This window comes from Nuphar pumila, chromosome 9 (genome assembly GCF_984573655.1).
Source record: "Nuphar pumila chromosome 9, dmNupPumi1.hap1.1, whole genome shotgun sequence".
NCBI classification, from domain to species: domain Eukaryota; kingdom Viridiplantae; phylum Streptophyta; class Magnoliopsida; order Nymphaeales; family Nymphaeaceae; genus Nuphar; species Nuphar pumila.
The window spans coordinates 98990946-99063034 of NC_143257.1; the positions used below are offsets into that span (position 1 = coordinate 98990946).

Sequence of the window (72089 nt, forward strand, 5' to 3'; positions counted from 1 at the left end):
CCCAAGCCAAGGTGATATGAGAATAAATAGGCCTATCTAAGACAATTTATGTCGAAAAAGAAACCCAATTATTAGAAATTGGTCATATTTTGAGTCAGTGAACTCATGTGTGAGGCGTTCACTGCCTATGTCCGCCAATGATGTGTGACTCTTTATGACGATATGTGTTTGTTTGCTCTGCAATGTATATACAAGTAAATTTTTGCTTTCTTACATACAATTGCTAAAACTAAATTACGTTAATTATGTATGAATAGATGGATGACTCCTACGACAAGGATAATTGTGCCGAGCAAGGAGTCCCAAAATCATGGGTTTCGTTTGGAAACCCCAATAATCTAGTCATCGCCATCTATGAGACAAGGTAGGAACCGATCTTGCATCATAATGAGAACGTTGAAGGAATCACTTATGAGAAATTCCTCAAGTTAGACCTGCCAGTCTTCACCAGTAAAGCCGACCCAGAACTCATAGAGAGCTTAATTGAGAAAACTGAGCATGTGTTTCAAGTTTTAGGAGTGTTAGAGGAACAAAAAACTAATTTCAGTACATATTGATTAAAGGACAACACAAGGAAGTGGTGGGACATCACTAAGTTAATTCAGTTTTTAGAATATGAGGTCATCCCTTGGGGTGATTTTCAAAGGGCCTTCCTGGAAAACTACTTCCCCATACACTCAAGAAACCGAAAAAAGATGGAGTTTTTAGAATTGGAATAAGGTGGTATGAGTTTCATCGACTATACTACCAAGTTTTAAAACCTTAAGCGATACTACTCTAAATTGTTCGAGACTGACCAGAAGAGGGCCAACAAATATATCCATGGATTGCAGAAAGGGTTGCGATCTCACGTAATATGGACTGAAAGTGATCCGAGGGTATCACAGGAAGATGACCAACAGTGAGTGATGAAAACAACAAGAGAACATTCTCAGGTGGGCGGGAGTCATGACCACCTTTTCGTAAGAGGGAGTTTTAAAGAAAGAACTCTGCTTCATCGGTCGTGAGGTTACCACAAAAACAATGAGCAGTCCAGCCTGGCCAGCATCCCAACATTAGCTACCAGAAATGTTGCTCACATCACCTCGGAAGACCATGTCCCCGCAATATGGGTGGTTGTCTATACTCCAACACGATGGGCCACTATGCGAGAGACTGCAACAGAAGGGCCTCAGATAAACGATGGAAGAATACCATACTAGCCAAACCCTCCCAACAACCGCAACAACATCCTCCGTTCTTGCGGGTGCCACCACCAAAGATAAAGTAGAGACTTGTGACAGTTCGTGTTTATGTTGTAACTACTAAACAATTTATGAATGATGACCCGATTGAAGGCACCATACTTGCTAATGGACATGCCACTTTTATCTTTTTTTATTATAGGGCCACACATACTTTTATCTTCGATGATTTCACAGAACAACTCCACACCATAGTGGAACCAGTAGATAAAATGATCGAAGTGTATATCCCACTGGGTTCTCGTACAAAATGTATAAAGTGTGTAACAAACCTAGACATAGAGATAGTATGACAAAATTTGCCTAATAGCGCTATCATACTCGATATGATGCAGTACGATGTCATCCTGGGTATGAATTGGTTAGCCCAAAATCATGCTAAAATTTTGTGCAATGAGGGCAAAGTCATATTGTCTCGACCAGGGTTACCCAAGGTAGAATACCGGTTATCCAGACCTATCCCACAAAATGAGTCATATCAGCGTTAAAAGTACAAAAGTACCTCAGAAAGGGTTGTATAGCCTTCCTGGTAAGTCTCTCGACAGAAGAGCTGACTACTATGCCTCTTAAGAGCCTTGAGGTAGTACAAGAATTTTCCGATGTATTTTCTGAAGAGTTGTCAGGGCTCCCTCCGCTACGTGAGGTCGAGTTTGAGATCAAATCTTTATAAAAACAATGTCAATTTCTAAAGCACTTAAACGAATGGCATCCGTAGAGTTCTGTGAGCTAAAGAGTTAACTAAAAGAGTTAATTGAACTAGGATTCATCCGACCGAGTGTATCATCATGGGGAGTACACATACTGTTCATGAAGAAAAAAGATTGATCATTATGATTGTGCATCGATTATAAGATGCTCAACCAGGCAACCATAAAAAAATAAGTATCCATTGCCTCAGATTAATGATTTATTTGATCAACTATAAAAAGCGAGAGTGTTCTTTAAGATCAACCTCAAATTTGGGTATCATCAACTCAGAGTCAAGGAGGAAGATATACCAAAGATGACTTTCAAAATAAGATATGACCATTATGAGTTTGTAGTAATGCCTTTCAAACTCACTAATGCACCTGCTGCTTTCATGGACCTAATGAACTGAGTATTCAGACCCTATTTGGAAACCTTTGTCATCGTCTTTATCGATGATATCCTCATCTACTTCGAAAGCAAAGAACAACACCGGGAGCACTTTAGCATTGTCTTGAAGACAATTTAAGAGAATTAACTTTACACCAAATTCTCGAAATGTAAATTTTGGCTGGACAAAGTGATATTCCTTGGGCATGTGATCTCCAAAAATGAAATAGCCGTAGATCCTGCTAAAATAGAAGTTGTGTTGGATTGGAAACAACCAGATAATATCACATATGCCCGCAGTTTCTTGGGCCTTGCTGGATACTACTGAAAATTTATACAGAACTTCTTTCAGATTGCCTTACCTATGATAACGCTTCCGAAGAAGAGAGTCAAGTTAAGATGGAATGACCAGTGCAAAGAATGTTTCAAAATTATAAAGCAGAACTTACTACAACCCTTATCCTTGCCTTAGTTTCTTATTAGGGAGGCTTCGTGGCTTACACCAATGCCTCGAGAATGAGTCTGGGTTGTGTGTTGATGTAACATAAAAAGGTGATCGCATACGCATCACGTTAATTAAGAATTTATGAGAAAAATTATCCAACCCACGACCAGAAGCTTGCTGCTATAGAGCTAGACTCAAGATATGATGACACTACTTATATGAAGAGAAGTTCAAGGTCATGTCAGATCATAAAAGCTTGAAGTACCTCTTCTCTTAGAAAGAGTTGAATATGCAATAATGACGATGGCTAGAATTCTTTAAGGACTACGAATTCATGCTTTTCTATCATCCTAAAAAGGCGAATGTCATGGCTGATGCCCTTAGCCACAAGGCTGTTGGGTACTCTTGTTGGCCTTGTAGGACAATGAAGGTTGATGGAAGATTTTGTTAACTGAAAGTCGTTTCTCGCAGATCTAGACAAGATTCAATTATTGAATCTAACAATGTAGTTTGAAATCCTCACTCAAATTATAGCCAAACAAATCAAAGATCAGCAATACATAGAGCTAAAAGCAAGGGCTATGGAGGACACTTTCTTTCATTTAAGAAAAGATAAGGGGTATATGGATGAAAAAAAGGTTATGGGTCTCAAATAACTCTAAGCTAAGAGAAGAAATACTCAAAGAAGCGCACAATAGCAAATATACCATTCACCCTAGAGATAATAAAATGTTCAGGGATCTATAGAGGAAATACTGGTGGAGGAGTATGAAGAAAAACGCGGCTACATACATCTTAAAGTATTTGACCTGCCAACAAGTCAAGATAGAACATTAATAACCTGGTGGTATGATGCAATAGATCAAAATTCCATAATAAAAATGAAAAGATATTACAATTGATTTCATCGTAGAATTACCTCAATCCAAGAGAGAACATGACTTAATTTGGGTGATCGTGGACAGACTGACTAAGTATGCTCACTTCTTGCCAATCAATACCAAGTACCCAGCAAAAAAATTGGCAGAGCTCTACGTTCAGGAGATAGTTAGACTTCCTGGAGTGTCGGTATCAATTATCTTTGACCATAACCCAAAGTTTACCTCTCACTTCTGGGAGTAGCTGTAGAGAGCTTTGGCCACAAAATTGAAGTTTAGCACGGCATTTGATCCCCAAACTGATACACAATTTGAGTGCACCATAAAGACTCTAGAAGATATACTGCGAGCTTGTAGGTTAAAATGAAAAGGGGATTGAAATTCACACTTAGCATTGGTAGAGTTTGCTTACAACAATGGCTATCACGCTAGCTTCGGGATGGCACTGTATGAAGCCCTGTATGAAAGACCCTGTCGATCATCAATCCATTGGGGTGAAGTTGGTGAGCGAACCTTAGACTCATCCATCGTGCTTCAGCACTACACTAAGCAAGTGTGCATGATTCGAGAGAAACTACTCACCGTTCAGAGCCAATAGAAAATCTACGTAGATCAGTGACATAGAGAATTCACTTTTTTGGTTAGAGATAAGGTTTTTGTTAAGGTCTCTCCAACCAAAAGTGTTTTTCATTTTGAAAAAAAGGGAAAGCTAAGTCCTAGATTCGTTGGTCTCTTCGAGATCTTGAGTAGAATTGGAGAGACAACATACCAAACAACATTGTCACCCAAATATGCTCAAATACACAACATATTTCATGTGTCAATGCTTAGAAAATACATTCATGACCCTTCCCACGTCATTCAACACAAGGGCATTGACATCAGTGAGGACATGACTGTAGAAGAAATACCAATAGAGATCATGGACTATTGGGAACAAATGCTTAGATCAAAGGTCATCCCACTTATTAAAGTGAGATGGCAACACCATGGGATGGATGACTACATCTGGGAACCCAAATTCAATATACGGGAGAAATATCTTGAGCTATTCACGTAGTATTCACAATAAAATTTTGAGGATAAAATTCTTTTAAGGGGGTAATGATGTATAAGATCTATAATTTTTCAGTAAAATTCTGAGTAAAAATAAGAGGTATTGTTATATAAATTTATCGTATTAACCTGTAATGTGAAATGATTTTTTTTTGCAGAGCCAATTATACTTAAGATGTATATATCCTCAGAGATATATACTCAAACAGTCAAAGAGCCATATCTCACTCAATGGGCAAAATTAGATAATTTCACAGAGCCAATCCACTTTGTCTCGTCAAGACAAAGAGAATGACATACTCATTTTTTTTTGCAAAAAATATCAGTGAAACCCTAAAAATGCGTGGGCCTCACAAAAATATCTAGCGGGCTTCACATAAATATCTCACAAAAATATCTTATGAGCCCTACATAAATATCCCATGAAAATATCTAGTGGGCTCCATAGAGATATGAATGTCATTATGTTACTTTAGCCTTACATTTGGATCTAGATCATATGGTTTGGATGGATCAGATCCAGTCCATACCGATATTCAATATCCAAACTCTAATAAAAAAGATTATGTCGTCGAACTCTTTCAGAACTTTACGCTCATTGAGGCATACGATGATGGTACCATCTTGAGTGATATACATTATTCTGTGAACCAAAGAGTTCAGGCGATCTCCTGGTCACTCAGAGGTTAGGAGTCCAAGTTATTCTTAGGATCTAGGGATTTAACCCCACCGCTACAGTAGAAAGATGCATCTGAAGTGGCCTAGTGGGGTTTATCCTGACATGAAAACTGTCACCCTACTATACACAGAGTTACTCAGGCCTCTAGGTATACAAAAATACATAGTATAATAAACACCCAGATGGTTTCGTTTGATGCCAAAGTTAAGTTCTCCCATGTACTAGGAGGTGAACTCACAATTATCGAAGTAATGCATTAGCTATAGGTACACCGATGAATGAATGGAAGTGCGTTAGTGCTACTCATGCATCACCATGTGTAAGGTATTGATCTCGGTACACTGTTGGACCGATCAGGCAAATGACTCAAATTGCATATGTATGGCTAAGCTAGGCTCAAGGAGTTCCTACTTCGATTCATGAGATACCGATACGCTAAGTCATGAAGACTTGAGCTACGATAAATTCAACTACAACCCTAAAGTGGCTTTTTATGTCCTCAACATATTATACTTGTTAGAATTGAAATATTTTTATACCAGACCAAGAATGGTTTTGACCCCGTTTTATGGGAAATACAAATACTGAACCTGCGGTATGATATGCGAAGCAGGTCGGCATCAGATTCAGGGTTTTTCCTGACTGTGTTGGATATTTTATTTACAAACTCAGTTTTATCTAGTACTGCTTTACCAAACAATACTATTTATAATAAATAATTTATTTTGGTTTGCTTAAATAAAATATTTTGGTAGACAATAAATGATCGGCCACATACCTGTGTCTTGCCCGACATCTTCTAAAACTGACGACTAACTATTATATATTTTCACTGCTAAAGCCTTTTTTAAATTTCATTGTAAAGAAAAAAAAGGGAAATCCATGAAATTTTGACAAAGTTTTATTTTGGAAATTCGAGGCATAGCATGAAGATCTATCATGTCTTTCATATTTCCCATCTCAAGTCATTCCATGGTGAACCACTAACAGTAGTAGATGATCCCCATGATGAGGACAAAGAGCCCCAACCCAGTGAAATTTTGAAGACCAAGAGACTTTGCAAGTATGACCGTATGATGTAGAAAGATCTTGTAGAGTGGGATGGTGGGGGCAAGGACATTGCCACGTGGGAGTGAGTTTGATTTGAAGAATAAGTTCTCAAATTTTGGACCTTAGGGATAAGGTACATCGGAGCATGGTGGATTTGTTATGGTCTAAAAAATGGTAGGGGATCCAGATCTAGTGTCCAGGATTCGACACTACCTCTAGAGCCCCATGAGGGTTGACTATCACAGTGTGGGTCCCAGATTAATGATGTAGCAACTGACGTATAGCCTTCCTAATTGAGGAAAGGTTAATTATTTATAGTCTCAGCCAGGAAGATGATGAGCTAGACACATGACATCACCAGGAGGCAAGCCAATTAGTAGAGGGGCTCACATGAGGAGGGCATAAATCCTGGAGAGTTCTAGGGGACGTCCTCCACTTCTTAAAGTTAATTTAGTTAATTGCTTTTAATTAAGAGTCCTTAATTAGTATAAAGTCCTTAGTGAGTACGAGTCCTTAGTGAATAAAAGTCCTAGCTTAGTTGAGTTATTAGCTTTTTCTAAGCTCTCTTTATTTAAGGAGGCTTGGGGGAGCTTTATTGAACATTGATTAATGCATTGAAGTTCTCAAAACTCTCTCTAGCCGTCCCTCTCTCTCAAACATCATTCTCATTTCTCTCTAGTCTCTCTCTTATATCATGACCCCTCTGGTACACTTGGTCATCAGTGAACCAGGCCTACAAGGGTTGGATTGTTCATCCCTTCTCTCAAGCTCAAGTTCCCCCAAAGTTCTAGACCGTGCATTTTGCTATTTTGGCAAGCCGAGTGGCATCTTTGCATTGTAGCTCATGTGTTTGAGTTCTAAAACATGGGGAACTTCATTCCAACCTGCTATATACCACCAAGGTACCTCTATAGTTCTTTTTTAGCCTTAGATTAGTTTTTGTTGGTTTCTTAAATCTCGAAACCCAAAACTGCATCATGCTTGGTATCTGAAAAACCCAAATTCTCTAAACCGATAACACCTAACCGTCAGCAGCCTCTCTCGGTGTTTAAAACATATCTCAGACCTTTACATACATTCCTAGGTGACCTTGAACCTCTGGACAAGGTTCTTTTAGTTCTGGAACAAAATCGTACAAAAAACACTTACCATGGCCAAACTACACCTATCAGATTTTGCCATTTAGCCGTATTTCCTCTATTTTGCCCAATCCACAACCATGAGAAAGATCAAACCTCTTTCCCATCATGTCAAGTAGAGTTCTGCACCTCTGATACATGTACCATAGGTCCCACGATCAAAGAATCTCAATTGAGATCCTCTTGAGTTTGTTGGGCTCAAATTGAAATACCTATCTATCAAAAATTCAAACCTACCTTCTGAGCCTTCTTCCAAACCACCCGCTTCAGAATTTCTAAAGGTTCTAGCACTCTGATAATAAATGTCAAAACCCGACCTTAGGGAGGAATGATTCTATAAACTTGGACTTAGTACAGCTTGGGTGTAGATCCCAAGGGGTTTGGAGAAAAGCATTCCCTCCTAGGCCAACCTTTTGCGCTTGGAAAAAGGTAAGTGCATGAAGAGGGAGAAAAACGTTCCTTTAAATTTGAAAATCTTGAAAAAGAATAAAGAAAGGCGAATAATCTCAATCAAACTTTATTCAGAATTAATCAAGAATAAAAAACACATATTTAAAGAGTAACCAAGAATCTTAAAGCAAATAAGAGTAAAAAAAAAAGGAGTCTCAAGAGACCAAGAAAACAACAATCCCAAATGGGAAGGGCTGCCCCCAAGCTGGGACTCTTGGTGGATATGGATTCTGCAAATCAGATCCTCCCTAAAAGGATTGGGGCAGTTAGTAGCAAATTCAAATAAGGTTTTCTTTTTTTTTTCTTTGGGCGCTCATGATAGGAGCAAAGTTAAGAGGATTGATGAGGTGGGAGATGAAATCGATGGATGTTGTTGAAATACACCAATTTCTACTCCAGATTTCTATTGCCTGATCCCTCTTAACTCTAGGCCCCTCTCCACCACCCCTTCCAAAATCGTGAAACCAAGCGATAAAGATAGAAGGGGGAGTCGATAAATACCCATCACTGCTCCAATCACAAGCTCCCAAACAGAGCCTTAAGAGAGCTGCCTTATTTAGTGAGGCGACTAAGTGGTACTTGAGGTGTATTAGGAGCTTAGAGTTTCATTAATATCTTTTTTTAGGGAGTTATATTCTTTTGTTTTTATAGTGGGTTTCTTACTCGTCCTTTATGCGTGGATGCAAAACAAAGGTTGTACCATGTAAACCAGGTATTTCTTTCTTCTATTTTTTTTTATATTTTTACTCAAAGAAACTGCTCCAGGCGTAGAGACCTAGTCATGCTGGCTCAGCCAGACGTACTTATGGTCTTTGTCCATGTCAGCGTAAAACTCTGAGAGCTTATCCCTCGACCCTAGGGAGTCACCAAGCTTCGGCTTACGCATGAGGGTGACGCTCATGAGATTTGAACCTAGACTGCTTGTCAAATGGTCTAGGCCCCATCCCACTATGCCAAACCTCTTGAGTCTTCTCTATTCTATATTTTATTTCTCCTATTTTCTTCAATATTATTGTTTTACTTCATTCCTTTAATTTTTTTGCGACAACCATTCTGTGGGAAGGAAATTTTCCTAGAAGAGCACCAATGACCTCTTTCAACGACCAAACTTTTGAATATATGAATTGATTGCAAGTTTTTCAAACAGAAATTGTAAACAATTAACAAAACTCGTACAAACTAGTTGGTTGGTGCTGTTATGTTTTCTTTAAAGTAGACATGTGCATGTGAACTCCATGACTTCTTCATGTTACATTTCTGATTAGCGGTCAATTTTAGCGTGGTACATACTTGGTAGGGAGGTCACACACCTTAGAGTCAGAGATCTTGTGCTTTTTCAAAGCAAAAGTTTCTCTCTCTCTCTCTCTCTATCTATCTATATCTATATATATATATATATATATATATATATATATATATATATATATATATATATGGTGTGTCATCATTTTTCTATGCATTGTGACGCAACTGCCACCGGGGAGCAAGACTTAGGTCTCCTAGTGGGGTCTGATATAGGGGTGCAAACTGCACATTCGAGCTAAATCTTGTCAGATTTGAATCCGGAATGTAAACAGTAGATTTGAGGAGGTAAGGTTGAATGCGATTCTGAAATACTTGTGGTAATACTGGGAGGCCTAAGTCTCAACTTCTAAAAGAATTGTCGGAAACACTTGTCCTTAAGTACTTGAAATACATAAATTAGCCATGTGATAAATAATTGTTGAAAATCAAATTTATCATAAATTTGCCAGAAATTTATCAGAAACTGCAAACTCCATAAAGTGGCCATATGATATGCATATTACCCAAATCTTGGATCTAAAATTGATGGAAACATTGGTCCTTAACTCCCTAATCTGGTCCTTACCAGGTGGAATATGAACTTGGAAGTGTGGTGTTTTCACTACAAAAAAAACTTTAATTAGCGACAGATTTTTTCCGTCCCCCATTAGCGACGAAATAGCGAGAGAAAAATACTCGTCGCTAACATTCGAATTATTTATGAAATTAGCGACGAAAATTATTCTGTCGCACATCCGTCACTAACTAGCAATGTACAAATTCTGTCTCAGACTTCGTCACAAATTAGCGACGGCTCAGCAACAAAAAAATTTTGTCGCTACTCCGTCGCACATTTGCGACGGCGTAGGCGACATAATTTGGCCGTCGTTAATCCCGTGCTAATTTTTCGTAAATCCATAATTTGAGCCCCTTTTCCCTTTCTTTTTTCTGCTGTCGGCCGTCGAGCTCCCGTCGGTCGCCCGCCCATCGACCGCCGACCTCTTGTTCGACAACCGAAGGTGACCCCCACCCCTCTTCTTCACCTTCTTCTTGGGCCTGCCCCCCTCACTCTCTTTCAGGTTGCCGGAGGGTCGACAACCCCTGTCGTGCCCTCCCCTCTCTCTCTTTCGGGTTGCCAGAGGGTCGACAACCCCTATCGTGCCCTCCCCTCTCTCTCTCTCTGTTGTTGCTGGGAGGCCGACAAGAGGTCGGTGCCCCCCTGCCACGTCTCTCGCCCCCCTCTCTCTCTTTCGGGTTGCCAGAGGGCCGACAACCCCTGTTGTGACCTCCCCTATCTCTCTGTGGTTGCCAGGAGGCTGTTCAACTCCCTCTTTTTTTTTTTGCAAGGGAGGGGCTGAGCCCCCTCCTTATTATTTTTTTCGCCAGGGAGGGGTTGTGCCCCCTCCCTGTCTTACAGAATGAGAGGGAGTGGCCGAGCTCTCTCCCTTTTTTTTTTCCAGGGAGGGGACGAGCCCCCTACCTGTCTTGCAGGATGCGAGAGAGGGACTCCGTCCCCTCCCTGTTTTTTTTTTCGCCAGTGAGGGGTCGAACCTCCTCACTGTATTATTTTGTATATATGTTATTTGCAATTACGTTGCTGAGCTAATTGCGCAATGCTTAGTACTAAGCATTACATGCTGTAAAAAATGCAATGCAAAAAGAAATAAGAAAAAAATGAAAAGGCAAAAGCAATTCAAATCGGGTAAATACCCGTGGTGAGTAAGTGATGCAAGCACATCACATGTTATTTAAATTTTTGGATGCAATTCACGCACACTTAGTTGTTGATATCTAGGACTGTTTTGATAGAGTTTGGAGATCATGCTGAGCATGATTTTAATGAATGAAAATAGAAGTGTTCTTATTTTTGGAGTACAGATTCCATGCTAGGCACAACAGTAGTTAGCAAGATATTGGAGTGAGGTACATGTTTGACATTTTTTTGATATGAATGATTTGGATGTATTGCAATGTTTGATGTGATTGTATCCATGATAATCATCGTAAAGGAGCTGAAGAGGCAGATCGAGACAATAAAGAAGATGACGCACAGAATCTTGGCGATGATTAAATTTATGTATTGAATTTATTGTACCTTCTTGTTGTTTCAAAAATGTAAATGTTCACTTATAAATAATTAGAACTTGGCAAAAATTATACTGGATCGATAAATAGTTTTAGTTTTTTTTATATGTATTTTTTTTGTGTATTTTATTTTTTTATACACAGGAAATATAAATTGTACAGGAAATATAAATTGTATCACAAGATTTTTTTCTCAATATTTATGTTTTAAACAAATTTTTTTAAATTTTTTTTCTTGTTTGCGACAGATTAGCGACGAATATTTTTCGTCGCTATTTACTACCGGCATCCAATTCAGCGACGGATTAGGGATGAATATTAATCTGTCACAAACGTGAATCGGTTAACGTATTTGCGATAGATTAAAATTCGTCGCTACGTCCGTCGCTACAATAGCGACGGAGTTTAATCCGTTGTAAAACCAAAATCTTCCTATATTGACGACGACCTTGCGATGAATCATGGCATGCGCTAATTCATTGCAAATTAGTGATAGAATTTGTGACAAATAGTTTCCGTCGCTAATTAGCGACTATAATTTTGCGATGAAAGCTAATCCGTCGCTACGTCGACGCTAATCCGTCGCTACGTCGACGCTAATCCGTCGCTAAACTGTTTAGCAACGGATTGGTGTCGGCTTAGCGAAGAATTTAGGTCGTCGCTAATCCTTAGATTTCTTGTAGTGTTTTGGGAGGTGAGATGTGATGAATCAACCATATGCGTCTGACTTGTGAACAATTCCTGAGATCCAAAATGGCATTTGAATGGTTAGTATTTGAGTCACTTCACAAGCTTCCTACCTACCTTTGAGAAGGACTGTTTGTTGGTTTTGGGGTAACCTAATCACAATGTGGGTTTGGAGTAATAACCTCCTTATGATGGGGTTTTGCTGATGAGTTTTTCCTTAATGTTTTACCAGTTATGTGATGAAGCTGGAAATTTTTTTGGACTTACACTTGAAGAAACTGCACCCGGCATGAAGACCTGGTCACGCTGTTTCAGCCTGCCATACCTACCGTCATCCCGCCGGCGGCATAAAACTCCGAGTCTAGGACCCCTGTAGCTGGGACCGATGCTGGGCATGGGCTTGGGCAAAGAGGAGACGCCCATGTGAATCGAACCTTGACCACCTGGCCAGGGCCCCGCCCCACTACACCAATCCCCCTTGGGGCGTGATCATGTTAGAAATTGCTCTTCTTTCATACTAAGAGTTTGATACGTGGATAAAATATAGCATCGGGCTTGGGGAGAAGGTGCTGATCCTTTTCATCTCATGTTTGAGTTCCACCAGGTGTGCTAGGCTCACACAAAAACTGAGTATAAAACATCATGTATTTTTTTCATGACACTCATAGTTTGGATGAGCCAGTCACTAGGCTATCAAATTTGGAAAATGTTTAAAATATGGGCCCCAGACAAATAAAGTGGGAAACGCTTTTCTTTGGAATTGCTTTTCCAACTTTGTTTAAAATGAAAAATTAGGTCTATTTTTTTTGTGGGTCTAGGTCCCGAACATAAATGTCAGCCTATCTCCATCTAGATGCACCCATTTCATATTTTGTATATATTTAACATTATTTCATTTTATGTGTTTCTTCACAATTTACGTACCTGAAATTGTACAAATGTGGAATGTTAGTTACTGCATTTCATACACGACTTGTTTTCATATGGAACATGAAGCTCCATATCCTTTATAACAAGTATGTGTGTGGGCGTACCTGACCCTCATCAACCCTCCACCAACAACTAGTCATGTCTCCCTTAGATTGTACTTGAAATTAATGTCAAGTAAAATTTCTCTTGAATTTGTTATGACAAAGTTCAATAACAAAGTTGAATGTACAAAAAATATGATAAGTTTTACCATGTGACACTTTATATTTGCTTTGATCCTAATGCCAATTTGTTGTTGTTTTTTTTGTTTTTTTTCTGTCTGAATATATATACAAGATCAGCTGGATATCTTTTCTTTTCAGAAAAGAAATATTAGTCTAAGTAGAATGACATCGGTGGCACTCATCCAGAAGATCAAACCAACTTTGAACATTAACTTACCAAGCTGGCAACCAGATTTTATAAAGAACATTAGAAAAGCAAAAGTTGAGATCCGTCAATTGAGCCAGACCTGGTCGCAAACCAAATTTATATTCAGGTAAGAATCCCTAGAGGTTAACTCCAGATCCAAGTGCTCCAAGGCCCAGATGTAGGACAGATCCAATTGGATCCAGGAACATTTGATTTGTGATTGGTTCTGGGTCTTATATAAACTAGATCCATGTCAACGGGTCAGACCTTCACTGGACCAAGGTTAGTCCAGAACCGGAGCTGATGAGGTACAGTTACTGGGTCCGATCAGATTTACCAAAACAGCATAACATACCCGAGTACTATAACATAAATCAGACCGGGTCTAAACCCAGCAAAATAGTAGTGTTTTATGTCTTTTACATTAAAAATCACTCCCCCCCCCCCGCTCCATGTGCTATGGGTCTGGCATGAAAAGCTAATTGGACCTCCTCTTTATTACCAAACCTAGATCCTACCAGATCCAGTATGATCAGTATCGGTTCATACCCAACCCGTTGACACCCCTTGTTTTGATGCTAACCCCTTAAAAGCGTCAAGCCTGTATGGGAGCTTAATTTGGGTAAGCTCCAGTCGAATTAAGCAATGTGAGAACAGAAAGACCTCGATCCAAATAGGAATCGTATCCCACCAATCCAGCCCAATACGCTGCTCAGATCCACTTGGTAGCTCCAGATCCAAATCTAGATTCCACAAGATTGCCAATTGGGGTGACAACCCAACTGTACAATGGGCCACCACTCCAAGGTGGCAAAGAGGGTGCCCAAATAAAAGACGACAGGAATTGAAAGCGTCCCAACTTCTTTGTGGCACTCATTATATCACTGCACCCCACACTCTCTTTTTCCTTCTCTTTATGTATCTAAAGCTTACAAAAGCAAAAGAGCTAACAAACTGGTCTTCATTTCTTCTTCTTCTTCATTTTATGGTTCATCTGATCCAATCATGGCCATGCTTCCTCTAAATCGACATGAATTCCGAGCGCCACCTCCTTCTCCGATCGCCGCTTTTAAAGCCAGGTTGGCAAATGAAGAAACACTAGACGAGTTTCTGCAACGATCGGTTCATGTACCGGACCTGATCTTGCCATATCATCTCTTTCCAAGGGAAGAGTTCGGTGGTGACCCGCCGGAGATAGACTTTGCGTTGCTGGCTTTGTCGGAAGATCAGTCGATATCCGAGCTGCTGAGATCAGCAGAGGCCAACGGGTGCTTTCAATTGGTGAACCATGGGATCCCTGAGGAGGTACTGAGTGCAATTCGATATGCCATTGGCGAGTTTTTCCGGCTACCAGCAGAGCTTAAAGCAGTCCTTTCGAGGAGTTCGGCATGGAGATCCGGTTACGAGGAGTTCTCCGGCAAGGAATTGCCGATCAGTGAGGAGTTTTTCTGGTGTGGAGACGAGAAGATGCTCATATCATCAGCCATGCACAGCGTGTGGCCAGAAGGATACCACAACTTCAGGTACTTTTCTCAAATAACAGTGAGTTCGGTTACCCTGTCGCGTCTGGCTAGATCAGTTTCGATGGGTCTCGACCTGGACCAGCCCAATTGGATCCTGATGGACTGTCCGATCCCAAAATGCAAAAGGGCTGGGATTGGATCCAAAAGGTTAATGGGCACGGATCCAAATGTATGTGGGCATATAAATTGATCTGGACCAAGTCAAGTCCAATCGGTTGTCAACGGGAAGTAGAGATGGATTGTCACCATTAATTTTTATTTTTTGGTTTTTTTAATAAGAATTATTACCGTTGGTAGTACTTGAACATCAATTAGGCACCTTACGTCATACTTATTACCCAGTGGCATCTGTCTTGTTTCTTCAACTTAAGCTTCGCATATAAATATTTAGTGTGCAAGTTATTTTCGCTTGCACATTCACATTTGGGAAAAAGGACCCTCAAAAATTTAGGAATGTAAACGTTTTGGATTTAACCGCTACCAAGTCCTACCTAACTGGATATGACTTAATTGGATTCGGATTTGGAGTAGGTTGGGATCAGACAAAGCCTACTCCAGATCCAACTAGGTCAAATGAGAACCTCAATACCGAATCCAGGATTGACTTAATCTGATCCAAAATTTGCTACCAAATCCAACTAATTGGATTCAAAATTGGGTGGGATGTTGGATGATACAAATCCAATTGAACCCAGATCCATATTGGCAAAGATTGGTTTGAACATTAAAGAATCTCGATCGACATTGGCATAGACTGGATCAAGACATGAAGGACCCGGATCCATTGTGGCATTGAATGAAGTGAATCAAGAAGGACCAACCGTGACTTGGAGGGATTTGGATACAAGGATGGATTGGAGGGGACAACCGAACCTAGTGGGGCTCACATGGATGTTGACCTCTCTCTGAGAGGTGCCTAGATGGATGTGTGGGGGGAGTAAAAGAGGGCCAAAATTTGGTATCCCTATTTTTGATTAAGTCAAATAGGTATTACATAAGTACGGGGAGGCCTTACCTACACTACAAGAAAAACATGGATTAGCGATGGACGTTATCCGTCACTAAATAGTTTAACGACGGATTATCGATGGATAATGTCCGTCGCATAATCCTAGTCGCTAAATTGCTAGACTTTATCAGTCGCAAATCCGTCACTAATTAGCGACGGATTAAAGGTCATCACAAAACATTGCCTGATTGAAATTGGCGACGAGTTAGCGACGAATATGATCCGTTGCTAATCCGTTGCAAAATTTAAAAAAAAAATAAAAAAACCATCCCTGAGGCGTGCACCTCATACGCCTTGAGGTGCACGCCTCGAGGCAATGCGCGCCTCAAGCCGAGGCGCACATAATCTATTTTACAACTTAAAAAGTTTGACTGAAACAATCAACTTGAAGATGAGTCAAGCTTAAGAGAATCTTGAACCAAAGGTCAATGGATCTATACAAGTTCCAGGTAGTTACTAAGTTATAAAACATATACTCAACCATTTGTATGAATGTCTAAATTCTAGAAATAGCAACAAATAGTAACAATCAAATGTAACCTGAGCTTTCTGATGACAGTAGTAAGGCTTAGCAAGCTGCGGTTAATCTGGGAGCCTTATACCATCAGCATGTGTTTGTGAAGCTCGTTCACTGCCTTCTAGGTCCATAAAATTCTGTACACACAGGCTAGTTACAGAGTTCCATAAAAGTTTTCAACAACAACAACAACAACAACAACAACTATGCCTTCATCCCAAAACAATTGGGGTCAGCGATATGAACCAAAAAAGAAATTCATTTTGGGTCTTCCACATGAATCCTTTTCCTCCAATCATTTCTATCCAACGCCATGTCCTCGGTGAGGTTCAAAGCATTCATATCCTTTCCTATCATCTCCATCCAAGTCTTCTTAGGCCTACCCCGACCTCTTTTAACTAATATATTTTCCCATTTCTCCAACCTTCTAACTGGAGCATCATTAGGCCTTCGCCGAATATGTCCAAACCACCGTAAACGATTCTCTCGCATCTTATTTTCAATGGGTGCAACACCTACCTTCTTACGTATCTCTTCGTTCCGAATCTTATCTTTTATTGTATTTCCACACATCCATCTAAGCATCCGCATCTCAGCTACACTCATTTTTTGAACATGATGTCTCTTGGCAACCCAACATTCCGTACCATATAGTAAAAGCGGGTCTAATAGTCGTCCTATAAAACTTTTCCTTCAACCGCAATGGCATTCTACGATCGCACAACACTCCAGTAGCACTTTTTCATTTCATCCACCCAACCTTTATCCTATGATTTACATCTCCATCAATTTCTCCATACTTTTGAATGATGGATCCCAAATATTTGAAATAATCATTCACCGGTATATCTTGCTCACCAAGCTTCACTACACTCCCATCATTACTTCGTTGCTTACTAAACCGACATTCCATATATTCAGTCTTACTCTTACTCAACTTAAAACCTCTAGCTTCCAATGTCTGTCTCCATAATTCTAACTTAGCATTAACCCCAGCTCTAGACTCATCAATCAAAACAATATCATCAGCAAACAACATACACCATAAAAGTTTTCATTTACATAAAATTTACAACTTAAGGGGAGGAGCTTACAAGATTTCACACAGCCTGAGTTTGCATGGAGGCTACTCTCAATGCAGAATAATCATCCTGATGGAAGAATACAAAGGTTAAATACATTATTTTTCCAATCTGAAGAAAAGATAACGTTTGCTGATTTTATATTTTGCTCCACAAGCAAACTTAGCATGACTCTGAAAAGAAAGTAGCCCATGATCTTCTTCATGACCTCTGAAATCCCGGTCTCCCTCACTTTGTACAAAGAATACAACTGACGAGTCACAATTTCGTACTGAAACAGGGAGCAACCTCTAAAGCAATGACACCAAAATATTCTGGAGACCCAACGGTCACCGAAGATCAGATTTTCCAGTTGCACAGAAAAAGACTAAAAAGCTGAAAATAAATAAGACCATCGACAAACAGATTTCCACAACAGGCCAATTAAAAGAACAATATCCCAATAAAATGGAACAAAACTCCCTCCACGAGGTTACGGGGAGAGAGTGAAGGGGGATGGGGTTGAAACCATGAATCAACTTACTGGTAGAGAAATGGAAATCGTAAAAGTGAGATCTAAAATGAATCAGAAGGAAATATCACCACAACCTAATCCAGTTTCTTACAAAATCCACAAATATACAAAGATCAAAAGGACGGCAAAGAGGGGAAAACAGAAGCACACCCTGACCGATATTAATTGGGTATTATGATCTTTTTCATCCAAGACAAGTGCGTAATCGGCCAAGACAACGACGTTGGTCTGGATCTCCTCTGACATGCACTTGGTTCCGATGGGAGGAAGGTTCAGCCAAATGCCTTGCACGCATCCAAGGCCCAGACCCCAAACAAAAACCAAAAGGATGCCCAAATTCATCATTGTCATCTCTCTCTCTCTCCGCGGAGCTGCTTTGTATTGTTTCAGCCCCTCACGGAACCCTTAGATCCCTTTCTCCCTCTTCCCCTTTGCTTCTTTCAACGGCCCTCACTCGTCAACGTTATAAGCGTACAGGTGATGCCGACGCCCGACGAGGGGCATCGATGGGGCGGCAAAGTCGCCGTGGCCAGAGGCAGACGAGGAGGAGGAGCCACCCATTGTGTTGTCGAAGGGACGCCTCCTCTTGGCACCAGAGGCGGTGGTGCCGCCACCCACCGCTCCAGCGGAGCCCTTGCACACACACAGAGAGAGAGAGAGAGAGAAGCCCATTGATGCATTTGGTGTGGAGGCTGCGAGGAGAAAGGAGGGAGAGGAGGGAAGAGGGAGAGATCGTGCCCTAAATGGCCCTTTTTATATCGAAACTTAGTGATGGAATTATTCCGTCGCAAAAGTCATCGCTATTTAGAGACGGCTTTGAGACGGCACAATTCCATCACAAACATCGTCTCTAATTTGCCGCGTAGTAGCTACAAATTTAATTTTGTCACACATCCGTCACGAATTAGCGACGGATGAGCCACAAAATATTTTTCATCGCTAATTTCACAAATAATTCAAATGTTAGCGATGGATATTTTTCTCTCGCTACTCCGTTGCAAGTTTCTATCGCTAATTGGAGTTTTTCTTGTAGTGCTATTCCTAGGAGAAGGCTTGAGAGGTGCTACCTAGGTTTGGCTAATTTTAGAGTATGGTCAAGTTTTCTTCTTTTAGATTTTATTTATCAAGAGCTTGTAAATTGTGTAGAGGTGTTACTACTCTTCTACACTCTATATAAACCCTTATTTTGGTACTTTGAGTTGAAGAAATTAAAATTGAACTTTGCATCGTTCTCTCTCTTAAATGTCTCCCTCTTTCTCTTAAATTTGTCTCCCTCTTCTCTCTCTCTCTCTCTCTCTCTCTCTCTAATTCATGCCCCCTCCAAGGTCTCTTTCTCTCTCCATGGACCCTAGGCTCTCTCATGTTGCACCATCTCCGCAACATTAATTATTGCATCAAGTTCAGACCTTCTTTGGTCTAGTTCTTGGTATTTGGCCCAATCCAAGTGGGAGGTGGACCCGAGCTCAGTTGTGGCTGAACCTCTGCTACACCATCTTGCATCCAAATGATCATATATATGCTCCATTAGACTTGTAGATTACCTTCTTAAAAACTCCCTCTAAGTGCTAGTTAGTCAAACCTACCTTAGCATCAGCTCCAAACCACATTTGCAACCTATTAACTCAAACTAATTTCATGAACCCAGCCCATTATTCATGTTAACTACAAAAACAATCAAAACTTGCAGACCTTGTATCTCAATGACCAAACCTCATCTACCTCTCAAATTTTAATCAAAACTTTTCGTAGGTGTCCTTAAGCTACCTTCCAAAAATCAACCTCAGATCATAGCCTAATTTGTGATATTAATTTTTTAGCCCAAACCCTAGTCCAGTTCTGTCACCTATTCTGACCCCCTGATCTCTAGCTTATTTCTCCCAAACCTGAATGAAATTGACGTGCAATTTTTACAATCTTCCTCCATGTCTCAAGAAGCTCCATCTAAAAAATTAGCCATTTTTGTTCAACCATTTAGGAGAAATTATCTTTTTTCCTAAAGTCTATCAGAACTAGACATAACCTGTTTTGAACCTAACCCTATTTTTTTACCTACGCGACTTAACATTGACCTAGGTTTAAACTCAGACTCACTGTGGGTCCATTAGGAACGTAACAACTAGTCTTAGAGCAAACCTTGGTATGTGCTCATGCCTCCTAAGGAGGGTACCAAAAATCCATCGGAGATAAACCCTGAGTTCATCCAAAAATTTGTTGAGGACGCGCATGCAACTTTAGGTAGTGTCAAATCATGTATGGTTGTTTTTTAAACCAACCACCAAACTATCATTGCGCTGCTGTAATAACTTCAAGCGAGCGTGCAAGGCTATCAATTCCAGTTAGTTGATGGAGGTGGCAGAGCACACGAGAAAAATTGTGACAAATAGAAGGAGGTCAAAGTTCAAGCATCCATCCTTGGGTGACACCCGAAGAACCAGCAAGATGGATCAAGGATACACAATGGTTCTGATGCTTCTCTTTCATGCTCAATGAAGATTTTTTCCCTACTTTCTTAGGAAAAGATCCTCATGAGTAGCTTTACAAATCTAAGCAATATTGTGTAACCCAATCTGTATTAATAGAAAGTACATTAGGATGCATGGTAGCTCACCTCAAAGGTGAGGCTATTAAATAGTATAGTTGGTGCGAACAACACCACAAGACTCCAATTTGGTACGAGTTTGAGTGATAAGTCCTCAAATAGTTCAAACATTTTTCCTACATAAACCACAACATAGAGATGAAGAACCTCAAGTAAAAGGGGTTGATCCAAGAGTATCGAGCAGAATTTGAAAATCTTTGCACCATGTGTAGTGATTGGTCTGAATCCGCATCAATTGTATAATTCATTGGAGGTCTTTGAGATGACACTCAGGTCAAACTAATGAGCCTATATGCGCAAATCTTTAAAGAGTGCTTTTTCATGGCATGTGTGATAGAAGAGCGATTGAGAAAGTTAGCCTATATCTAAAGGAGACCCCCAGATGGGTATGGATGCTTCAAACCGGTTAGAGATAGTGAACCTAAATCCAAATCGAGTACCAATACAAAAAATGAGTTCATCTTTAAGATCCAAATGCTTGATCGTAGGAGCAAGGGCTTTTGTTATAATTGTGACAAGAAGTGAATCTTAGGGTACAAATGTAAGACCCTTAAAATGTTTATTTTCATGAAAGACAAGGAGGAAAGTAAATAAGAGTCGGGTGATTCGGCTGATGAGACCGAGCAAGGTCATGGCATCTCTTAACATGCCTTGGCTAGAGTATTCTTCCAGAACTCTATGCTTGTTCATGGTCATTGGCATAAGGAGAGTGTTGAGGTGCTGATCGACACATGATCAACCCATAACTTCATGCAGAAAGATCTTGTGCAAACCATGGGTTGCCTAACCAAAGATCAATTGTGGTTCGATGTCATGGTGGAAGACATAAGCTACCTCAAATGCTTGTACATATGCTTGAAAGTTGAGTTGCATCTCCAAGGATGCAAGTTCCTGGTGGACCTATATGTGGTGCCCATGAAGGGTGCCTACATGGACCTTGGCATGTTGGCTTAGGACCATGGGCAAGGTCCAATGGAATTTTAGCCAAATGAAAATGAACTTCAAACTCGTCAGAGAAAGAGTTTGTTTTATGGGTCACACACCCAAGAGAGGTGTGGGTGGGGAATAAGAAAAAACCCTCAAAGTTTATAAAGCCTTCCTTTTCATGCTTCAAGTGTAAGACACTGATGAGAGTATCCCCAATAACCCCTCTACTAATAGAGAAGCAAGACTCAATGTTCTTTCAGCTGTGACTTACAAAATGTAAGGAAGAGTGTGTAAAATACAACACGAGAGCGAACAAATTTAAAAGATAAAGAAGGCTCTTGAAGAAGATCCAAATAGCCGCCTGCATCATCATCTTAAAGGAGACTTGGTCTTCTACAAGGGGTGATTCTTGCTTTTAAGTAATGTGGAGATCATTACAGATCTCCTACGCCACTACCACTCCACTCATATAGGCATATATGAAGGGGTTTATAAAACCCAACAATAAATCAATGGTGAGTTCTATTGGTCCAAGATAAAGGAGCAAGTGATGTAGTTTGTTCAGGAGTACCTTGTGTGCTAAGCCAACAAGTATGAAGTAACCAAACCGGCGAGATACTTGCAGCCCTTGCCCATCCTCGATAAAGCATGGTTAGACATATCAATGGACTTTATCGAAGTATTACCCCTTCGAATAAAAAAAAGTCATCTACGTAGTCGTAAATAGACTAACCAAATTAACCTAATTCATAGCCCTACCTTGAAAGTATTCCACCCATACCGTAATCAAAACCCTCCACCAAAATATCAACAAGGTCTATGGGATGCCAAAATCCATAATGTGTGACTGAGACTCGCTTTTCACCAATCACTTCTGAAAATAATACAACTTTTTAGGAAGCAAAATAAAGTTTAACACAACTATCATCCATAAACTAATGGCCAAACCGAGGTAGTAAATCAAACCATTGCAACCTACCTTCGATGCCTTACCCAAGAGAAACTCAAAACCTAGACCAACTACTTTCTCTGGGCTGAATGGTCCTACAACACCTCTTACCATTCCTCCATTAAGATGACCCCTTATGAAGCCTTATATGGATAAAACCCACCTTCTAAGACCATCAAGGTTGATAAGCAAGTAAGGCAAAGGGATGTAATCTTGCAAGAACCAAAAGAGAATTTGGATAAGACACAAAATCGGATAAAGCAAATTTATGACATGCATAGGAAGAACAGAGAGTTTCAACCAGGAGATTGGGTATGGCTCAAGCAAAGATCTAAATTGCAAGCTCAATAGAGAGAGAAACCACAAGCTTTTCCCACGCTACCATGGGCTATATCAAGTGGTTGAGTGTATTGGACTGACGATCTACAAACTCCAGCTACCTTCCACCGCCTAGGTCCACCCCGTATTCCATATCTCTAAGTTGAAAGCATATCGTGGAGACCGCCCTGAAGAAAGCACGGCCACATCAGAGGTCATTTGCTTCAAGACACCAATATGGGTTCTCAAAATTTAAAATTTGTTGATCAAAGATCGAAAGGTTAATAAGCACTTAGTTGAGTGGAGTGACAAAGAAAAACTGAGTTGGGAGTTCGACTACACCTTTTGTATTCAATATTCAGGCTTCTTGCCTAGCAAACTATGCAATGTCGAAGGGGGAGCAGATGATACAGATCCAATTGAACCCAAACCCACCTTGGCAAATATTGGTTTGAAACTTAAAGAATCTGGACATGCATTGGCATATTCTGGAACAAGCCCTGAAGAACCTGGATATATTGTGGTATTGAATTGAGTGAATCAATAAGGACCCAACCCTCACTTAGAGGGATCCAAATCTAAGGAAGGATTGGAGGGGACAATTGGCCCTAGTGGGGCCCACATGGAGGTTGACCTCCCCTCTAGAGTTGCCTAGATGGATCTATGAGGGAGTAAATTGGTGTCTCTATTTTTAGTGAAGTCAAATAGGTATTACCTAAGTATGGGAAGGCCTTACCTATTCTTAAGAGAAGGCTTGGGAGGTGCTACCTAGGTGTGGCTAATTTTGGATTATGGTCAAGTTTTCTTCTTCTTCTTTTAGATTTTATTTATGAAGAACTTGTAAATTATGTAGAGGTGTTTTTATCCCTCTACACTCTATATAAACCCTTTTTTTTTGTGCTTTGAATTAAAGAAATTAGAATTGACCTTTGCCTCACTCTCTCTCTCTCAAATTTGTCTCCCTCTTCTCTACTCTCTCTCTCTCTAGTTCACGCCTCCTTTACTGGCTCTCTCTCTCTCTCATTGGCCCCTAGGCCCTCTCTCATGTTATACCATCTTTGTGACATTGTTGCATCAAGTTCAAAGCTACCTTTCTCTGGTTCTTGGTACTTGGCCCAAGCTAAGTAGAAGATGGAATCAAGCTCAGTTACGACTGAACCTCTGCTACACCATCCTGCATCCAAACAACCTTTTTCTCTTATAAAAGACCTTCCCAAGAACCCCTGTAATTAAGTCATAGTAAGTTAAACCTACTTTAGCCTCATCCCCAAACTACATTTGCAACCTGTTGACTCAAACTGGTTCCATGGACCCAACCCATTCTGCATGTTGTTAATTGCAGCAATAATCTCGACTTGCAGACCTTGTATCTTCCTGACCAGACCTCATATACCTCTCACATTTTAACCAAAAGGCCCCCTAGGTGTCTTCAAGCTGTTCGCTAGAAATAAGCTTTAGATCATACCCCAGTGATGAGATATAAATTTTTTATTGAAACCTGCTAGGCCAAAAACTTGGTCCAGTCCTGTCACCTAATTTGAGCCCCCTGATGTCGTGCCTAATTCTCACAAACTTGAACGAGTTTGATTTTGATTTTTTTATAGTCTTCCCCCACGTGTCTAAAAGCCCCACCTAAAAATCAGTCATTTATGTTCAGCCATTTAGGAGAAAATCATCTTTTTCCTAAAGTCTGTCAAAACCAAACAGAACTTGTTTTGAACTACACCCTATTTTTTAACCCAGCTGATCTAGGTTCAAACCCAAACTCATCGTGGGACTACTAGGAGCGTAAGAGATTACATCCAACCCATTGACATCCCTATTAAAAATTATGTTCCATAGCTTTTCTTGGATGCCCTCGATGCTCGTAACATCATAGAATAGTGCAAGGTTATTTTTTCAAAACCGAAAACACTGTATTTTCAAAACACTTGGGAAACACTAACAAATTCATGGAAAACGTGTTTTCCATTCTGTACAAATGCCTTCCCACCCATACTATGGGAAACGAGTTTCCCATATTTAGTAAACCGGTTTGCTTTTCTGGGAAATGCATTTTCCTTTCATGGGATACAGGTTTCTTATGTCTAGTTTTATACATTTATTATGTTATTAAGGCCTTTCTTCTTCGCAAACATTTCTCATTCTTTACCAATCATTTTTTGATTCATTTCCTAGTAGTTTTTTTGTTTTCTTTTTCACGTGCTCTCGAAAAATCTTCTTTCTCCTTCCAACTTTTCCATTTACCTTCATCATAACCTTAGAACAGTCACAAATATCAATCATATTTTGAATATCTTACAATCTTATCATGAAATGAAAGTTTTAATAAAATTGTTAGAAATTCAAAATCTCACATCTTTGTTGAGTATATCCGTAACCGGCTCCCCTTTATTGGTTATGACCATGTTTTGAAACCCACAAAGTGCATCCCTTGCTGCAAGGTCGAAGTTTCTCTAATGTGCAATGGGGACTTCTATGAGTGATTTTATCTTGGCTTAACAAAAAAAAAAAAGAAAGCATTTTATAATATACTATCTTTTGGATCCTTATATTATGTGGTTTTCATTGTTCTTCTTATATTCTCTAAGTACAACTTGCCAAGTTTTTTTGAAAAAGCATTTAAATTATCATGATATCTTCCCCTGATAAAATTCCAAGAGCACCATAGTGGTTATGGTAAAATGATTCCGCTAGAAATTTCCTACATACATACGTACTGCACTCTGGTGTCACCAATTCTTTTCGATATCTATAGTTTTTTCTAGTGAGACAACTGCCCTAAAATTACATATACTTTTTTTTCTATAACAGAACTAAAGGAATTAAACGCCCCTCCTTTTACAACAGTGATCAACTTCCTAAGTATCAGTGGGTTTTGAACTTGCAATGTCCCATTACATGGTGATATGCATAAACTGCTCTTCTTGAATTTTGTCCTGGCTTTAAATTTTAGTCACAAGAACATTATGTGAGTAGTGATATGGTGCTATGTGATCTCACTAATACAAAAAAGAAATTAGGGTTTTTTGCAAAATAGTTAATGAAAAGGCAGGGACTAAATTTGCAAGGGTTAATGAAAAGGCAGGGACTAATTTCCATATTTGCATAAGGCATGGACTAATTTGCAAATCACTGAAAAGGCAGGGATCATTTTGCAAAAAACCCAAAAAAATATTTCCAAATTTAAGAATAAAGAGGGAGATTGCTGGAAAGGGTAGATCAGGTCATATTTACCAATTCATTAGTTATGTTGATTCCCCCATCCCCACCGCACATCTCACTTGATAGAGATGTATGTGGGCAGCACCGGCAGATTACCGTCAAAGCTGTCTCTGAACTGATACACATTCAAGAAAGAGAAGGAAAAAGGAGAGAAGGCCTGCCAAAATTATATGGGTGTCAGCATAAAGTTTTATTTTCCAAGCAATTTTTTCCTACAAAGCTTTTAAACACATCAATTCATTAGGTTAGGAGTTAGAACACATTTGCTTGGATCCAAATGGGAGAGATTCTCTAATAATGATGAGAGAACAATTCTCACTTGCACTATTTCTCACGTGCAAGCAAATATGAGAAAGTGGGGCAGTAACATTTGAAATCACATCAGCTGGGGCCATTTTTACCCGTCATGTGATTCCAAATCACATTGTCCACTGTGAATTTGAATCATGTGATTTTGAATCTCAAGAGATGAAATCACATGAGATAGAAGCAAACACACCATAGAGATATAGCAAAGGAAAGGCTATATATGTAAAAGGGCATAACCACAAAACTTGTTATCGGTATTTTCTTGGCAAAGAAAAACCTTGCAGTAAATAAAAAAAAAACTTGGGAAAAACTCAGAAAAATATCGGTAATTCAAAGTTTAAGAATATATAAAAATATAAGGAAAATAATTACAAATATAAAAATATAAATATCACATTAATAATACAATAAAAACATGATGTTATCAAAATAGGTGATATAAAATATCAACTTCCTTTGGGATTATATTGGTTTTAAAAAATCTCATGATCTGTGACCATTTAATAGGTAGCTTCAGGGCTTCTTTTCCAAAACCTATTAAAAAATCATGCTACCACTCTTTTATTTATTTTTTATATATTTTTTTATTCCAGTACATATTCTAATCCATTATTTTCATTTCCTCCAAACATACTTCGGAATGGGATTACAGAAAGCAAATGAAAAGGCTCTCCAGAAAAACACAAGGCATAGCCAACAAGGTTCTACAACTATTGCACGAAAACGCAAGCAATAAAACGGGAAGCAACACGCGACCAGCAGCAGCAACACGCGAAGCAATTGATCCTGCAGCGTTCTGCTTCTACAAGCACCACGTTGAGTCTCGACACGGCCAGCACGCACACTCTCTGCACTCGGACGTCCTGCGTTTACTGATTCGGAGATCCGATTTCACTCATTCTCTGTGTATACATTTCCCCAGTGAATCATCAGAGTTTCGTGTTTACTCAAAGAGAGGCTGGGCATCCTTCGTCCCCAACAAAGAAGCCATCGTTTTCACTCTAGGTGATCAAATTCAGGTTAGTTCATTTCCAAACATGTTAATGACCGTTTCCACAGGGAAACGCTCGAACACGATGACACGGACACTAACATGTGTTGGACAATATTTTAATGCATTTAATAAATTTTCACCAAAAATACATTTTTATGTATTAAAATATCAAAAATAGTTTTCTATTGATTAGAAATTTAAAAATCGTTGTCCTCATCTCCAATGGTTTTTGAGTTTTGGTGTCGTAGTTTCGGCGTGTGTCCGGTCGTGCAAGCGCACACACACACATAGAGGGTGGTGGAAGTTTAAAATGGGAAAATTACGGTAGAAAGATTCACGTGAAAAATTGAAAATTTTAGTTTTCTCAAGTTTTTATTGGCACTATCGTCACTAAATAAATTAAAAATTAGAAACACAGTGTAAAAAGAAACAAAAATTTAAATATATAATAGTAAAGTTATATTTTCTTTTCAAAGAAATAGCCAATAAAAACATAATTGTCCCCATAAAATCACCCTATTTTGGATGTTTAAAATGGCAACCAAATTAACTATCCTGTTTTCTTCATTGTTTTAAAAAATATCACCAATATTTTTCACTATACATACACATGAGAGAGAGAGAGAGCTGAAATTTTATGTTTGGTATTTGCAGGAGTTGAGTGGGGGACTATACAAGCACGTTATGGGAAGAAGCATGTCACCAAGCAGAGAGATGGAAGGTGTTTCGGTGGCCGTCCTGTACTCAGCTCCACCTCCTCACACCTGTGTCGTGTCAACACATCATCATCCACCAGAGAAGAAGACCATCACCATCAAGGAACAGATGAAAATAGCACTATGTCTCCTATTCTTCTACCATCTCCTCACCTTCTTCAAGCGAGCCATATAGATCTAGCTCCTTCAAGAAAAGCCAGATCTCTCTCTCTCTCTCTCCTGCTGACGCTATCTCTCTTTTGCCGCAATCTGGGCAAGCGGCTCCGGCGTGAGCCCGTTTTATCTGTCTCATGTTCTTCTCTTCTGCTTTCTTTATTTGTTTTGGCTTTTGCTCTTGTTCAGTTCATGGGTTCAACATTTTGTTGATCTTCGTGAGTGGTAATGTTGAATTATTTTTGGCTCTCTCTCTCTCTCTCGTGTAAGCAGACTTTGATATACATACGTTTTATGAAAGAACACACATTGTTGATTATGTTACAATATGAAACTTATTGTTTCTCAAAGAATATACATTGTTGGCTATGTTAAAATACGAATCTTTGCGGCATTTCACCATCTTAAATATGATGTCCTGTATGGCAGCAAGCTTGGGGAGAAGGTGTTGAACCTTCCTCCTAGGTTCGACTCCCACTGGGGGTTTACCTTGCAAAAGGACAAATCAATGAAGTGATCTGGCTTTCGAAAAGGGTTCCACATTATAAAAAAAAAAAACTCCACAGAGATAATTGACACAACATTTGTTCACTATTATTAATGCACAGTATTATTTCACGAACTACATATATAGCTCCATTTAGTATCCCATTAAGGACGGAAGGCAAACATAGGATTAGTCATTTGTACTTGATTAGGATCCAGCCATCCCTAAAATCATACCCTATCATACCACCTTAGGATCTCTTTGTTGCAAGTTGTGTTTGATCAAATCTAACTCCACAGATGTGAACTACACGACCTGTTTAGTCAAATTGTAATTTGAATAGCTGAAATCTAACAATTTCATAACTTGTCTGAACTAGATAGCAATGGAGATGGGGTCGAATCCCCCCCCCCCCCCCCCCCGCTCCAATTGACGAAAACTGAAAGGACCCTTCTTGACTGACACAGGTAATCTACTTGACCTATCTAATGAAATGACTTCATAGATGATTTCTCTATTCCTCTTCGAGAAAAATTTAATGTCATGATATGGATTAAGATGTTATCAATCAAAGCACCGACATATCCTACATTGACCAAGCATTTCTATGAAAACATAAAAGAATCAAGCGATGAATTCTCCATGTTCATGAACGAAAAGAAGTTTTTGGTGAATAAAAAAGTTTTGAGTTTCATTCTTCATATTCCCAATAGAGAATTTCTATTAAAATATAAGAGAAATTGTGAGGTTCATCACTAAAAACTCGAATGCTAAAGGAAATAAAACACTGGTGACTACAAAGTTTAAATTAAAATATCGTCCAATCCACAACATTATTGACACTATTCTACTTTTCATTTGTGGCAAGTTAAGAGGTGTTTCAAGCATTCAATTGATTTTTATGTACTGCATCCTCAAAAGTCATCCAATAAATCCTTTTGAATTCATTATTCAATATATGAAGAATGTGTTCAGGCATAAAGGGCCTTTGACATATGGCTCAGTGATCACCAGAATTCTTGAATTCTATGAAATTCCATTATTAGGAGAGGTAGTCAAGGAGTTAGGGAAGAGAGATGTCGTTAGTCAAGAAACCCTGCATAGGATGGGCTATACCTATGTTGATCATCAATGGGTTCTAAGGAAGCAAGCATGTACTGAGGGGGATATGCTTCTTTAGAGCCCGAGGAAGTTGCACATGTTCCTGCAATAGGGTCTGAACCATCATTTCACATTAGGTCCTTGAGGAGATACGATCCATCAGGATTGACTTTGTAAAACCCATGAATTTTAAGGAATTTTCAATGAAATAAAAACGTGTGTTTATATGAAATAATATGGTTTATGAAATATTCAATGTGATTTTGAGGCTTGCGGGTCAGTAGAGCGAACCCGATAATGAATACAAGAAAGGGTACTTGGATCCGAACTTCAGCGAGATCCGATGATTCGACCCGGTTCACGAGGCCAAGTGGAGAAATCCGATGGTTTCGAGATAATAGCGTGAGATCCGAAGCACGTTTATGGTGAGAGAGTGCAAGTTTAGAACCAATGGGTGAAAAACCCACTTGAAAATGAAAGAAATCCATCAACAAGGTAAAACGTCCAAATATGACATAAAAGGAATTTTCTTGCAAAAGTAAACACCAAGTGATGGTGTGGTGTAGTGGCAGGACGCATGGTTGTGTAGAGCCACAACCCAAGTTCAAAACCCTAGAGCGCCCACGTAGAAGTGAAAAACATTATTTTTTTATGAAATCTGGAACGAAATTGAAAGGGTTATATACAATTTAATTCACACCCTTTGCAATGAAAAACAACATAGCACAAGTGGTGGGGCTCATTACCCCTTAGGTTGAAGACCCTAGTTCAAAGCTCCTTGTGCACGGATTTTTCCTTTTTACACAAGAAAAGTGATAATTTTATTTTGGTGAAAAAAATATAATAATAATAATAATAAAATAAAGAAGAAGATGGTAAAAATGTGGGATCTTGGCCAAGCCCACTTCTTAGGCCTTTTCAGCTCACTTTACCAACATTTGTGGGGAATCCCACCAAAAAGGGAAAAGGGTACCCATAAAGCAATCAAATGGGAGGTTAGAGAAAATCTTGCCAAAGGAGAAGTGGGGACAATTCTGGAAAATCGGTGCACCCACCAAAAACGTGGGTTGGGGATGGAGCTTTGAAGTTTTAAACTTTATAACTCCCCTAATTAAGAGGAGTTAAAGGAGTGGCTCAAGGGAAACAGTGTAACTCTCTCTCTCTCTCTCTCTCTCTCTCTCTCTCTCTCTCTCTCTCTCTCTCTTTGGTGATCGGCTGCCATTGCTGGAAGGTGCAGCTACTTCTCCTTGCAACAGCGTGCAACTCCTTTGCGAAAAAAAAAAACGTTGCCTCACTCGCTTGAAGCTCCAACAAGAGGTAAGGGGTGTTTTATGCGTATGTGTGTGGTTGGTGTTCGGTGACACAAATGAGTAGCATTACCTCAAATTTTCGGCATGGGCCATGTGTTCACCATTATGGTGGGTGCATACACGCGCGTTGCACCCCTACTCACCATAGAGCTGAGTAGTTGGGTTCAAACTGCAACCTCTACCATTGTTAATATAGAGCTAGATAAGACACAATGGTAGAGGGATGGGTGGGTTGTCCAGTAACCTCACAATGTAGTGGCCATGATGGGGTCTAGGTCCCATACCAAGAGGCAATGTATGTCATTCAGACAGACATACTCGAGTAACACCTTGATTGTTTGCTACTTTTGTTAAATAAACGTTGCATCTGTGTGATAGGTAGATTGAAGTTGCCACAAAGTTTTGTGTATATATTACCTTTGTTGTTTAGCATGTGGGTGGACTTTTGGAAAGATAAGTAGGAACATATGCTACACACATGCACACTCTATCAAAAAAATAGATATATATATATGCATTCATGTTTAGGACAAAGTAAAGAAACCCAAGGCACTACGTACATTGTGGGCCGTGGTATATTCTTATAACATACATAGATGTGGATATGTGTGGGTTAAACGATAACTAAGAATATGATAGGATATTCTTTTCCTAATAGCGTCAAATGTGTTGGACGTTATCATTTGTGTAAACAAAAACAAAAAAAAAACAAAAAAAACAAAAATGTGTAAGTCGGATACTCACATATACAGTTTTACTATTAGATTTCTGTGTTTGTACAACCAACATATTGAGTTATGCTGGAATGAAATTAACCACCATACATTCCACGGTGCAGGGGTTTGTTCTCTTTTAACAAAGGCTGCATAATGATTTCCATAAGGTTTCTTTTGTCCTTAAAAAAGAGAAAAAAAATATTATGTATAGGTTTAACTATGTGAAAGAAAAACAAGGTGTAAGTCTATCCTTGCTGAGAAACCCTGTGATGATCATTATATTCATGTGACGTGAAACTTTCAGAAATTCATGTTGCATGTGACAGCCAGCATACCAAGTTATGCTGGAATGGTATTGGCTATAATACATTACACTGTGAGGGGGTTTGCTCTATGAACATATAAAAAAAAAATGGGCATGGTTGTATACGGAAGAAAGAAAATGCTGGAGGCTCGGGTGAAACCAGTCTCATTTTTTTTCTGTTAAGAATAACTACCCAGCAGGGTCTGAACCGACCCTGCTGCTGACTATCATAACCGGACCTGGGTGAGTCCGGCGTGAACAATCATGTTTGACCTGGGCCGCGAACCTTGTTGTAGGGCAGCAGACGTTGCTCTTGCTGGTGCTGATGGCATCGTTTGTACAAATGGCCCCAGTTTCGATCATTATCACCACTTGTAGCGTGCTTCAATTCTCACGTTCTTAGATTCATTATCCAAATATTGATTCGGGGAAAAAAATCTTGTTTCAACTGACTGCAATTGGGTATTGTTAGCACCTGCTTATGAAACAATTTTACTTGTCAACCATCATTTTATTCGACGGATATTTTTAGAAGTTAGCGTCATATTTGTTGAAAGTTCAATCATACTAAATAGTGAATTTAACATATCAGACTTATGTTCTTTTGACATAGCAAAATGGGAAATCAAAATATCTCAAAGACATATATGTATATATGAATAGTCCATATCTAACATATCATGAATCAACGTGTTTTATCATTATTTTCCAATGTTTGACAGATCGAAACTGTAGGTCTATATGTATGGGTACTATAGTTGTTGTACACAGATTTATACTGTGAATCAGATCATATCATTGGTACTGCTTCTACTAGAGCATTAGTAAGGCAAGCTAGAGCTAGTCAGCTCCTTGTTAAGTAATTGGCGGCGGTTAGAGCACTATCTTAATGACCCGATGTGTCATTGGTTGCCAAGAGGTCAGGGTGCGAAAGGGCTTGAGCAGGTCATCATGGCGCAATGTGTCGTTGTGACCGTAACCAATGGGGCCTCCGCTTGTTTGGTAGAAAATTGTTAATTCACGTCACCTTGAGTTGAGATGTTGCAGGTTCGAACCTAATGGTATAAAACAAGCAAACCATGCCACAAGGCTGGCATTGTTCGTGGGGTGCAAATGCATGCACCCTAGCTCAGAATTCAAATATGAATGTGGGCTCCGAGTTGATGCCATGTCCTGAGCAATGCGACCTTGTTGGTGCTTATGTTACCCTGACTAAAAATAAATAAATAAATAAATAAATAAAATAAAATAATAATAATAATAATAATACTATGTGTGTGAACCGCAAGTCAGTTTCGGGATTTTGAGAAATTTCTGTGGTATGACGGCTCACACAAGAAAATAAACAAAAATGAAAGTGTATGCAACACCATAAAGTTTTGAGACTCTGGGTACACCTAAAAGACGGTGTATGTTACCGGACCCCTCGTTGTGCGATGACTCGCACCTGTTTTAAAGAAATGTTAAAGGTATACATAAATATAAAAAAAAAACCTTTGAGATTCTGGGTACACCTGGAAGAAGGTGTATGTTACTGGATTTTTCAGGCTCTGGATACACCTGAGAGAATGGTGTATGTTACCGGACCCAAGATCTACCTTGGAGAGGGTCGGATACGATGTCAAATGCCTATGAGTACCCATATGATAATGGAAACATAAACATAAAAAGTTTATATTGTTCTCGTAATTGTTTGTGAATAAATGTTGTAATCCTTGTAGTGGATCTTGTAAATGAGGAAAACACATAGTGCATGTAAGAATGAACACACACCTGGTATTTTCTAGTTTCATAGCAAAGTAGAAAGCATGCCTATTCCAGTAGAATTTTCCTTCTTAGCAAGTTATATTGCCTGAAACTTTACAATTATGATATTGCAAATGTTGCACATATTTGTACACAGGACACTGAGCACAACATATAAATATAATACTTCTTACGCAGACAGAGGAGTCTGACCCTTCTGCATTAAAACTTTTCAGGTAACGCATAATTGGAGCATCGTGGCGTCATATTTGGAAGTAGTCAAGAGATCTCAGTTATTCAGTGTTTTCTGTTTGAACTCTGATTAGTAGATTTACATTTTTGTCATGAGATGTAATTAATGACATTAATGCTTTAATTAATGTATGCTATGCTTTTATTACTTCTCTGTTTTACCCTGTAATGCACCCGACTTGTGTTTTTCGCACTACCGTTATTTAAAAAAAAAAAAATTACTCCAAAATTTTTACTATAAAAAGTTGGGGTGTTACAACTTTGGTATCAGAGCAGGACTGAAAAATATGAGATCTTGACTCTTCCAGCGACCGCGATGGCTCTGTAAGTATGTATTCTTAATATAGAGATAAAAACATATAATTGCATATTATATTTTCATGAATTTATAACTAAGGTTGTAACGGCCTTTTATTGCCCAAACAAATGGCTTGGGTAAACCGTTGCAATGATATTATGGAGATGCTACATAACCTAGCCGAAGTGGTAGGACGGCAGGCTGCTGTAATGCAGCTGGTGGGCGACAATTTATATCATGTGACCCATTAGAGGATACATAGAAAATGAGTGCCACTTAATGTATGGTATAAATTTTTTTTTTCTGGATGGGAAATATGGATGCGCTTGAGGGCGTAGCTTCCCAAGCTAGTTTTGTGACAACTCCTGCAAGAGTTGAAGTTCTGGACCGAAACTCAGAGACTGCTTGTGTATTTTACCGTCTCAAAAATGATTAGTGAATCGTAACGAGTCTCAAAATTATTATCCCAATCACATTAGAAACGATGATTGTTTTGATAAGAGTCATCGAATGAGGCTCTAAGTTAATGTTTTCCCTTTTCCAACTTCGTTGGAGATGTTAGTGACCCTATCATTGATGAAGGGTACCTTCCTGAATAATCTTTCGGACAGAAGGCAAAAGCCTTGTCTGTGCTCATTGAACTTTTGAGTTCCTCGTAGGAGGAGGTTGTAGATCCCCAGTTGTTCTTGGTGATGAGGACGTAAATGATGTTATATGCTTAGCAAATGGCTTCTGGGTTGCCGATGATGGCAATTGACTCCTGAGAGGGTCATAGTTGGGGACTACATAACACCAGACTTCTGGGTGTTATGGTTTTTGAGAGAGCATTGTGGGAATTCTTGTTTCCCAACCACTGTCGAAAGGGATTGTGGTGAGTTGTGTTGGCTCAGGTGGTGATTCCTGGTAATGCCAACATTGTCATTAGGGTGGTGATGCTCTAATGATGTCATTAGAGTGGTGATTCTCTAATGAGGGTTGTTGGAGTGGTGATTCTTCAACAATGTCGTTAGAGTGGTGATTCTCTAACGATGCCGCTAGGGTGGTGATTTCCTAACGATGCCATTAGAGTGGTGATTCTCTAATGAAGGTTGTTGGAGTGGTGATTCTCCGACAATGTCGTTAGAGTGGTGATTCTCTAACGATACCGCTAGGGTGGTGATTCCCTAACGATGCCATTAGAGTGGTGATTCTCTAATGAAGGTTGTTGGAGTGGTGATTCTCCGACAATGCCGTTAGAGTGGTGATTCTTTAACGATGCCGTTAGGGTGGTGATTCCCTAACGATGCCATTAGAGTGGTGATTCTCTAATGAAGGTTGTTGGAGTGGTGATTCTTTGGCAATGTTGTTAGAGTGGTGATTCTCTAACGATGCCGCTAGGGTGGTGATTCCCTAACGATGCCATTAGAGTGGTGATTCTCTAATGAAGGTTGTTGGAGTGGTGATTCTCCGGCAATGCCGTTAGAGGGGTGATTCTCTAACGATGTCATTAGGGTGGTGATTCCCTAATGATGTTGTTGAAGTGGTGATTATTCAACAATGCCATTAGAGTTGTGATTCTCTAACAATGTCATTAGAATGATGAATTTCTAATGAAGTGACGATTCTTCAACAATGCCGTTAGAATGATGATCTTCTAACGATGTCATTTGAGTGATGACTCCTTATTTATGATATCAGAGTGGTAATTTTTCGGATAGTGTGTTAGAGTGAAAATTCTCTAACGTGGGTCGTCTAGAATGGTGATTTTCTGACGATAGCGGCCTTATGCGGTGTCGGTTGAGGTTGTTCGAAGAATATATGTATAGAATGAGTTATTGCACTAATAAATTTTATTGTGGCAGTGTTTGAATTGCGCATTGTGCATTTGAGAACTATGAAAGATTGCTAGGGATATTACTTAGCAAGCATGATTGTGTAACCTAACGATTAACTATTATTATGCTTCTGTCCTTATAGATGGCATGGAAGGCCAGGTGCAACAATATCATGGACACTGTGAACAACCTTGCCGAGGTTGTGCAATAGCAGGTGGTTGCAATGCAACAAGTGGGTGCAAACCTCCAACAGGTGGCCCAAGATAGGCAGAACATAGGTGCAGTCACTTACAAGCGCTTTATGGAAATGGATCCTCCTGCTTTTAAGGGCAAGACGGACCCTGAAGCTGCAGAGACATGGATACACGAGATAGAACATATTTTTCGTGTTCTGAATGTTCCTGAGGAACACAAGGTGAACTTCGGTACTTATCGTTTGAAGGACCACGCTGAGAAGTGGTGGGACACGATCTCTGCGATCAAGTTCCAGAATGAAAAGGTTACTTGGGACGAGTTTGTGGAAGTTTTTAACTCTGCATATTTTCCTAAGCACGAACGTAGTAAGAAGATGCAAGAATTTTTAGATCTACAACAAGGGGCAACAACACTGGCAGATTATATTACTAAGTTTCGCTGTCTAGAACGATATTGCCCAAATGTGTACACCGTGGAAGAGGATCGAGCAATGAAGTTTGCTCGTGGATTGAAGTCAGCTTTGAGGACCAAGGTGTTCACCTGAGGGCCAAAATCACTCGATGAGGCCATCGAAGTAGCGACCCTATTGGAAGAAGACTGGGTCAAAGAGCAAAAGAATCAATGGAATAAACCCGAGCAACAGATCAAGGTGAGTACTAATGAGAAAAATCTTAATGAAAGGGAGTTCACACCACCTACAAAAAAGAAAATGCGGCAAGAAGGCTACCCGAACCGCCAACAACAAAGGAAATCGCAACAGCCAAAGGTTCAATAAATTTGTCGACGGTGCAATGAGGATCATCCCTTAGGAGTTTGCCCTCTCTATAATGGCAAGTGTTTCAAATGTGAGCAACCAAGACATATTGCTAAGTTTTGTCCGAAGAAGTCTACTGAAAATTTAGTTTAAGCTGATTCGACTCCATTGAAAGAAAAGACGTGCCATTAACTAAGAAATATCATAACTTTTGTGTTGATTGATGTTTGTAATTTCGTGGATGAAATCCTTTTTAAGGAGGGTAGAATGTAAAACCCATGAATTTTAAGGAATTTTCAATGAAATAAAAACGTGTGTTTATATGAAATAATATGGTTTATGAAATATTCAATGTGATTTTGAGGCTTGCGGGCCAGTAGAGCAAACCCGGTAATGAATACAAGAAAGGGTACTTGGATCCGAACTTCAGCGAGATCCGATGATTCGACCCGGTTCACGAGGCCAAGTGGAGAAATCCGATGGTTTCGAGATAATAGCGTGAGATCCGAAGCACGTTTATGGTGAGAGAGTGCAAGTTTAGAACCAATGGGTGAAAAACCCACTTGAAAATGAAAGAAATCCATCAACAAGGTAAAACGTCCAAATATGACATAAAAAGAATTTTCTTGCAAAAGTAAACACCAAGTGATGGTGTGGTGTAGTGGCAGGACGCATGGTTGTGTAGAGCCACAACCCAAGTTCAAAACCCTAGAGCACCCACATAGAAGTGAAAAACATTATTTTTTATGAAATCTGGAACGAAATTGAAAGGGTTATATACAATTTAATTCACACCCTTTGCAATGAAAAACAACATAGCACAAGTGGTGGGGCTCATTACCCCTTAGGTTGAAGACCCTAGTTCAAAGCTCCTTGTGCACGGATTTTTCCTTTTTACACAAGAAAAGTGATAATTTTATTTTGGTGAAAAAAATATAATAATAATAATAAAAAAAAAGAAGAAGATGGTAAAAATGTGGGATCTTGGCCAAGCCCACTTCTTAGGCCGTTTCAGCTCACTTTACCAACATTTGTGGGGAATCCCACCAAAAAGGGAAAAGGGTACCCATAAAGCAATCAAATGGGAGGTTAGAGAAAATCTTGCCAAAGGAGAAGTGGGGACAATTCTGGAAAATCGGTGCACCCACCAAAAACGTGGGTTGGGGATGGAGCTTTGAAGTTTTAAAGTTTATAACTCCCCTAATTAAGAGGAGTTAAAGGAGGGGCTCAAGGGAAACCGTGTAACTCTCTCTCTCTCTCTCTCTCTCTCTCTCTCTCTCTCTCTCTCTCTTTGGTGATCGGCTTCCATTGCTGGAAGGTGAAGCTACTTCTCCTTGCAACAACATGCAGCTCCTTCGCGAAAAAAAAAAAATGTTGCCTCACTCGCTTGAAGCTCCAATAAGAGGTAAGGGGTGTTTTATGCATATGTGTGTGGTTGGTGTTCGGTGACACAAATTGTTACGACAATGAAGCCATACATGATACTTCAAGTACAAGGTTTTGATGATGAGCAAGTGGAATCAACCGCATTTCAGCTAAGGCTATGAAGAAATTGAAGAATTCAGTGAAGAATCTTTGAAGACTAGTGTGCATATGTTTAATTCATTAAAAGTCTTAGATTCTTGTAAGAGCCTTACTTAGAGTGCATATTTAGGTTGCATTTTACCTTAAAAGTCTTTGGAAAAAAACTTTTCTAAAAGAAACTCTTTTGAAAATCTTTTTAGAAAACTCTTTTCTTAAATTTTCATGTTTATTAGTCGACCAATAGACTTATCAGTCGACTAATCCTTTCGCGCCATATTTTCTAAAAAGTCATTCTTGTCAAATTAGTCGACCGAAGGTTTTATCAGTCGACTGGACAGAATGTCTGTTTTCTGGAAAATTAGCAGCAGTCGACTAATGGTTTTATCAGTCGACTAAACAGAACATGTGTTTTGTGAAAAATTTAGCAGCAGTCGACCGAACAGAATGTTTGTTTTTCAGAAGTTTTTAGCAGCAGTCGACTAAAAGGTTTTTCAGTCTACTAATGATATTATCAGTCGACTAACTTTTCTTAAGTCGACTAAGTTTCAAAAGTTCAGATTTTCAAACGGCTTGATTAACAGATCAGTCGACCGACGACAACTGTCAGTCTACTAATAACTAACTATTAGTCGACTAACTGATGTTTCAGTCGACTAATTTTGCCGTTTTCCTGAAACTTCAAAAAGGCGTGTCTTTTCATTTTTCAAACGTTTTGATCGTTCAAAATGGACAGTTTTGACACCCTTTCATACTCTCAATGTATGGAATATTTTAACTATAAATATGAGTGCATTCTACACTCAAAAACATCAAATTCAATAGAATTATATTGAATTACTTCTTGCTTTTCACTTCTATTCATTCAAGTATTTGTTTTCTCACTCACGTGATATTTTCACTTCAGTTTTTCACTCAAATCACTTTGAGAGATAGTGAATTCGTGAGTAGAGTGTTTCAACAACCTCAAAAGCCAATTGCATCTCATTTGCATTCAAAAGGAAGGCTCATAGGTTGTATTGTAAGTTGTTATTTATTTTCTGTAAAAAAAAGGACTCCTTGGTGTAAAGGAGTTGTTTGCTTTCAGTGGGATTGTTACTGAAAGTGGGACCGGTTATGGTCTGTGTGATCTTGTAGTTTACAAGGTTGATAGTGGAAAATCTCAAGTGGGTTTTGCTTGGGGACTGGATGTAGGTCGGGTTTGACCGAACCAGGATAAAATCTTGTGTTCTTTGTGTGTTTGCTTTGAGATTTGCAAAATCCTTCAATATTCCGCAGAAAGTTTTAAAAGCACTATTCACCCCCCCTCTAGTGATTGTTGTCTCGATCCTAGTGCACTTTCACAAATGAGTAGCATTACCTCATATTTTCGGCATGGGCCATGTGTTCACCATTATGGTGGGTGCATACACGCGCGTTGCACCCCTACTCATCATAGAGCTGAGTAGTTGGGTTCAAACCGCAACCTCTACCATTGTTAATATAGAGCTAGATAAGACGACAATGGTAGAGGGATGGGTGGGTTGTCCAGTAACCTCACAATGTAGTGGCCATGATGGGGTCTAGGTCCCATACCAAGAGGCAATGTATGTCATTCGGACAGACATACTCGAGTAACACCTTGATTGTTTCCTACTTTTGTTAAATAAACGTTGCATCGATGTGATAGATAGATTGAAGTTGCCACAAAGTTTTTTGTATATATTACCTTTGTTGTTTAGCATGTGGGTGGAATTTTGGAAAGATAAGTAGGAACATATGCTACACACGTGCACACTCTATAAAAAATATATATATATATATATATATATATATATGCATTCAGGTTTAGGACAAAGTAAAGAAACCCAAGGCACTACGTACATTGTGGGCTGTGGTATTTTCTTATAACATACATAGATGTGGATATGTGTGGGTTAAACGATAACTAAGAATATGATAGGATATTCTTTTCCTAATACCGTCAAATGTGTTGGACGTTATCATTTGTGTAAACAAAAACAAAAAAAAAAAACAAAAAAAACAAAAATGTGTAAGTCGGATACTCACATATACAGTTTTACTATTAGATTTCTGTGTTTGTACAACCAGCATATTGAGTTATGCTGGAATGAAATTAACCACCATACATTCCACGGTGCAGGGGTTTGTTCTCTTTTAACAAAGGCTGCATAATGATTTCCATAAGGTTTCTTTTGTCCTTAAAGAAGAAAAAAAAAATATTATGTATAGGTTTAACTATGTGAAAGAAAAACAAGGTGTAAGTCTATCCTTGCTGAGAAACCATGTGATGATCATTATATTCATGTGACGTGAAACTTTCAGAAATTCATGTTGCATGTGACAGCCAGCATACCAAGTTATGCTGGAATGGTATTGGCTATAATACATTACACTGTGAGGGGGTTTGCTCTATGAACATATGAAAAAAAAAATGGGCATGGTTGTGTAGGGAAGAAAGAAAATGCTGGAGGCTCGGGTGAAACCAGTCTCATTTTTTTTTCTGTTAAGAATAACTACCAGCAGGGTCTGAACCGACCCTGCTGCTGACTATCATAACCGGGGTGAGTCCGGCGTGAACAATCATGTTTGACTTGGGCCGTGAACCTTGTTGCAGAGCAGCAGACGCTGCTCTTGCTGGTGCTGATGGCACCGTTTGTACAAATGGCCCCAGTTTCGATCATTGTCACAATTTGTAGCGTGATTCAAATCTCATGTTCTTAGATGCATTATCCAAACATTGATTCGAGGAAAAAAATCTTGTTTCAACTGACTGCAATTGGGTATTGTTAGCACCTGCTTATGAAACAATTTTACTTGTCAACCATCATTTTATTCGACGGATATTTTCAGAAGTTAGCGTCATATTTGTTGAAAGTTCAATCATACTAAATAGTGAATTTAACATATCAGACTTATGTTCTTTTGACATAGCAAAATGGGAAATCAAAAGATCTCATAGACATATATGTATATATGAATAGTCCATATCTAACATATCATGAATCAACGTGTTTTATCATTATTTTCCAATGTTTGACAGATTGAAACCGTAGGTCTATATGTATGGGTACTATAGTTGTTGTACACAAATTTATACTGTGAATCAGATCATATCATTGGTACTCCTTCTACTGGAGCATTAGTAAGGCAAGCTAGAGCTAGTCAGCTCCTTGTTAAGTAATTGGCGGCGGTTAGAGCACTATCTTAATGACCCGATGTGTCATTGGTTGCCAAGAGGTCAGGGTGCGAAAGGGCTCAGGCAGGTCATCATGGCGCAATGTGTCGTTTTGACCGTAACCAATGGGGCCTCCGCTTGTTTGGTAGAAAATTGTTAATTCACGTCACCTTGAGTTGAGATGTTGCAAGTTCGAACCTAATGGTATAAAACAAGCAAACCATGCCACAAGGCTGGCATTGTTCGTGAGGTGCAAATGCATGCACCCTAGCTCAGAATTCAAATATGAATGTGGGCTCCGAGTTGATGCCATGTCCTGAGCAATGCGACCTTATTGGTGCTTATGGTACCCTGACTAAAAATAAAAAACAATAAATAAATAAAATAATAATAATAATAATAATAATAATAATAATAATAATAATAATAATACTATGTGTGTGAACCACAAGTCAGTTTCGGGATTTTGGGAATTTCCTGTGGTATGACGGCTCACACGAGAAAATAAACAAAAATGAAAGTGTATGCAACATCATAAAGTTTTGAGACTCTAGGTACACCTAAAAGACGATGTATGTTACCGGATCCCTCGTTGTGCGATGACTCACACCTGTTTTAAAGAAATGTTAAAGGTATACATAAATCTAAAAAAAAAACCTTTAAGATTCTAGGTACACCTGGAAGAATGTGTATGTTACTGGATTTTTCGAGCTCTTGGTACACCTGAAAGAATGGTGTATGTTACCGGACCCATGATCTACCTTGGAGAGGGTCAGATACGATGTCAAATGCCTATGAGTACCCATATGATAATGGAAACATAAACATAAAAAGTTTATATTGTTCTCGTAATTGTTTGTGAATAAATGTTGTAATCCTTGTAGTGGATCTTGTAAATGAGGAAAACACATAGTGCATGTAAGAATGAACACACACCTGGTATTTTCTAGTTTCATAGCAAAGTAGAAAGCATGCCTATTCCAGTAGAATTTTCCTTCTTAGCAAGTTATATTGCCTGAAACTTTACAATTATGATATTGCAAATGTTGCACATATTTGTACACAGGACACTGAGCACAACATATAAATATAATACTTCTTACGCAGACAGAGGAGTCTGACCCTTCTGCATTAAAACTTTTCAGGTATCACATAATTGGAGCATCGTGGCATTGTATTTGGAAGTAGTCAAGAGATCTCAGTTATTCAGTGTTTTCTGTTTGAACTCTGATTAGTAGATTTACATTTTTGTCATGGAATGTAATTAATGACATTAATGCTTTAATTAATGTATGCTATGCTATTATTACTTCTCTGTTTTACCCTGTAATCACTCGACTTGTGTTTTTCGCACTTTCGTTATTTTAAAAAAAAAAATTTACTCCAAAATTTTTACTATAAAAAGTTGGGGCGTTACAGACTTTGCATATATGAGGCAGCAATTGGTTGAGCAGCATGACTGTAAACACCCAAATTTTCCTCATCCATTCTCAAACAATCCCCCTCGTGCAGTGCCAACTCTGTTGGGTCAGTGTAGGAGTCAAACCTAGAGTCAATTTTAGAAAATCACCATTTTACCCATTTTCATTAAGAAAATTATCATTTTACCCCTAGGTCATCCCGGACCCCAGTCAGTCGGAGTCAACCAAGCTCATTGGTCAGTTCAGAATAGTTAGAATATCAGTCATCTCAAGCTCACCCGAGCTCACAATGAACAAACCATTTTCATTTCTGACCATTCCTGCCAAAATGAGATCATTTCTTCAGAAATGAGCTCATTTCTCACTCAAATCCAAGTCAATTGCCTCCGAGTCAGTCATTCTCAGTCAATCCTATTTCCCTGAGTCTAGCTTGAGCTCACCAAGAGTTCAAGTGCTCCAGTTTTACTTCAAAACCATTTCCAAGTGTCTAGGAGCCCATTTTAGCCCGTTTCAGCTCTTTCAACTGAAATTGAGCTGAGTTTGGTTGATTGAGCTAGTGTTCGAGCTTCGATTTTAGTTCATGTCAGTATTACTGATCTTTGTTTTAGCTCAAGCCCAGCTATGGTTTGTAATTCACTCTACTCTAGTGACCATTCCATACTATTTCTCTAAAAATGACAGCTTTTCTTAAAAATTTAGTCGGAAAGGTCAGTTGAGTTAGTGCATTGTCAGTTCAGTTGAGTTTTGAAACTCTAAAACCCAGCTCAATCCAGTTCATTTCAGTTCAATCCAGCTCAAACTCTAATTTTCAGTGTCACTCTAGCCCGATAGAGCCCGAAAACCATTTCTTGAATCATTTTGCAAATTTTATCAATTTTAACACTTTTTGAACTGGTATAAGTGCCAATCGGGGTTTGATATCAAAATTTCTTCATTCAGGGTTAGCATTTCGCATAACCATTCATGTCATTTCTCATCATTTCATACTATTTCATCATATTTTATTTCATTTTTGAGGTCCAGAACTCCAGTTTTATAAATTTCGATACAGATTAAGTTTTAAAAGTTTTTAGAAATCAATTTCAAACCCTAGGTTTCCAAAATTAACATTCTTACCCCCAAGAGTCTAAATTTGGAAATATTTTCTCAAGAAAAACAATCCGGATTTCTTTCAAAATCAAATTTTCAAATTCTAAACAGGATTTGCTTCGCAACGGGGTATTGAACTTCAAATTCTGAGCTCGTTTAAAAAACTGTAAAAAATAGCTCGTTTCGTTCAGAAATTTTCTAAAAAGACCATTCTACCCCTATGATTACCAAAATAAATTTCAAATTTAGAAAGTGAGTCCACTTTGAGATGGCTCCTTCATTTTCATTTTAAAAAAAATAAAAAAAAATTATCTTTTCCTTTTCTTTTGTTTTCTTTTGTTTTCTTTCGTTTTAATTTTTTTTTGTGAGAGGAGGTGGGACCCACAAGGGGGTCGACCAGCCCCCTCTCACTTCCTTTCTTTTCTTTTTTTTCTTCTCCCCTTTTCTTCTTCTTCCTTTCTTTCCTTTTCTTTTTTTTTGTCTTCCTTTTCTTTTTCTTTCTTTCTTTTCTTCTTTTTCTTCCTCTTTCTTTCTTCTTTCTCTTCTCCAGCCCATTCACATATGACTCTTTTCCCTCCTTCCTCTTTTCTTTCCCTCTTCTTTCTTCCCTCTCTTCCTTCTTTCTTTCCTTTTCCCTTTTCTTTCTTCTTAACTTCTTTCTTTCCCTCTTTTCTTTCTTTCCCTTCCCTATTGTCCAACCATCACATGCCCAGCCCATTCATGTATTCTCCAGCTCCCCCCTTCTCCCCTCTCACAAAAAGCCATTTCCTATTGAAAACTTAGGATTTTTTTTTTTATTTTGCCCTAAGTCTTCAACTCAAGGCTCTCACGCTCAACCCCAGTTGCTCCTCCTTGCCTCAAGCCACATAAAAGTGGTAATACAGTAGCACCTCCAGCCTGATTACAAGTTACAACCACCTCAAAACCACCTCCAAATCAGCTCCAACCGGCGCCATTTCCTCCAACACAAGCAACAGCCCACCATTGACCAAACAGTTCCAACCACGGTTCCCAACTGCAGTTGCACCCCCTTGTAGCTGTTGCCTTCCTCAATCAAACCAATCCACCGTGACAAGGTGAGAACCCCTCATTCGTATGGTTCTTTTTTATGATCCTAGCATAAAGCCCGATACAAATCACATCCATCTAGTGTAAAGGCCATGTTCTCTAGTTTATCGTGATGTAAAAAAGAAATATTTGATTTCTCATGACCATACTATGCTATTTTCTTGTTTTATCATGACATGAAGTTTCAGTTCTCCATAATAATGCTATATAAAAGAAGGCGACCTATCCGATAAGTGGAGTGGGTCCCTCCTTTTTTAGAGCATACATCAAGTTTGAATATGAACTCCCTGATTTACTTTCTTTTAGTCATTTTTTTTATAGATTTCATGTTATTAATGCACATCATTCAAGTCTATATTGTTATTCTAGATCTCATTTTGCATATTTAGATTAGTTGACTTAGGTTTTCTTATTATTCTTACAAATTTCAGTCGCATGCCTAGTCCATCTAATATTTCATGTTTAAATTCTAGTCGATAAATCCTAAAATTTTTATTTATGAGTACATTCATTTGTCACTAATCTCCTCCCAAAAATTTGAATTAATTTGAGTTTTTGAACCCCAGTAAATAAATCAAACCCTAAATCAGGTTTTCTGTCCTCTGGAATTTCCAATTTCTGTTTTAGCAGACAAGAGCCTCTGGGATCTCCTAGATGGACGATTCAAATTTCCTTCAAAAAAATATCATGACTCCCTGAAGTAACGTAAAGTTTCCCATTAAATTTTTAGGTCTTTACATCAAGATTTAGGTTCTACTAAAAATCAATTTTCTCAGACCCTTGGGAAAATCTCAGTTTTTCCTTGTTAGGGTATAAACCGACCCTAACTCACTGTGTCTGTCCAAAACGTAGACCAACTGTCAAAACTTTCAACGTGGAAGTTGTTCCTAACCTTTCTCACTGTCGTTTACCAAAAACGTGGGAATTTTTAGAACAGCCTAGGTATTTTTACCAGAATTAACTTTTCTATCTGTTAGATTCCCATTGTCTGAGAATTCTAGAGATCCAGGTCTCTGATAATAGTGTGCTTATTTCCAAACCATAACCCGAATTCCAATACTGTAAAAATAGAAAATCTTTCTCTATTTGTCATGGACATTTTTCCAGAATTTCGGTCATTTTCTCATTTGTCTGATATTTTTCCTATAATTGTTTCTGAAACCTGTTTGTCTGCCCTAAATCCTAGAGTCGCCGGATTCTGATCCAACTTGCCGGAGCTGTCCAGCTCCGACCATAGGTCAAAACATAATTTGTAAAAAGAAAAAATCTTTGCCTAACTGTTCTCTGTCACCCCATAAAATTTGGGAAATTTTTATGGAAGTTCAGTACCCGAAACCCAATTTAGAATTAGCATTTTAGGCAAAATCTTGATTTTTAGGATTTCTTGTTAATTTTCCTATTACAAAAATATAAAAAAAAATATTTTTGAGTTTAATTCTGTTTTAAAGGTTAGTCTAGGTGTCCATGCCAAATTTGGCTCAATTCCAAGTTCATTTGCTTTGTATGTTAGTTTATTTTTAAATCCAGAAGCGAAAATCAGGCAAAAGTCGAGTCAAATTTGATATTTTATGATATTTTTGCCATTTTAGGGTTTTTATCATGTAAATAAGCATGTCATGTCATATTAAAGTTAATTTCAATGTCATTTGCATTTCAAATTTCCCATTTTGCAAAATTTATTTTAGAAAACCCTGGGTTTCAAGGCCATAGTCTTGTTATCGGGGGCATTTTGGTTATTTTGACCTCAATTTCGAAATTCCAAACTTCAATTTTCTAAATTTTCATGCATATCATCATATTTCATCATATTGTGTTTGATTTATTTCATGTGATTTTCAAATTTCTAAATTTTACAAAAAATCTTTCAGAAAACCCTGATTTCAAGGTCATCTGTTGTATTTTGGTCATTTTGACCCCAAATTTTGAATTCTCAAGTCTATTTTCAAATTTATTTCTTATTTCTCATGTTTATATCAAAGGAGATATGAATTTGAGTTTATATCTGAATAATATTTGATAATTTCCAATATTTTTAGATAAATTCAGAAAAACCTACATTTCTGTGCTAACATTGTTTTCTAGCTTTGCAGGAACATTCAAGATGAAAATTTAGTTATTTTATTTCTTTTCTTTATTCAATTTAATGTAAAAAGCAATGTAATATTTGGAATAAGAGTTACTTTTCAGCTTAGAATAGGACTGTATTGCATATAGTTTAATTCATGTAAATTTTTAATATCTGATGTATGATGCATATGCACATTTTCTAAAATCACTATGGTTGACATGAATGGCACGTGCACAAGCTCTTATGGAGTTTATAAACTTTGCTAAGTTTGTATTTTTGGCCATAGTCAGAATACGAATGAAACCTAGATTTATGATCTTCGTATTAGCTACATTTAGCCTACACTTAGGCTAACTTCAAAAATGCACTGCATTTCTCAAAACTCAAAAAGATTTTCCCAATTCCTTAAGAAAATTCTCTTTCAAATTCATTCATTCATTCAATTTGCATTATTTTCAAATTCATTTTCCAATTCTATTCCAGAAAAATCAGTTTTCCCAAAAAATTCTAAGTCTTTCTCAGGATTTAATTTTCTCAGAATTCTAAGGTTTCAAATGAGATTTCCAAGTATTTTCCAAGTTTAAATCATGATTTCCCAAGATTTCTACATTCTCAATTCCATTTTTAAATAAAAAAAAAAACATATTTCTTAGAGTTCCCATTTTTCTGAGAATCCATTTTCCATTTCAACAATCATTTTCCAATGACCTTCCTGATTTTCTCAAGATTCTCAAATCCATTTCCTCAGAACAGCAATCCAAATCTCAAAATCGATTTTCCCAAAGTTCAAGTTTCCTGAGAATTTATTTTCCAATGTAAATTTCTAATTTCCAATGAAATTCAATGATTTTCCCAGGAATTTCATTTTCAAAGCACTTTCTCAAGCATTTTCTAAGTATATTTCAATTTTCCAAAGCAAACATCATATTTCTCAAACTTGCATTTTTTTCAAAATTCCATAGCACATGCCTGATTCTCTGTGCATTCTAGGAAAATAGAGCATAATTTAGATAATTTAACTTAGTTAAAACGCATAATTGATCCTTGGTTCGATTACCTCTGATCAAGGTGCCAGAAACGGTCAAACCTCGTCCCGACAGGCGGATCCCATTCCACAGAATTTTCTAGTAAATTTTTAAAATGGAGGCGAATAATTTTCAAAAACTATTTTCAAAAGTTTGATTCGCAGAATCGTTTCTCTTTCTCGCAGAGGGAGGGGAAATTTTTTTGCAATGATAACAATGACCATCTCTTTTATATAATTATTTTTTATATATTGATGCATTAGAGCGACATTTCCCACCCTCCTAGGTTGATCATGGATGTCATTATAGACATAGGACTATATTTTGTCTAGATATACTGCAAAGTCACATTTTAGCTATGTACATTCAATGACATATACATTTTCTTGACTAATTAAATGACATCATTTTGCCTTTTAAATGTATTTCTCATATAAAATTTTTATATTATTGCACTTATTATGCTTATCTTTATGAGTGCTTATTTGATATATTTTATGATGATGTCAAAAAGGAAGAGAAAATGAATGATTTGTGTTTATAATCATTTTTTATAATGTTGTTATGAATGGTAAAATACAATGCATTTTGTATGATTATATGAATCAAAAGAAGAAAGCATGTATTAAAATGAAAAAGAAAGAGAAATGATAAAACTTGATTGTATATGAATGTGTTAAGTACAATCATTTTTTATAATATTGAAATGTGTAATATGATTTTGATCAATATGGTGAAAGATAATATATTTTTTTATCAAAAGAATGATTAATGATTCATACTTGTTTATTAAATATCAATTGAATCAAATGAAATAAATGATTGAATATCATATGTGCTCATTTGAAAACTAAAAATGTGATAAAGATCAAATCAAATGTACATTTCTTGATGAATTGTGGGTATACATCATTTGATGAAATCTACATTTGAAACTTATGAATCATATGTGTAAATTCTTCAAATGTGTAAGTTCAATTGATGATGTACAAAAAATCAAATTATAAAAAATGTGAACTCACTCTATGAAATATGTAAATCAAGTTAGTATTGAAAAGAATTTTTATAGCAATCACTTGATGTAATATATGTCGATAAAAATAAATCAATTGAATCATTACCTATTACATTGAAATGAATTGAAAATTATTTAAAAAGAAAAGAAAAGAACTTTTTCACAATCAAATGTAGAATGAAAAGATTGAATCTAATCGAATGATTGTGATAAAACTTGCATATTCATTTGTATATGAAAAGATAAGAATTTTTTTCACATCAACTGCTTATAACTGAGTTTACCTGTGCTTACAATTGCATATTCTTTTATTCTCAAAGTCATAACAGAGAGTTTTGTCATCATTAAAAACAATTCTTTTACAAGAATACATGATTTTTGATAGCTTGAATAATAAAAAAAATCTAAGCCAATTATTTTCATGCCTTAAAAATCTTGTGAATGCATCGCAATCGAATGATTCAAGATCCAGTCCCTTTAAAACTAAGCATATCGATTAAATCCATACAATCAGATTGAAGAAAACAAACAAAAAGATCAATGGAAAATCTGGGTTCATACTCTTTTTCTAGTATTCTAGCGGTCGTGTGTGTGATCTATACACACACACACACACACACATGAGTGTGAGCCAAGTTTTTTATTGCTTTTCTTGTTTTTTTCTTAAATTTGACCATGAGGATATAATCTACATGCTTGGCTTTAAGGGGGACCAGCCCTTGAAAATGCATAAGTAGGACTTTTTAAGGCATGAAAATCAAAGGCCCAAATTTTTGTAAATAGTCAAGCATTAAGAATCACTTTTGTGGTTGAAAAAACATGACCCAATAGTTGATTTGCTAGCAAATGGATCATGTTGAGCTCATCTATAATGTCATATTGGAAAAAAAGTACCATAAATGCCTAGATCACACTCCAGTTTTCATATTCTATTCCCAATATATAAGATAAAACACTAAATTGTCCAACGTTGTATCGAATGCATGCACAACTGTGAAAAAAAACACAATCTTTAGCGACATTCATGACCACCATGAAGTTTTTAAGGTCTTTATAAGCAATAGTCATGAATCACTGTTAAATCCTCTTGTAGCCAATGTGTGATGACACATCCATTTGTTTGACATGCCTTTTGCATTCAACCTTACTCCAATCTTAGCCTACTGCTAGCATACCAAGCTTTTGAAGTAGTTTTTTCATGTTTTTCTTAAATCTGACCATATAGATGTGTTATGCATACCTGATTTTATAGGAATGGCCTACTAGATTGTCTGATTCCAATATATGAGCATGTTTTTATGAGATTTGAAAATCGATAGTCTAAAATTTTATAAATATTAAAGCTCAAAAAGTCATGTTTTTCATCCAAAAAACATGATTCAAGTTTCATTTTCTAGCAAATTGACTTTCAAACACATCTATGAGGTCAGATTTGCAAAAAATACCCCTAAAACTCTCATTTGCTAGGGATAACACCTACTCCTCTCTCTCTCTCTCTCTCTCTCTCTCTCTCTCTCTATATATATATATATATATATATATATATATATATATATATATATATATATATATATATATATATATATATATTGCTTGTGATAAGTAGGAAATTTTTGGAATGTTTTTCACAAATCTGACCTCACAAATTTGTTTGACATGGTCAATTTGCTAAGGGAAAACACTTATATCGTATTTTCTAATTAAAAAACATGAATTTTTAAGCTTTGAATATTTATCCTATCAATTTTCAAATCTTATAAAAGCTTACCCATGTGTTGGAATCAAACGATCTAAGTTGAGTCCTAATGAAGCATGTAGAACATATCTATATGCTCAGATTTGAGAAGAACATGAACAGTCGAACCTCGTACCGACAGGCGGATCCCATTCCACGGAATTTTCTCGCAAATTTTCAAAATAGAGGCGAGTAATTTTCAAAACTTTGATCGAGTTTGATTCGCAGAATCGTTTCTCTCTCTCGCAGAGGGAGGGGAAATTTTTTTATGATGATAATAATGACCATCTCTTTTATATAATTATTTTTTATATATTGATGCATTAGAGCGACATTTCCCACCCTCCTAGGTTGATCATGGATGTCATTATATACATAGGATTACATTTTGTCTAGATATAGTGTAAAGTCACATTTTAGCTATGTACATTCAATGACATATACATTTTCTTGACTAATTAAATGACATCATTTTGCCTTTTAAATGTATTTCTCATATAAAATTTTTATATTATTGCGCTTATTATGCTTATCTTTATGAGTGTGCTTATTTGATATATTTTATGATGATGTCAAAAAGGAAGAGAAAATGAATGATTTGTGCTTATAATCATTTTTTATAATGTTGTTATGAATGGTAAAATACAATGCCTTTTGTATGATTATGAGTCAAATGAAGAAAACATGTATTAAAATGAAAGGGAAAGAGAAATGATAAAACTTGATTGTATATGAATGTGTTAAGTACAATCATTTTTTATAATATTGAAATGTGTAATATGATTTTGATCAATATGGTGAAAGATAATATATTTTTTTATCAAAAAAATGATTAATAATTCATACTTGTTTATTAAATATCAATTGAATCAAATGAAATAAATGATTGAATATCATATGTGCTTATTTGAAAACTAAGAATGTGATAAAGATCAAATCAAATGTACATTTCTTGATGAATTGTAGGTATACATCATTTGATGAAATCTACATTTGAAACTTATGAATCATGTGTAAATTCTTCAAACGTGTAAGTTCAATTGATGATGTACAAAAAATCAAATTATAAAAAATGTGAACTCACTCTATGAAATATGTAAATCAAGTTAGTATTGAAAAGAATTTTTATAGCAATGACTTGATGCAATATATGTCGATAAAAATAAATCAATTGAATCATTACCTATTAAATTGAAATGAATGTCAAATGATTTAAAAAGAAAAGAAAAGAACTTTTTTCACAATCAAATGTAGAATGAAAAGATTGAATCTAATCCAATGATTGTGATAAAACTTAAAGCAAATTTTTATATGAAAAGATAAGAATTTTTTTTCACATCAAGTGCTTATAACTGAGTTTACCTGTGCTTACAATTGCATATTCTTTTATTCTCAAAGTCATAACAGAGAGTTTTGTCATCATTAAAAATCATGCTTTTACAAGAAAACATGATTTTTGATAGCTTGAATAATAAAAAAAATCCAAGCCAATTATTTTCATGCGTTAAAAATCTTGTGAATGCATCGCAATCGAATGATTCAAGAGCCAGTCCCTTTAAAACTAAGCATGTCAATTAAATCCATACAATCAGATTGAAGAAAACAAACAAAAAGATCAATGAAAAATCTGGGTTCACACTGTTTTTCTCATAATCTACCGGTCGTGTGTGTGATCTATACACACACACACACATGAGTGTGAGCCAAGATTTTTATTGCTTTTCTTGTTTTTTTCTTAAATTTGACCATGAGGATATAATCTACATGCTTAGTTTTAAGGGGGACCAGCCCTTGAATATGCATAAGTGAGACTTTTTAAGGCATGAAAATCGAAGGCCCAATTTTTTGTAAATACTCAAGCATTAAGAATCACTTTTGTGGTTGAAAAAGCATGACCCAACAGTTGATTTGCTAGCAAATGGATCATGTTGAGCTCGTCTATAATGTCATATTGGAAAAAAAGTACCATAAATGCCTAGATCACACTCTAGTTTTCATATTCTAGTCCCAATATATAAGATAAAACACTAAATTGTCCAACGTTGCATCGAATGCATGCACAACTGTGAAAAAAAAATACAATCTTTCGCGACAATCATGACCACCACAAAGTCTTTAAGGTCTTTATAAGCAATAGTCATGAATCACTGTTAAATCCTCTTGTAGCCAATGTGTGATGACACATCCATTTGTTTGACATGCCTTTTGTATTCAACCTTACTCCAATCTTAGCCTACTGCTAGCATACCAAGCTTTTGAAGTAGTTTTTTCATGTTTTTCTTAAATCTGACCATATAGATGTGTTTTGTATAGCTGATTTTTTAGGAATGGCCTACTAGATTGTCTGATTCCAATACATGGGCATGTTTTTATGAGGTTTGAAAATCGATAGTCTAAAATTTTATAAATATTAAAGCTCAAAAAGTCATGTTTTTCATCCAAAAAACATGATTCAAGTTTCATTTTTGAGCAAATTGATTGTCAAACACATCTATGAGGTCAGATTTGCAAAAAATACCCCTAAAACTCTCATTTGCTAGGGATAACACCTACTCCTCTCTCTCTCTCTCTCTCTCTCTCTCTCTCTCTCTCTTATATATATATATATATATATATATATATATATATATATATATATATATATATATAAGTGCTTGCGATAAGTAGGGGATTTTTGGAATGTTTTTCACAAATTTGTTTGACATGGTCAATTTGCTAGGGGAAAACACTTATATCGTATTTTCTAATTAAAAAACATGAATTTTTAAGCTTTGAATATTTCATCAATTTTCAAATCTTATAAAAGCTTACCCATGTGTTAGAATCAGACGATCTAAGTTGAGTCCTAATGAAGCATGTAGAACATATCTATATGCTCAGATTTGAGAAGAACATGAAGAAACCCTTTTAAAAGTCCCATATGCAAGCTGGAGACAGATGAGAGTCGGCAGTTACCCCCTACTATAGTATATATATATATATATATATATATATATATATATATATATATATTTGCTACTATAGAAGGTAACAAACTAATCAGTTAAAAAACATAGGTGCAAGTTGTATCTACTTATTTAATCACATAGATGTGTTCAACATGTTTATTTGCTGAGAATCAAACCTTGGATCGTTTCTTTCTTATGTAATAACATGATTTTTTGAATTATAAAATTTTGGCACATTGTGGGACATTGACTTTTTAATCCCTTTAAAAGATTACTTATCAAAATCTTATGATTCAAATTAGGTTTCCTACTAAAGAAAACATATAGATCACATATGTAACATTTTATATACAAAAATTAAAATTTTTTGAAAAAAAAAGTGATTTTTTATTTATTAGTTTTGAACCTTCATTGGTAGCCAATATTTACCCTATATATAGGGTAACTAGAATATGTAAATCAACAAAATATGTAAACTAATATGCACTAAGATTTTCAGAGTTTTTTTTAATTGTTTTTAAATTTCACCATAAGGATGTGATCTAGATGTTTGATTTTATAGAAACGGATTCTTAGATCATCCGATTATGATGTATAAGAAGGATCTTTTAAGACTTGAAAATCAATGGCTCAAAAATTTTCTAAATATTCAAGTATACAAATCACATTTCTTGACCCGATTACGATAATCCAATAGTCGATTCGAAGCAAATGGACTACATCGAATACATCTGCAGGTTTAGATTTGAAAAGAAAAACTATGAAAATATCAGTTTATATTAGTTTATATTTTTTTTTATATATATTCTAGTTTTCATATATATATATATATATATATATATATATATATATATATATATAAGAGATGGAGAAGGGGAGTAATCTAAAGTAGGTAGGCACAAATGCACAATAAAAGAACAAATCTAAGCCATAAATTCTAACAACATGATTTTTAAATATATTAATTAAAAAAAACATAAAGCCCCTAAAATTCTAACCAAAATCAAGCATACATTCACACATAATCATATTTAATGTTGATCAAAAAAAAGAAAAGAAAAAAATCATGGAATTTAAGAAACCAAATAAAAAACTTAAATTCTAACAAAAATAAAAAATTTAGGGCTTTGATAAGTAATAACCAAAATGAAGCATGCATTAATGAAATCTTGCTTAATGATAAAACCTATTTGGGGTCACCCAGACCCATTTGGGTTAACCGGAGGCACTGCCCACCTGCAGTCAGTGATCCATTAACTTTTTTGGGGTTTTTTTATGCTCAGGTGGGGCACGTGCCCACCCTCCCAACAACATGGCTCCGCCTGACTGTCAGATTTGAGAAAAACAAGAAAAAAATACCCTTGAAAAGTCTGATTGGCTGGCGGTAGTCATGAATAAGACAGCAGGATAATGAATGCATCCTGTGGAAAGACAAACCTCTAGATTAGGAGGCTTTTATGAATACTCTGTAATTGTTAGTGAATGAAAAAAACAAGAAAATAGATCCAGCAACTAGTCATAACGCTTACCTAATCTTCATGACAGCCCACAGACACCATTGAAGCGAAAGGGAAAATAGATCCCAAGTTTGTATCATTTTTAGCCTCTTTGCCACATTGTTGGAGAAAATAAATGCTGCCGCTTCTGCTAGTTCTTGGGGTTTCCTTGATTCCTCTTACTCTGTACCTTCCACCATGCAGATACTTCCCTTCTTTCCTGCAGAAGGCACTAGCATCCCTCACCAGGCTTCTTGTCAGCATGAATGTCCTTTAGCCAAATATCGAGCATACCATTCTGATTCTCGGGGTCATCGACTTTGTGCCTTAGATTCCGGCATTCGGAAAAGTTTTATTAGCTGCAGTCAGTCAAAATCATCAGGCAGTTTAGATTGCAATGTGAGGTAATGGTGCAATTGTTGTGGATTGAAACCTTCTTTCTTTTCCAACTTGTGGTTGCTTGATTTGGCTCTAGCTATGCTAATTCAGGTTGCTTCACACTAGGACATGAGCTCAAACTGAGCTGCACAGGAGCTGGGCCTAACCGTTTATGACCTCATAGGTCTCAAATGTGTGCCCCACCAAAATGGATCCATGGCTTTTGTCTTCTTTGCCTGTGCCTAGTTCGCAGCAGTGATCTACCACGGGCATAAATCTTGTAGGACCTGTTTTTTTCCAAGATTCCGAGATATGGATCTTGAGACTTCGACAGGGCTAGAATTAACAAAATTTTGGGGTCTTTGTAATCCAGTTTTTATATGTGAAAGAAAGGGCTTCTCCAAATCCCTCCCGATATATATATATATATATATATATATATATATATATATATATATATATATATATATATATATATATATGAACTGAACATATTAGGCTCCATTTCTCATTTAGCCTCATAGTTTTGAAGTGTCTTATGATAGATCTGAACCGTTAGATGTGTTTAGCATACTCTATTGAGTCGGAATCGACTGGATTATGTTTTTCTATGAAAAAACGTTTTTATAAGCCAAAAAAAAACTGATACCTTCGTACCATTGATTTTGGATCACCGAAAAAACCTGTATACAGGTCTGATTCCGGTGATCCAAAAGCTGGTTCTCACTAAACAAAACCTATGGTGTTAGATGTGAGAAAAAACACCAAAAGACTGATTTTGAAGCAGCAGAATGGGGGCAGAACAAGAAAGTGCGCAGAACCAGCGCATTACTCTCTACATATAACCCATCTTGTGCCATCTTATGGTCCTTTTATTCCTGAACAAATTAACGACAAGGGAATTTTTGTCACTTGTTTTAGCTAAACAATGTTCAACTAACTGAATTTAGGAGCAAGCTTGTCTTTGGAACATAACTTAGAAAGCAGGCAGTTAGTAAAATAACTGAAACATTAGGTACCTCGTTTTAAATAATTGATAAATTAGGTGGTTTTCTGTAAATTACTCAAGAATGAATTTCAAAAATATCCTTAAAGAAATTTTGAGAATCTGAGAATTATTTCTTTTAGTGGTTGAGAAATAAGTGAGAGTGAAAACTTTAGAAATCTTCAGCTCCTTCTCTAGATAGTTTAAAATCAAAGTGGCTAACAATAGTTGATATGGATGTTGAAATTTTGCCAACTACAAAGAGAATCAACAACTTGTGTGATTTTGCAGGGCATTATAAAGTGTTTGTGGCTGTGACTGACGATTGCGAACAAAAATCAAGAAAAAATGGAGCAGTAGGTTACAATAAATGAAGCTAGAGATGTAATGAGACCGCACAGATTCATGTGAAAGAAGCTGCACATTATGCCAAAAACAATCATGTCATCGGCGTAAGTAAGAATATTGCTCTGGAGCCCCTGAACTTCGAGTGGCTTAATAAAACCACACCCCACGACCCTCTTAAGCAAGACCACAATGCCTTCAGAAACATCGTTAAAAAGCAGAGGGGACAAGGGTCATCCTTGCTGAATACCACGCCCAACCTTGAACTGCTTACCACAGGCCTCGTAAATCTGAACTTGGGATTTTGCATTTGTGACCAACTCACACACCCAATTAGAAAAGCGTCGACCAAATCCAAAGTTCTCCAACATGTGAAAGAGGAAAGGTCAATACACCGAGTCATACGCTTTGTGAAAGTCAAGTTTAAGAGTAAAAAAAGGCCTCCTGCTGGACTTCAAAGAGTGAACCACCTCCGTGGCCAGAATAAATGAATGTTGCAGCCGTCTATGGGGAATGAAAGCAAATTGAGCATCTGAAAAAATCTGATTAGCGATAGAGCACATTCTGGTAGCCAATACCTTGGCGATGATCCGGTAGATTCCTCCTAAGACAGAGATAGGATGATACCATGCTATGTCCACCGACGTAGTGTCTTTAGGAATAAGAGATACAATGGCCAGGTGATAGATAGACGGTAACCGACTTTTACGGTGAAACTCAGCGAACATACTCAGAATATCACCCTTAACATATGTCCAAAAGGTGCGATAGAAGTCCACAGGATAACCATAAAAACCAGAGGTTTTCCATCCGAAGAAAGCTGTTACTCCCGCAAAGATTTCCTCTTCAAAAAAGGCCACATGCAAAGACTTTGATAACGTGTGGTCGATGCAACGAATGAAGTCCGTACCCATCGACCGAGGGGTTTCCGGCATAAAGCTTGATGAAGAAGTTAGTCACCGCTGGTAGGACCTGATCTCCCGAATGGTAGACACCTTCAATGCAAATGGAAGGAATGACATGCCTTTGATGCCTATAAGAGGCAACAAAATGAAAAAAGCGAGTATTTTCGTCACCAGCTTTAAGCCAAGTAGCACGAGACCGATTCCTCCAGCAAATCTCCTCTTTCATGCGCCACAACCGTAATAGCAGAGTCAGCTTTGCGGCTCTAGCATTCATGCTGGCAATACCGGAGTTCGACATGGAGGCTGAGTCTGAGAGAGACTGGTGGATCGACAACAGCTCGCGCTCCCAATCCCCCATATGTTGAAATTTACTGATATGCCTCGAAATAAGCTATGATTTAATTGCTCGAGACAAGCGGCGACACTTAACCACACAACGATTAGCCGCCCTAGCTGCGGTGCACAAGCCACACCAAGATAGACGGACTACAGACTCAAAGTCTGGCTTCATGATCCACCATTGGTCAAATCAGAATTTGATATGACGAGAAAATCCATGCCCTCATCGGATGACCAACTGACTATGGTCAGAGACAAATGGAGAGAGAAGACAAACAGAGAGGGCATGTAGCGAGGCCAATAGATCCGGGGAGACAAGCACACGGTCAAGCAAGCGGTAGTACGAGCGAGATCGACGATTGGACCAAGAGAAAGCTTCCCCATGATGCAGAACATAATACAATTGATTCGATTGAATGAAGTTTTGGAACCCAAACATAAAAGCCAAGCAAGAGATAGGATTACTCGAGTCGAAGGAGGACAACAGGCAGTTGAAATCGCCCATGATGAGGTGTTGGTCCCCGAAAGACCGAAGGATCCTATTCATGTCCTCCCAAAAATCCTCCCGACGACTTAGGCAGTGCGGACCGTACACCATGGTGACCACTGCTGGCATCGGCTTATCCGAAAGAGGAATGGAGACGAATATGGAAAACATGCCTTCATCAAGCTAGTAGACTCCAAGAGACGACCTCCCAAGGACAAGGATACCACCCGCAAAGAGCAATGATGTCTTGAAGAAAGAAATTGTGCCACACGAGATCTCATATTCTACCGAGCAATGAACCTCTGCCATCTTGGTCTCACAAATAGCGACAAGGTCAGGATTTTCCTGACGGATCCAACTAGCAAGGAACATGCGCTTTTGAGGGCAATTCAAGCCCCTAATATTCCAGCAAAGAATCTTCATGTCAGGAAATCAAGAAAACCCCGCGGAGAGCGGATCCATGCAGAACGCCTTGGAGATACCCCAAACTGAGATGCAGAGACCTTCAAAGACCATCGCCTATCCCTAAGGGAGGCACCCTCCCGCCCTGATGGAGAACTCCCCCCGATCGCAGATGAGGACGGCGAGGAGACTGAAGAAGGGCAGGAGGTACCAACGTCCACTAAAGGCAAATCCTCGATGATATCAGTGAATGACTCCCTCATCAGGATAGAGATGTTGTGCAACTGCGACTGAGAGAGCGAGAGATGAAGACGCCGAGCTGCTACATCCACTGAACACCCCAAGAAGAAAGATAGGTGGCTGCACTGGGAATACGGATCAACCACCGAAGATGGTGGCTGAACGGAAGAGACATCTTGCCCAACGAAACCTGACTCCCTAACTAGATGTAGCGTGGTAGAAGATGAGTGGGGTCCTACAACTGCGAAGAAAGGGGATGGAGGGATGAAACTAAATGAAATTCGACATAACGAAGAGGTGCAACAACTATCAACGATAGCCGACACCACATATGAGGAACCCTCTTCAAGCAAGCAGCGTATACTAGGCGATGCCAAATCACCAAGCAGACGCAGATAAGATACCCCCGCAGGTACTACATACGTCGAGAACTGAGTCGATGATCGAGGCAAGCACACCCGACCAGAGCAAACCTCGGGAGTAGGAGAGATGCCAAGGCCCATATCCCTAGATGCCACCAAGACGCCAAAGCCGAGAGCCATCGACGCCACTGAGGTAGAGACCACCAAGACTAAAAGCACAGATGCATCACACCAATCAAACAACCTTCGAGCCCCCAAATACTAGTGGGGGGGGGGGGGGGGGGATCGAAGCATAACAGACCAGATAACACCGCCAGCCCCACCGCAATCGAGCCCGATGCCTCGAGAAGTGTCATCTAGAGGGGAAGACCAAAAGGAAGAGAGTCGCGACCACCACCCCACAGACGAGCCTCAGCTTCCCAAGCGACTCGGGGCGCCCCCCAAAAGCAACAATCAATATCGGCTATCGTGTCCACCAAATTATAGGTGGCAGTAGAAGAAAGCAACATGGGAACTGGAAGGTGAGGATAAAAGCTGCATGTAAGCCCCAAGATAGGCTGGATAATAAGCTGCGACAGGTAAGTCGGCACCCGAAGCTGAGGACCACCATGGAAAACAATACCCACTGGTGATATAGCCTCGAAAGGCAAGCGGATCACAGTCTGCGACCCCTCAGAGATCTCAATATGGCACGAGAGCCTAGCAACGACCAAAGACGATGCCACCAAGGCCAAAGATAGCATCGAGCCTCGAGCAACGCTAAACCCACGCACCCTCCCAAGGCAAGAACAATGAGCACGAGGGCGAGGGAAAGCGAAGTTGCAGCCCACCATTCCCCTGGCCTCAAAGATGCCTAGGGTAGCAGAAAAAGGGTTGTGGAAGGATAAAAAATGCCTGTTATGGGAAATCATAACACCCTCGAAACCCACCGAGCACCTGGGCGACCTCCCAGCCTTGCAAAAAACGCCGAAAGGAGACCCCAAATATCCGACAGCATCACATGTGGGCGTTAGGACATGCAAGGTGTCGCATGATCCAGGAGGGGCAAATTTTGGTAGACTATCACTGGGCCGGACACGACTCGAACCAAGCAAAAATTGCTTACCCGTGAATGACATCGGACACGACATCGTCAAAATTGTTGGCACCCAAAATGACCCGATCTTGATAGCTAGGGTGGAAGAGGAGGGATCCTGCAATTTGGCGATCCTCACCCAAGGTGAGAAGGAGGCCTTGCGCCACAAGCTCTTAACCTTGGACGGAACCCGATTGTAAGTAGAAGGATGGCCGATAATCCCATAGCACCTGCATACCGAGTGGCGCCTGGAACGAAAGGCCGAGGCACAATGAAGGTAGGTGCGACGCTTACGAAAGTTGAATGCCAAACAAGCAGCACACCACCAGTCACCCGACTGAGCCTGGAGGAGACGCGAATTAGAAAGGCTCCTTGAGAAGGACCGCTACCAGGAAGGCGAAACCTCTTGCCAACCGTGGGAGCCGCCCGAATGCGGAAAGCAACGGTAGAAAAATGGGGCTCGGAGACGAGCACCAACTAAGCAAGCCTGAAGTGCTTCAACCCTGACGGCCCGCATGAAGCGACAGACGTCTCGAGGAAACAGCGAGCCGGAGGCCAGACAAGAATTGAACACCTCTAAAAGGGAAAGAAACAAACGTAACAATAGGCAGAACGAGAGGGCAACAAGGATGCCTCGACGACGCAAGGCAAAAGCGAGCCCCCATTCATTCAAAGCCTCTTGAATTGAGGAAAAGGTCAGCTGGTTGGAGTGCAAAGAGAATGAGGGGCATAAGCCCCAGAAGAAGGGAGAAGGGGAGGGCATTGGGCCAAGCAAGAAATTCACGCAAAGCCCATCTTAGAAGAAATGAGAGAGAGGGGACAAAGATAGAGATAGCAGAAAGAGAAAGAGAGGTTGAGAGAGAGAGAAAAAAAACCCTTACATGGAGAGTCTCTGTGGTTGTGGCCGGTGGGATACCGTGAGGAGACACAGGGAGAAGGCACTGAAAGAGTGGTTGTGGCCTGGTGGGCGACGGCGTTGGAAGACCGAAACCTCGGCTGTTGGAACAAGGGGCGAGGGGGAGGTCCGTTCGAAGAGAGATCAAGCAATTAGTCCAGCCGTTTGGGTGAGAGATGGCACCTCTGGGGCCTGGGAGCGTGATGGTGGCCGTTGGAATTTGCGGTGGAGGTCAGGATCCTTGATGAAATGTCATCGAAACCCCGAAATGCTTGAAAAAGGTCGACAGAACCCCGAAAGAGAGAGAGACTCTTTGAGGCTTACAATGAAACAATGTCTCCACACCATTTTGTCATTTTTCTTCAACTTTGGTTGAGGATGGTCTCTTGCGCTTTGAGACATATGACAATATAGCTGATGAGCAACCAATTTAAGTCATACATGCTAAAAGATGTTAGACTGCTCTCTAGTTTTCATTGACTGATGATAATTCATATTTCTAGATAAATCTTGTTTGCCTTCGAGTGGTATTACTTGAATGTTAGTCGTGCCATCTCTTTGATTGTTCTGGTTTCTGCAGCAAGACTTTTAATAAACTTTTGTTTGTTGATCTTATTATTTTTAGCCCAACTTGTCGTGCATCACCTAATAAACTCTAGCTTGTGCCTTGCTTGTTGGAAGCCACATCTTCGTTAGATAGGAAGTTGAGTATGAAAGTTTAGACTTTATAGAGTTGTTTAGATGGTTTGGTAGCAACCTCGTTTTGTAAATTTTTTTTTTTAATGCTAAATCTTTTAATTTAATTTCTGAATTCATATTACATATTTAATGGTTTGGTGTTTCCATGCTAGATGTTGCATTATTATCTGGAACTTATATGCCAGTTGTCTGATTTTTGTCTCATAATTTTAATATGAGACCTTTGCATGTCTTAAATTTGTTTCAGCGTCTCTGGCAATAGTTATTTTATAAATCTACCCGTTACTATCCCAAGAAACATAATGCCTTAAGGCTTTAAACTTGTTATAACACTTGTATGTTGGTTTTGAATACTTAGTCATATAAAGGCCTTTAAAGGAATTATTGATTAATTATATTTGTTTTCAAATATTACTGATATACCAAAGTTTAAAAAGTACAAGAACATTTGTTCTTTTTTCCTTTAATTACAAGAATTGCCATTGTTTTAAGTTTATGTAGCTATCTATTAAATTTTACAATTTACTATTATATCATGAGATGGCAACCTGCTACCAACGTGTCAATGAGGGTATGATCACCTTTTCTATGTAAGAGAGAAAAGAAAAGGAAAAGAAAAGGGTGTGAGTAAAAAAGAAAGATATTGTGTGTGTGGGGGTCAAAATGCAATCTATATTAGCAAGATGAAATAGTTTAGATTCAATTGGGTTGGATATGATCAATAGATAGTGTCAAAATCAAATCTAATACATGATGATCAGTCACTTGAATTAGATAAAATCAGCTAGGATGTGATCTGAGTAGAACCAGTTGAATCAATCAAACTAGATTTGATCTAGTTGAATGATCTAACTCAATGGACTCATTTGGACTAACGTAGATCCAGTTACAAGAGAATTGAACCTATTACACCGTATACAATTTAGTTGCTATTAAACCAAAACTGAAGTTGTATATTGAACCCACAGACGTGTTTGAGCGATTTTTATTTTACACAAAATCAAGGTCATTCATTGATAAACTTAATTGATTAACCGGTTTGTATCTATTATTATTATCGTAAATCATTTCAAGAGTATGATATTTTGTTAAGGTAATCAACAATGGGTTAGAATCTTGACATTTAGTTCTATTTTTTGACCCAAAAACTCATAGTTTATTTTGAATCTAGTTGTAATTTGGATTGGATTTATACCCTAATTTTAGCGAGTGAAAGTTTTAGCATGAACCTATGTTGGTTGTATGTAATCCAAAAATGCTTTGTGTCATTGTATATTTTTTTGATATGCTTTATAATTTGTTCATGTTCAAATCTTATTAATATATGGATTTAGTATTGCCTAGTTTTAATGATGGATTTATGGATTCAGATATACCTCTATGTATGGATTTGAGCTTGTGTTTAGAAGAGGGAGGTGGGGTACAAGCATAACCCAACACCTTCAGCAACATCACAAGCAGTTGCAACTGAATCCAGGCATGAACCCACCATCAGGCAACTCCACAAAACCTAAGGAAGGGACCCTTTCGCATGATTTATCCTCCAAGCACATGTGGTTTGCTCTCCTACACACATTCACCTCAACTTCCAAACTTGTGTGGTGTGCCTATCTGTGATTGCCTAGCCTTAGTCACTAATTCTGGGTGAAGCTTCTCACAGTGAGGATTCACCTCTGTTGGATCTAGCATAGCTATAAGATCTCACAAGGAGAACACAAGAGCCAATGAAATGGTGGGCCCATTAAGTGAATGTTAATATGATAGTGGTTGCATGCAAGATGGTTACTAAGGGGGTTATAAGATTAATATGGTATTAACTTTTAAGTTATAATAAATTAATCAAATCCTTTAATAGGTTGCTTGTTAAAGTCAATGGCCATAGCAAGGAAAATATACCGTGTATGAATGAAGAGTTGGATAGTTGTGAAAGTCCATACTTAGAGAAATGGCTAGAATAACATGGAGAACATATGATTTTTACAAGGTTAGAGGTTCAACCCCTCCTAGTACACATGCATCTTTTATCTGGTGACCTTCACCAAATTCGATTTAAGAAACTAATAGTTTCAACATTGGTATCAACGCTCTTTAATGATCCTCTACATCATTCATCCTTTCCTCCTATGACATCCACATTTAACTTGATTGATGGTGCAACAAAGTCCAAATCATTTCCTTTATTGCATATAAGGTTGTACCCCTAGGATGATGTCAAAGTTGGATAGTGATTTTCAGATAACCAAAGTTGTTTAAATATTGCCTCTTTCAGGCCTACAATGAAATAGTTGGTGTTTGCACACTATTTTGTCCTTTTTCTTCAATAACTTTGGTTGAGGATGGTCTCTTGTGCTTTGAGACATATGACAGTCTAGCTGGTATGCAACCAATTTAAGTCATACTTGTTAAAAAATGTTAGACTTCTATTTGGTTTGCTTTGACTGTTGATAATTCATATTTCTGATAGATCTTGTTTGCCTCTAACTGGTGTTAGTTGGGTTTTAGTCATGCCATCTCTTTGATTGTTCTAGTTTCTGTAGCAAGACCTTTAATAATCCTTTGTTTTCCGATCTTATTATTGTTAGCCCAACCTATCGTGTATCACCTGATAACCTCTGGCTTATGCCTTGCCTATCGGAAGCGACATCTTTGTTAGATAGGAAGCTCAGTATGAGAGTTTAGACTTTATAGAGTTGTTTAGACGGTTTGGTTGCAACCCAAGTTTGTAAAACTTTTTTTCTAATGCTAAATCTTTCAATTCTATTTGTCAATTCATATTACATACTTAATGGTTTTGTGTTTTCATGCTAGAGGTTGCATTATTATCTGAAACTTATATGCGAGTTGTCTAATTTTTGTCTCACAATTTAAATATAAGATCTTTGCATGTCTAAAATTCATTTCAGCCTCTTTGACGACAGTCATTTTATAAATCTACCCATTACTATCCCAAGAAGCATAGTGCTTTAAGGCTTTAAACTTTTTATAATATGTTGGTTTTGAATACTTAGTCATACAAAGGCCTTTAAAAGAATTGTTGATTAATTATATTTGTTTTCAAATATTACTGATATACCAAAGTTTGAAAAGTACAAAAATGTTTTTTCTTTTTCTTTTAATTACAAAAATTGCCATTACTTTAAGTTTATTTAACTATCTATTGAATTTTATAATTTACTGTTATATCATGAGATGGCAACCTGCTACCACCATGTCAATGAGGGTATGCTCACCTTTTTTATATAAGATTAAAAAGAAAAGAAAAAGGATGTGAGTAAAAGAGAGAGAAAGAGAGAAGGGGGTCTAAATGCAATCTATATTAGTAAGATGAAATAGTTTAGATTCAATTGGGTTTGATAGGTCAATAGATCATGTCAAAATCAAATCTAATACATGATAATCGGTCACTTGAATTAGATAAAATCAACTAGGATGTGATCTGAGTAGGCCCAGTTGGATCAATCAAACTGGATTTGATATAGTTAGATAATCTAACTCAATAGACCCATTTGGAGTAAAGTAGATCCGGTTAAAGAGAATTGAACCTATTGCACAATATACAATTTGGCTGCTATTGGACCAAAACTAAAGTTGCATATTGAACCCACAAATAGGTTTGAGGGACTTTTATTCTACACAAAATCAAGGTCAATTCTTGATAAACTTAACCTAGTTTGGATCTATTATTATTATCATGAATCATTTCATGAGTTTGATATTTTGTCAAGGTAATAAAAAATGGGTTAAAATCTTGACATTGAGTTTTATTTTTTAACCCAAATACTCATGGTTTATTTTGAATTCAATTGCAATCTGGATTGCATTTCTACCCTAATTTTAAAGAGTTTGGATGTTTTAGCATGAATCTATATTGGTTGTATGTAATTCAAAAATACTTTGTGTAATTTTATGTTATTTTGACATGCTTTATAATTTGTTCATGTTTAGATCTTGTTAATATATGGATCTGGTATTGCCTAGTTTTGATTATGGATTCATGGATTCATATATACCTCTATATATCAATTTGTGCTTGTGTTTGGAAGGGTCATTTTGATAATTTATATGATACGAGCCTCTAAAATAAATGAGTGAATGGATGAAAAAATAAACATTCATTGGACCTAGATCCAATTTATATCATATTGGGATTTGATTTGTTGACTTGGCTTTAGCACCACATGATCCATCCATGCATGATTATGCTTTAGATTTCGAAGGCTTTACTTTGATATAAGGATAGCCGGAGCATAATTGTGATGCTCCCCCACTAAACTCTTTGCATCAAATCATGGTTGGATTGATACGTGGTTTGGTTATATGAAATCATTTTAGACAAGATCCAAATAAGCATTAGATCCATGATCTATAAGACCCATAAATTTATATTTGTTTATGCTGAGAATTAAATCTATTTGAGCATCTTGTTGAACTTGATCTCAAGTCAGATTTGGATATGAATTATGGATCTGTAATAGATCCGAACGGATATTTTTTGCCATACTTGTGGTTTGATCATTCATGATGATATTCTACATGATAAAACACTCAAATTGAATATGCTTATAATGTTTGACATATCTTAATATTGATAGGGTAGAAAAGAAAACCCCATCAGATATGGATCTAGTGTATATCCAAATGAATCTAGATTATAGGATGGGGTCCTAAAGCCATAATCCATATTGCTTCTAGTTTATGATATTTGCATATTTTTCTTACTTAATATGCATGAGAAGAGTGAGAGATGAAATATATTTTTGCTTGTGCATGAGAATATTTGCAGATGATGATAAATAATCATCATAAATTATGCTTCCTATGATTTGCTTATATGAATACATGAATAGATGTTTTTTTATTCTTTAGAGGCTTTATGCATGTTATGTAATATGAATTAATTTATATTTTTTATTATTCTATTCATGATAATTTGGATATATACATCGATCTAAAATGATCAGGTGTTGTTTAACTTTATGAGAGTTAAAGCATGTTGCATGTGATGATAATGCACATAGACAGTAGGAGTGTTGTCTATGGTGAAATTTTGAATAGTATGAGTATTTTCCATGTTTGACAATTCAAAATTTGCATAGGTTCATGACTTGATTGTGTTATCTAAATAGGTTCTCTTTTCTAATAGAAACATAGTTTTTGTGAGTCATCATCCCAACAATTCATACAATATTTGTTTTTTAAGTTACCACTTCCTTGACACAGGTGCTTGTGAAAGCTCATTTAAGGAAATACCCTTAGTGGAGTCATGATTGTATTGTTGTTGTTGGTAACATTAGTAGCAAAAATGTCCATAAACACATGGCTAAAGAAGCCCAAATATGAATGTTGGGAGAGTATTCTTAGGACATGCTTGATGCTCTTTACATCCTCGAAAGTTTAATTAAAAACTGGGGTGACAAAGATTCTACAAAGGTGAGTGAAAAGTTTTTTGCCTCACATGGTCTAGACATATTGGTTATCCTGACTTGTAGATGATATTGCCCATTAAGGGTTATGATTGAAATTTTAACATAATAAAAAACCCATATAGCTACGTGAAAGGAGCACATGAAAGGATCATGATGAAAAAAATAACTTAGTTTATAAATAATCTTATAATATTCATGATATCAATATATCATGAAAGAAAAATCCATATAGTGTATGTATAACTTCATGATGTCATGGCTAAATCCATACTATATGTAAGAAAGAATCATAATTTATTGAATGATGGAAATACAACATGACTATGTGATAAATAACTCATAACATATGTGAAAAACTCATACTTGAAGAGTGTATGATAAAAACATTTACATGATTACCTCAGAAATAAAACATAGCATGTGAGAAATACATTATACTTAAATATTTATATTACCTTTGGAATTGTGCAAGTTTATTTGGTGCATACTTTGGTCATGAAGTGTTATGTGATACATGATGCACTAGTTACAAAATAATATACTTGTTCACCCCGTATGGCCAAGCAAGAGATGTTGGATTTAGCTACTAGATCCTATAATGCCCCAAATTTTCCAACTTTAAAAATGTAGAATTTTAACCATAAATTTCTTCTTCTTTTTTTTAAATAGTACAGGGAATATAATTTGGGTTTTAAAAAGTTGGATAATCCCGACGGGTTACAAAAATGAAATACGTGCTTGAAATATAGATCCATCTTCATCTCACAAACTAAAAGAAATTACTTTCATTATATAAGTCTCATATAGTTTGAAATATTACATATTCCCAAATAAAACATCTCACTTATAATTAGGCACCCAAAAGCTTGTTCCAAGATCGTCAAGTTAGTTTGGAAAGGATGGGTCATAGCCCCATACAAAAGGTTGGATGTGTTTACATCCTAAAGGCGACTGGTGTAGTGCCTACGATATTCCAACCTGTTTAAGGTGTGCTTTCGCTTGGGCACAAGGGCATGAGGTGGTGATGCTGGTGTGTACTGCTGAGATCCAAACAGAGTGATGAATACCGCAGGGGAGTACTCAGAGGGTGCCGATGTGTAAATTGGTGAATCTGGCCCTACTTCCCATATCATAGGGTTTTGATCCTCTACTACCAGTGGTACTGGTACTGGGCTAGTCTAAGAGAGCACATCCATTTGCATTTCAACATTTTCTTGCCATTTCTTGTGTTCCATCTTCAACTGTCACTCATCTTTAATGTGTCCCCTCATTCTACAGTAAATACAGTCACTTAACTCACGCAGACAAATCTATCCCGCATGGTCTATGTTGCACCTCTTATAGGTTTGTGCTTCTTGTAAGAGCATCTGTAGGCTGTAGGAGACCATTTGAACGACCTAGTTTAGATGATCAACTCCTTGAGCTAAGCCTTGTAATGCCCCTATCATAATGTCACATCTATTTTCCTAAGACATCTAAACACAACTAAGCTATTGAGTTCATTATAAACAAAATCACAACTATTTGACATAGTATAAAGCAATGAACTTAAAACTGTTGATACTTACAGTGCGATTGTCAATGCTGATAAGCCTTGAAATGTTTTTCCTAACCTTGCTCTGATAACAATGTTGTAACACCCTAAAATTTCTAACTTTGAAAATATAGAATTTTAACTATAATTTTTTTTTTGAAATAGCACAGTGGATATAATTTGGGTTTTAAAAAGTTGGACATTCTCAGCGGGTTACAAAAATGAAATACGTGCTTGAAATATAGATCCATCCTCATCTCACAAACTGAAAGAAATTATTTTCATTTCATAAGTCTCATATAGTTTGAAATATTATATATCCCCAAATAAAAAATCTCATTTATAATGAGACACCCAAAAGCTTCTTCCAAGATTCTCAGGTTAGTTAGGAAATGATGGTTCATGGCCTCGCTGCACACTGCACTCTCTCACCGTATTATCATTCATCACCTACGCCCTATGAAACGGGGTCAAAACTCTTGCGAGCCGGTAGGCAAATTTACATAACATGAATCATGATAATTAATCAAACATCTATCATAACATGCTTCAGGATAGTCATATAATTGTAGATAATTCATCACGTAGCTTCAATATCATATAATGGAAACTCATGTAAACACGAATAGCATGATTATGACTTGGAATCTCAAGTAAGCAATATGAATAACATAATTAAAACTAACTATGTTAGTCAGTTAGCAATGTTGGTAATTTTAGTTTCTTTACGTAAGACCCATAAAATTTCAGGTATTTTTCTTATATTTCTCTCATTTATAATTCATGTTTCTAAGATCTAGAATGAGAAATTGATAGGACTAATTAAACCTAGAATAATTAATCGAAAATAAATTTTAGAAAAATATAGCCTTGTATAGGAATTTTAGAAAAATATAGCATTGTATTTGAATATAACCTTTGATATGAATTTTTGGAAAAATATAACCTTGTATTTGAATTTTAGAAAAATATAACCTTTGATATGAATTTAAGAAAAATATAACCTTGTATTTGAATTTTGGAAAAATATAGCATGGTATTAGAATTTTATAAAAATATAACCTTTTATGTGAATTTTAGAAAAATATAACCTTGTATTTGAATTTTGAAAAGTATGACCTTGTAAATAAATTTTCCAAAGTATAGCATTGTAATTAAATTTTAGAAAATATGAGATTCAATATAGAATTTTTATAAAGTGAGTAAGAATATTCCAAGGAATAAAAAGTACATAGTTAGAGTAAATATAAAAGGCAACTAAATAGTTAGAATCTAACTACAAGAAATAATATAAAATTTAAAGTAACTAAAAAGTAACCAAAAATTATACATTATAGAAAATTACCAATTAGATTTAAACTAGAAACAAGTACACTAATGATTAGATTGATTTTTTTTAAATCCAATCAAATATCTATTAAATCTAAAAATATCTTCTAAAAAGCTAGAAAGGCTAGCTTGATAGGTCTTCTTAATAGGATCAAGGGTTATGCTTGAGAGAAAAATATTTAAAAAGTAAGATGATTTAATCTCTACTCTTAATTCTTTGAAATTCATCTCAACCCTTCATTTAGAAAGTAATCATGACTCTCCCCCTATAAATACCCCCATCAAATTCAGAGTTTCAAGCATTCAAGAGCTTCTCTCTCTTTTTAGTTTTAGTTTTTTCTTTCTATACATAAGAATAGTGAATGGTGCCTCTCTAGGAACTCTTCCTTATTCTCTTAGTGCTTTGAAAGAGTCCAAGAAAGGAGCAGAAGAAGTTCAAGCCTAGGTCCCAAGTCAAGGTAAGTAAAATTATCCCTTATGCATCTTGATATTATTCAATTTTTATTCTCTTTTTAATCCCTATTCTCATCCATATAGGAAAACGTTTTCATATGTAGTGTTGGGAATTGAATTATTAGTTTGTTTTTATCTATTCTCAAGATACACGATTTTTCTTATTGTGTTCTTAGGAAAAGAAGAATGATTTTAATGTCCTAATGCTAGATCATTGTTATGAAAAAGTTAATTGGTATTAAGAGGAATTTTCCTTGATATTGCATTTATGCATTTTTATTTATGCTAGTCATGCTTCATTCCAATTTAAAAGATTTGTGGAATCCATGTGCTAATAGCAAGAGGGAAATAATACTCTTGAAAATTCGTGTGAAGGGATATGTCTTGATCCTACTTAAATTTTTAATTTGATTCATGTGAATATATGAGAATGAATGCACAAAA

The 72089-nt window shown here is 37.4% G+C and overlaps 1 protein-coding gene across 1 annotated transcript; it reads left to right on the top strand.

Moving 5' to 3' along the window:
• Positions 1-14420: 14420 nt before the first annotated feature.
• LOC149828746 (flavonol synthase/flavanone 3-hydroxylase-like) lies at positions 14421-28272 on the top strand. The gene is made up of 3 exons (XM_090017130.1): positions 14421-14938; positions 27040-27406; positions 28036-28272. The coding sequence occupies exons 1-3, from the start codon at positions 14421-14423 to the stop codon at positions 28270-28272; spliced, it is 1122 nt and encodes a 373-aa protein (XP_089873256.1).
• The last annotated feature ends 43817 nt before the right edge of the window (positions 28273-72089 follow it).

Excerpts from the sequence above, each read along its gene's own strand:
- LOC149828746 (XM_090017130.1), top strand. The coding sequence starts at position 14,421 with ATGGCCATGCTTCCTCTAAATCGACATGAATTCCGAGCGCCACCTCCT. Across the intron at positions 14,939-27,039 it reads GAAGGATACCACAACTTCAG|AAAGCAAATGAAAAGGCTCT; the intron begins GTACTTTTCTCA and ends ATGGGATTACAG. Across the intron at positions 27,407-28,035 it reads CTCTAGGTGATCAAATTCAG|GAGTTGAGTGGGGGACTATA; the intron begins GTTAGTTCATTT and ends TGGTATTTGCAG.